The sequence below is a fragment of the Lactuca virosa genome, chromosome 6 (genome assembly GCF_052849685.1).
Source record: "Lactuca virosa cultivar CGN04683 chromosome 6, Lactuca_virosa_CGN04683_v6, whole genome shotgun sequence".
In the NCBI taxonomy this organism is placed as follows: Eukaryota; Viridiplantae; Streptophyta; class Magnoliopsida; order Asterales; family Asteraceae; genus Lactuca; species Lactuca virosa.
In genome coordinates, this window is record NC_136431.1 from 221166356 (window position 1) to 221238444 (window position 72089).

The window sequence follows — 72089 nt, forward strand, 5'->3', positions numbered from 1 at the left end:
CAAAGTCTCTCGCGCGATACTAAACCCGCGGAAAAAGGATGATAACACAAAAGATCGAGCACTTGAATCAAACATCACAATCAACCATCCAAGGCCCATTTACGGCCCAATTTTCTAAATTGGGCTCAAATACATACATGGGCCTTACCCTAAGGCCCACAAATTATCCTAGTCCAAGCACTTGCATTCAGATGGCCCAACAAGAACTCAAACACCCAAGCCCAAAAGAAAGCCCAATCTCGAATACCAACATGCAAAAACCCATCAGACTGAGTACGTAGGTACTCAGCTGTACGCTAAGCGTACACGCTAAATGGCTTGTACGCCGTGCGTACAGACTTGTATGCCCAACGTACTCACCCATTAAGTCAAAATCCCCCATAAGCACTTAGTGCTTAAGTCCAGAAGTCCAAACCACAGATTTGAATCCTCATAAGTGTCTAGTGCCATAAAGTTACTGACTTGATGACTTTGCATGCCCCAAAAGAACCCAGCTTTAAGATATAACACTCTTCTTTCACTAAATGGACACAATCTCATGCATGGGTGATTCTAAATCCTAATGGTGCTAACTTTATGGACTTTGAACCTTAGAAACACCAAGAGTGGCAACTCAAAGCTCCTGGAGTGGTATCAAACCACTAGATCTCATTCATGGGGCCAAAAAAGGGTCCAAAACTCATATATATATATATATATATATATATATATATATATATATATATATATATAGATAAAGAGATCTAAGCCACAAATGAACAAGATCATAGCTTTTTACCTCAAATAAGTTGGAAATGAAGTAGAGAATTAGGATCCACAAGCTCTTCCTTGATTAAAAATCTTGAACTAAACTCCTTCTTCTTGATTATGAACCAAAGCACACCAAAATGGACACATTGAGCTCAAAACAAAAAAAAGAGGTTTAGAGTTTCGAATATGAGGCTATAAGGTCAGTAAAGGCTAAGACATGAGGGTTTCATGAGCCATAAATGAGTTTATATAGTGTCCAACCCCGAAAATTAGGGTTTCAATAATCCATACGTATGCCCTGCGTACGTGTCCGGAACCCTGTAATGGCCTCACATGAGTACGCTAAGAGTACCATGTGGTACGCCCCGCATACTACACAAGGACCAAAAATTCAAAATTTAAATTAGCAAGGGAAATAATGAAACATACCAAGATTCAAGCGTTACACCGACACCTTAATAGGGCATGCTTAAGCCATTCATCCTGTTATAACACGTGAAATGTTCAATGGTACTAACGTCAACGCAAAAATCTGTCTCGTCAGACTTAGTTCATGCTTAAGCCATTCACCCTGTTATAACACGTGAAATGTTCAATGGTACTAACGTCAACGCCAAAATCTGTCTCGTCAGACTTAATTCTAGCTAGCAACTCACAGGCGGGCGGTCGAACCATATAAGGTCAATAACATGACACTTATACTTGTCGTTAGTCGTTCTCTGCGGATTAACGGTTATGAAAATAAAGGGTTTTCCACTAGGACCCAGTCTTAGTATGCCCAACAACATAACCCAAATGGCTTAGGAAACGAACCTAAATCATATGTCTCTAGAAACAACGTGACACCTATAGGGAGACCCTCTAGTATTGGATCCTAACAATGTGTCTAGGCATCCTAGTCCTAAACTTCCCGTTATAAGATTGTTGAATATTTATGATTTTGTTGTTTAGGAATGATATTTGATTGAAGCCTTTTAGTATTTGAGTTACGCAAGACTTAATAGATTTCTAAATTTATATTGTATGTCATGAAAAAATCTGGGCAACGTAATAGTTGCTTTTATAACATTTTCCAGGTTTCAACCAACGTGAAACCAACAATTTTCATGATATTTATAATTCATGTGATTAATACAATATATTATTTTGCAAATAATGACTCTTAAGTCTTGAAGTCGATCATGTTATTTATTGCAATAGAAATCCATATATTAGTAATAATGAGTTATATTTTATAGTTAAGATAAAATATATTAATAAGTTTTACATTCATTTTTACATAACTTATATATATATTAAAAGTTAATTTTCCATAATTTTAACTATTAATTATATTTTTTCATGATCTTGGTTTATCCATCAATTATGACAACATACTTTCATTTTATACATGAATATATTTTTGGTCATTTTTATATCTTTCCATGCTTTCATGAGATACTTTAACCTATACATATAAAATCATCATTTTTGTGACTTATAATATCAACATGTGTTATTATAGCAATCTACTTATAATCTTGCGAATTTTCTTAATAATTATATTCATATTTCACATAAGGTATAAATACATCATCTTTTAACAATCTACTTTAACTTAATAGATTTACTGGTGATTTATCACATTTTTAGATTACTATTTCATAAACTTTTGACCAATAAGAAAGTATGATGCTATTTTGTATATAACACTTGAAAATAATCAAACTTTAATAGACATACATATATTCTCTACCAAATATTAAAACCGTAAAAGAGGGGCCGTAATAACTCACTTTTGATGCGTGATCTCGATCCATGTTCGTTTTGGTGAAGCTTCACATGAGAAACTGCATCTTGATGTCTTTTTGAGTTAAAACAAAGACCGAGACTATTTTTATAATATTTTAAATCAAATGGACTTGTTTTGAAATATTTTATATTTAAAAAAATTATTTTGTAATTTTATTAACACAAATGACTGTTTTTTTTTGATAAATTATATCCAAAAAGGCCCATTTTTGTAAAGCCTACGGGGTGTTTAGCTAAGCTTTTTAAAACAATTTATTAGCTTGTTAGTGGTTCCACACCACTATAAGTTAAAAAAAGTGTTTTGATGAAAAATAACTTATTTCGGTGGGAACCTCTAATAAGTCATTTTTTTATAAGTTACCTCACACTTACTTATTAGCTTATAAGCTAATAATTTAATAAGTTATAAACTAATAAGCAATAATTTTTTTTTTCTTTTGCCAAACACCACCTAAATCATACGGGACTTGGTCAATTGAGGGCTGATTTTAATTTAAAACTACAATTTGTTTTGTCAAAATCATCAAATGTACAAAAGGGGGAAATGATGCGTCTTCTTCATCTGCTCATCAGATCCAGCAAAGGAATCGGTCGATCGAATGGGGACAATCAACGGGAGCTCCGACGATAGTTAAGCAGAAGCAGATTGCGCAGAAAGGGAGAGCTGATCTCCGGTGGCCCTTTGTGGGTTTGATCTTCGTTGTCTTCTTCACAGATCAAGGAAGGGAAAGAATCGAACGATCGAAGAAGCAAACTGAGGTGGTTCGGTGGCTAATCGACGAACACTGGTCGAGGAAAGAAAACGCAAGCAGCAGGCGGCTGCTATTGCCGACAGTAGTGATGAGGGGTTGCCTGGAGGGCTGAAACGATCGAGCAGAAGGGAGGGCAGCCGGTGACTTATCTCACCGGTTTTTCTTGGTCAAAAGGCTCGTTGGGGGCTGTTTGCGACCAGATATGGTAGCAGCGAACATGGATGATGGAAAGGGGGTGTTTGGGGCTTGCTTTTTGACAAGAAGATATGGAAGGAGGTGGCTGGAACAGTTGAAAGCAGCCACAGGTCAAGGGGAATGAGTTGAAGGCGGTGACAGGCTCGACGATGGTTGAAGCATCGAAGGTGATGGCGATATGGTTGCTCTGGTGCTCCTCTCGGCTGTTTTCCCTTTTCGTTGCTGGCTGTGGAGGTGAGTAGCACACGAAGTGATCGGAGGGTGTTTGGGTTGTTTGATCGACGGGAAAGAAAACAAGGGAGGAAGGGAGTTGCGGTGGTCGTGGCAGCCACAGGTTCTTCTTCCCTTGCCGGTGGTATCCATATTAGATATCATGTTGAGTTCGTTAAAGTTTGTTATGGTGGGTCTGTTAGAATTGGTTACTCCGGGCAGTTAGAAGTTAGTTTAATCACAGTTAATTAACTTAACTAGCATTAGTTAGCTGTTAGATAATGAGTTAGTAGTTAGTTAAGTCTTTCTTGTATATAAACATTGTTCTCTGTATTCATTGAGTAGAATTCAATACACATGAACATTTTGGTTCTTTTCTCTTGTTCTTACTCTGATAATATGGTATCAGAGCCAGGTTTTTCTTCTGTGCTTCCGCATTCATCATATCAGTGATTCTTAATAACTGATTCTTCAAATTTTCTCTTCGTGATTCATACTCTGTTTTTCATCTCTTTTCTTGTGATTTTGAGATTTGATCATGTCTGATTCAATTCCTTCGGTTTCTACACCTAGTTCTTCACAAAATGATGTTGGATCATCTGATGATCCGTATTACATTCATCATTCTGATAACCCTTGTACATTGCTTGTTAATCAAGTTCTCACAGGGGACAATTATGCCTCTTGGTCACGATCGATGACAATTGCTTTGTCCGTGAAGAACAAACTTGATTTTGTTACCGGAGATCTACCACGACCTTTGTCAACTGAAGTTAATCGTTTAAAAGCTTGGAATCGAAATAACAACATTGTTATTTCCTGGATCTTGAATTCAGTATCAAAAGAGATTTCTGCTTCTATCATATATCTGACTACTTTTTCTGCAATCTGGAAGGAACTCAAGGAACGTTTTCAGCAGAGCAATGGTCCACGTATCTTTCAAATTAAGCGTGATCTGATGAATCTCACTCAAGGAGATGATTCAGTAAGCACTTATTTCACTAAATTGAAGGTTCTATGGGAAGAATTGTCTAATTTTGAAGTTCACTGCATCCGTGGTTTGTGTACTTGTGGAGGAGCAAAGGACATCGAACACACCATGATGTTCTTGATGGGATTACATGAGAAGTATGCTCAAATTAGGGGACAAATTCTCCTAATGGATCCAATTCCCACTGTTATTCGTATTTTTTCTCTATTGATCCAGGAAGAACGTCAAAAAGAGATAAGTACTCCTTCTATCAATAATTATCCCATTGCTTTCAATGTTCAAAGTAACTCAAATTCAAATCAAAGGTATAAATCATTTTCAAAGAATCGATCATCTCCAGTTTGTTCTCATTGCAAAAGATCTGGTCACACTGTTGACAAATGTTACAAACTTCATGGTTTTCCACCGGGTTATCGTTCTAATCAAGGAAATTCACGTGCTAATGTTGTTTCTGATCAAACTTCCGTTCCAATCAACAATACCAAGGAGGATAATACAAGTGATTCCATTACTAATCTTACTACACAACAATGTCAACAATTAATAGCAGTTCTTACAGGTCAACTTGCTTCTATTAACTCTGTTACTGCTGTTGATGATAAAGAATCAGGTACTCATTACGTTCTTACTTGTGAGTTTGGAAATTACCAATCTAACATTTGGATTTTAGACACCGGAGCAACTAGACATGTGTGTAATAATAAAAAGGTTTTCATAAACCTCAAACGAATTTTTGGAACCAAAGTTCGTTTACCAAATCATATGTTTATACAAGTAGAATACATGGGAAACATTAAGATTAATGAGCATATTGTTCTTCAAAATGTTTTATATGTTCCTCAATTTGAGTTGAACTTGATCTCTGTGTCCATGTTAGTTGCAAACAAGATGATTAAAGCATCATTTTATCACAATCGTGCTATTGTGAAACAGATTTCAACCAAGAAGCAGATTGGCACTGCTAAGGTTGAAAGTGGACTCTATTTGCTTGAAGATGTGATTGAAGAAGTTCATGTTCATGTTGTGTCTCTTCAACATTGGCATCAAAGACTTGGCCATCCTGCAAATGAGAAACTCAAGTTCATTGATAGTTGTTTGTTTTCAAATAAAGATTTGAATAAACATGTTTGTACTGTGTGTCCTTTGGCTAAACAAAAGAGATTGAAATTTGAATCTCTTAATCATGTGGCTGATAAACCCTTTGATCTCATTCACTGTGATATATGGGGTCCTTATCATGTACCTGATTATAAAGGTTTCAAATACTTTGCTACAATTGTGGATGATTGTACAAGATTTACTTGGACATACTTTCTTAAGCATAAATCTGAAGTTCAAGGAATTATTCCAAAATTTTTTGCAATGGTGTCAACACAGTTTAATAGCAAAATCAAAGTGTTTAGGTCTGATAATGCTAAAGAATTAGCATTCACAGAATTCTTTAACAAGGAAGGAGTCATTCATCAATTTTCTTGTGTTGAGAGGCCTCAACAAAATTCAGTAGTGGAAAGGAAACATCAACATCTTCTTAATGTTGCTAGAGCCCTTTTCTTTCAATCTAAAGTTCCCACTGCTTTTTGGTCTGAATGTGTTTCTTGTGCCACTTTTCTCATTAATAGAACACCTTCTAAAATTCTCAAATTCAGTACTCCATATGAGAAATTACATAATTGCCCTCCTGATTTTTCAAGATTTAGATCTTTTGGCTGTTTGGCTTTTGCTTCAACCCTTCTTAGTTCCAGAAATAAATTTACACCAAGGGCAAGATGTTGTGTTTTTATTGGTTATCCTATGGGCATGAAGGCTTATAAGTTGATGGATATTGAAACAAAAGAAATTTTTGTTTCCAGAGATGTTATATTTCAGGAGGATATTTTTCCTTTTACACATTCATCAAAGAATATTTCTCACAATCCTTTTGATTCCATAGTTATTCCCAATTCATATAATATAGATGATTATTTTCAACTATATCAGGATTCTTCTTGTTCTTCTCCTGTTTCTTCATTGCCTCCACATCCTCAATCATCTTCATCTCATTCATCATCACAACCTCCTGAGCCATCACAACAGCCTACAAGACCAATTTGGGCACGAAGACCACCATCTTACCTACAAGATTATCATTGCAATATTATAAATAACATCATTGTGGAAAATGGACCAAAATACCCTTTATCGGATGTTGTGTCTTATTCCAATTTATCACCACAATACAGGGCTTATACTCTTGCTATCTCTTCAGAAATTGACCCCAAGAATTACAAAGAAGCTTCTCAATCTTCTCAATGGGTCAAAGCTATGCATGAAGAGTTACAAGCATTAGAAGCCAATCACACATGGACTGTTGTTCCTTTACCCTTGGATAGAAAACCACTTGGCTCAAAGTGGGTCTATAAAATCAAAAGGAAGTCAGATGGCACTATTGAAAGGTATAAGGCCCGTTTGGTTGCCAAAGGGTTCAATCAACAAGAAGGTATTGACTTTCTGGACACTTTTTCACCCGTGGCAAAAATAGTTACTGTCAAGATTTTGTTAACCTTAGCTGCTCAAAATTCATGGCCTCTTATTCAATTAGATGTGAATAATGCCTTCTTAAATGGTGATTTAGATGAAGAGGTTTATATGCAATTGCCTCAAGGCTACACTCCTTCAGACATTCATTCGGCCAACACTACTTTGGTTTGCAAATTACAGAAATCTTTGTATGGCTTACGACAAGCTTCTCGCCAATGGTACTCAAAGTTTTCTTATTTCTTAGTTTCTCAAGGATTTATCCAATCAAAAGCAGATTATTCCCTTTTTTATAAAGGAGTCGGCAAAACTTATGTAGCTTTATTAGTCTATGTTGATGACATAGTCTTAACTGGAGCTTCTATGTCTGAAATTAATGCCATTAAAGAAAGCTTAAGCAACACATTTAAGTTGAAGGACTTGGGCAAACTTCAACATTTTTTGGGATTGGAAATTGCAAGGTCTGCACAAGGGATTTTTCTTTCCCAAAGACAATATACTTTGAAGTTACTTGAAGATACAGGTAAATTGGCAGCCAAACCAGTTCAATACCCAATGGAGCCTGCTTGCAAAACTTCTAATTTTGAGGGACTTCCATTACAAGATCCTGCTTCTTATAGACGATTGATTGGTCGTTTGATGTATCTCACTATTACACATCCGAATATAACCTATGATGTGAATATGTTAAGTCAGTTTGTTACAAATCCTAGAGTTCCTCATATGCAAGCTGCAACTCATCTTCTCAAGTATTTGAAGTTAAACCCTGGGCAAGGATTATTTCTTTCTTCAAATAGTTCCTTAAAGATTCGTGATTTTTCTGATTCTGATTGGGCTGGATATTCAGACACTTGACGATCAATGACTGGTTTTTGTGTGTTCCTTGGTGATTCTATGGTTTCTTGGAAGTCAAAGAAACAAACAATTGTATCCAGATCATCAACAGAAGCAGAGTATCGAGCACTTGCTGTTACTACAACTGAAATTGTGTGGCTTCATCATTTACTTACTAATTTTGGGGTATACCAACATGAACCAACTGCCATTTTCTGTGACAATGAATCTGCTATTCAGTTAGCTCTTAATCCCACCTTTCACGAACGCACTAAACATATCGAAATATATTGTCACTTCATTCGTGATAAGATTCTTGATAAAACAGTGAAGCTTTTACCTATTTGAACAACTCACCAACTTGCAGATATATTTACCAAGCCCTTGCCACGTCATAAGATGATTCCAATTATGTCCAAGATGGCTCTGCACAACATTTTTTCCAGAGCTCATCTTAAGGGGGGGGGGGTATTAGATATCATGTTGACTTTTGTCATGTTGACTTTTTGTTCGCTAAAGTTTGTTATGGTGGGTCTGTTAGAATTGGTTACTCCGGGCAGTTAGAAGTTAGTTTAATCACAGTTAATTAACTTAACTAGCATTAGTTAGCTGTTAGATGATGAGTTAGTAGTTAGTTAAGTCTTTCTTGTATATAAACATTGTTCTCTGTATTCATTGAGTAGAATTCAATACACATGAACATTTTGGTTCTTTTCTCTTATTCTTACTCTCATAATAATCCATGAACGAGATAGAGAGAGAGAGAGCTGCCTCATTTGAGAGTTGTGCAAAATTAATAGAAGTAAAAACATAAAAATCTGATTTTTGCAAAGATTTTAGTAGATTGTAAATGATTGAGGTTGTACAAAAAAAAATCAGATTTTAAGGATATTTTGTGCAAAAAAAAAAAAATCAATGCAATGTATTTTTGTGCTGTAAATACCGACTCTCGATTCCTAATTCTCATGCTATATTACCAATTCATAAAAAATTTCGGAATGTGCCTGCTCAATGTTCCAGTCATTGTGATTCTAGAAACGTAGACGGAGTTCAATTCCAATATACCGAACTCCGTGAATTAAAATTTAAAGTTTCACGATTAATTGGCTCAGATTTGATAAATTTTACGAATCTGATTTTGGTCAAGATTAAAAATGTCATAAAAATATGATAAAATATTAGGCCATAGATTGAGTTTAAAAACATGCTCAAAAGCGATTTACAAGGCTCATCACTATTCCAAACGAAGTAATACACGGTTCATTTAAGGAAAATCAGATAAATACTGATTTTTATAACTTTAAAGAGATGTAACTTCTTCATACGATCTCCGTTTTGGACATTCTTTATATCTACAAAATCAGGAGAACGCAATTTATTCAAATTTCGTTTCCATAACTCTTAAATAAACTTAATGCAAAAATTTATTTTTAACGTCACCAATAAATTTAATTTTTTTTGGTGATTTTCGATTCGATCTTCAACGACAGATGGTGTGGAGCAGTTTGAGATGTTCTAAAAATAATTATGAATATAATACCTTTAATATACTTTATAAACATAAAATTTCATATGATTGGTCCTTAACACATAGCGGTTTGCGGTGCTTTGACCGTCAAATTCTAACCAATTTTTACCGGTTGTTACACTGTGTTGTGTGGATATTTTGGGAAGAAATCACTAAAATTTATGCTTACAGTTGTGGATTAAATGTGTTTCACGTACCTCGGATGATTGCAGGAATACGAAAACATGATTGTACACTCCGGCTTGCATATCTTTTTATAATTTCAGCATTTTGATGCTATGATTTGGGATGATTGTATTAATACACCTGAGATTTCTTGTTTTGGTTTTTATGATACTTGGAGGTTTTTTCTAAAATAAAATTGAAAAATTTGTTGGAAATTTTAAGGTTGTTACAACAAGATAATGGTCTTTAACAACCTGTTGTGATTCTGTCAACAACAGAAGCGAATATATTACAAGTGCCTTCTATAGTGTAGTTATATGATTTGATTATTTATGCAATGTTTTGTATCCTTGTTTATCATTCTTACAAGTAAGTCTACGAGCACGAGAACCTACTGATATGATATTCTTACTGTTACTTTTATAATGGTTATTGAAATGTTAATATTTTAAAATAACAACTTACTTTTTTTTATTTGTTATGTCCAGATAACTATGTTCTTTCAATTTGTTGCGACACCACAAGGTAGGTATGTGATTTTTTTAGAGTTATGCTTTGAATGATAAGATAAAATAAAAATATAATGTAATGTGAAGATATAAAACCATAATTGCATTCAATCGAACTAACCGTAAATACTAGGTCAAAACTAAAAATCCGTTTTGAAGGAATAATAAGATTCTTGCCAACGTGCTGTCGAAAACGAAGATTATCCATAGATAGTATCTATTAATTTACAAAATTGTGATACTAATTTTACCAAAAGAACAACTCCGTCATGAGTCATGGTTTGTCATCTTCCTCTTGCTGCACATTGCCATGTAGATACTGTGATCAGACATTTGTCTTGCCAAGCCAAAGAAAGCGCATTGCCTTCTTCTTTTTCAAACGATGTAAACCCTCCATTTTCCCCACCAAATTGAATAGGACAGTAATGACAATTGGTTTTCAACAGAAGCTTTGCTTGAATTAAGGCCTTTGAACTTAGATTCCTTCCTAAAAATCCATGACTTTCCATTCTCCTTTTCCATGTTTCCATCCTCTCGTATTTTGGCGACTTTGCCTCGTCATCGAAGTCAATTAGCCGCTTGATCTCTTTACCAAGGTGGTTCTTTTCAATCTGTAGCCTCTGGAGACTATTTAGAGGAAGGAAGCCATCTAGTGAGTCGAACATGGTTGTGTAATAATGCAAGAACTCCATGAATCTTGATAGGAAGGTTCTTGGGTTGCGATCACCCTCTTGTTCGACCAAAACAACGAGTGAAGGGTTTAGAATGTTTATTGATTTTAACGTTTGGGATATGTGTGAGAAGTTGCACACAGAATTTAGATAAAACACTGAGTTTACGACAAGCGTCTCGTTCTTCCTCTTCCTTATTGATTTCAGTCCAGAAGAATTTGATCTCAACATACCTTGGAACTCAAAGATGAGGTACCTGAAGGTTTTGGAAAAGCCAACTAGCCTTCTCTTTGTCTCTTCGAGTCCCTCCAAGCTTCTTCCAAATGTTGTTATTCGAAGAGATACATGGTTTCCAGTTGTGGCCTTGTCTGAAAGCGATTGCATTAGTGATGACCACTGGAAACCATAGGCTACATCAAGGTCGACCACATGCAAGGCTCGATTGTTATGAATCTCTTCCTTTTCAAATGCATCCATGATTGCTTGGTTTGCTGTGAAGTGAGCAAACTGGTAATATGGGGATACTTTGTAAAGTTCCATGTATGCCAAGAATTCATCTTCGGGTGTTGGTTCCTTCATTATCATTGCATGAAAAGGCGACCGGCGTGTCACAAGCTTTGCCACCAATCCGTCGGCAAAATAAGCTGCCACCCTTTGCACAGAGTCGCCATTCAAAGATATATTTTGATACAATTTTCGGAGATTCTAAAATAGCCAAGTCAAGTTTATTCTCGTCAAGGGAGGTAGCGGTTGTTAGCAATAAATGGATCAAATGGAGCCCTTTTCCATCTGCATCAATGTTCCCTTTTCCTGTCTTTTTTTCTTTTAACATGATCTCCCTAATTTCCAGAAAACTAAAGATCTTTCCTTCTGAGACTCCATTCGTATCCAAAGACAAAAATCTATCCATCCTCTTTCTTTTCATCTTTCTCTCACGACCATAATTAATTACAATTGCAAGCCCTAGACTCAAAAGTTGCTCGTGATCTTGTAGCCCTTCCATCTCTCTGTAAGTTTTGACTGAAATGAAGAAATTGAAGTGAATAATAGAGGTTGTGATGTGGTTTATAAAGCCAAAGAGCCGCCGTTCAAAAAAATAGGGAATATAATAATCCATGGGAAGTTACAATGCAAATAGGATCTCATGAGTTATGACCATGGAAATAAGTTAGAATTTTTGAACCTAATATTAGTTTAAGTCATACAATAGAAAAGCTAGATGCGATGCTTCGGGTTTTCCAATTAAAGGATTTTGAGATGCTAAATTGGAGTCAGAGGAATCAAATAGGCCAACCTCACCATGGATTTGTCTATTCTAAGTATCGAATGGCATCCGACTTTACCCTTGTATCTTTCTTTTCCATGCATAAGTTTCCCGAGCATCTCCAACTCTCTATTTTGTTAAAAAAAGATTCTTGTTGCAAAAGGAAATCAACATTTCAATTGAAGTATCCATTATTATTATTATTATTATTATTATTATTATTATTATTATTATTATTATCTATCCTCTTTAATAAATGAAGCTATTTTTGTCACTTGTCAAATTCTCAAGAGTTTTGCCACATGTAATTTTGTAGGAGTTTTAAAATTATTATTTTCCACTTGTCATTTTTTAGGAATTTTCATTTTTTTAAAATAAAATTTCATATAAGGAAAGAGAATCATTCTATTAATTTGATAATAAAGTCTCATAAATGCTCTAAAGAATATTTGATTTCTTTTATAAATGTTCCAAAAGATTACATTATGTTATGTAAAAGTATTATTTTATAAAATATTTAATGTTTAAATATTAATATTAAATTTTTATTTTTAATAAACCCGTGTAATACACGGGTCTCACACATAGTTATTTTTTTTTTTTTAGGAACAACACATTAGAGCATCCATTACACTATCCATACTGATACACAGTATTATAAATATCGAGTATCGATCATCTTTTGCAATGATACTCACACAATCATATATATCATCGTAAAAACATTATTCTTTCAAAAATAATTCTACTTAATTAGACATTATCCAATACTTAAATACCAATTCTAGTTTAAATTATATATACAAATACAATAAACAGATGATAATAAATATTAGATTCAATATAAATATATCAATATACAATAAAAGATACATTGCAAAAGATCGGAGAGGGTTTTAAGTTTCTTAAAATGGTGAATGATCGGAGAGGGTTTAAGTTGGATTGACTATATTTGACGCTAACAACTTATAAAAAAATTAGATTTTATCTTATAAATTAGCTTATTAATAAGCTATCTCAAACTAACTTATCAAAAGTTAGTTTATAAGTTACAATAAACTATTTTTTGTAGTTTTACTTTACCTTTAATTACAATAAACTACCTTATTTTTACAAAGCAGGACATAAAATGTTTGTTTTTTATAAGGTTAATGGAAACCTAATGTGACAAAAAAAAAAAAAAAAAAAAAAAAAAAAAAAAAAAAACTCATAAGATCGATGACTTTGGAAGTTGGATACTCAATTGGATACAACATATGATGGCATTCTATACCGCAACTAATCACAAATGTTGGGCCAAAAAATTTTGTTTTGATGGAAGCATATAAGATTATTGCCATCAGAATGATAAAGATTAAGATATTTTTTATAATCAACGTGGTGTCGAAAACGTATATTACATACTCACTCCACACATGTTATTATAGATAATTTACAAAACTATAGCTAGGCTACTAATTATACCAAAAGTACTCCGTGTTGAGTCATGGTTCGTCATCTTCCTCCTGCACATTGCCATGCAGATGCTGTGATCAAACATTTGTCCTGCCAAGCCAGAGAAATGGCATTGCCTTCTTCTCTTTCAAACGAAGTAAACCCTCCATTTTCCCCCACCAAATTGAATGGGACAGTAATGGCTATTGATTTTCAACAGGAGCTTTGCTTGAATTATGGACTTGGAACTTAGATGCCTTCCTGAAAATCCATGACTTTCCATCCTTCCTTTCCAGGTTTTCATCCTCTCGTACTTGGGCGAATTTTCCTCGTCCTTATCGAAATCCATTAGCTGTTTGATCTCTTTGACGAGATGGTTCTTTTCGATCTGAAGCCTTTGGAGACTATCCAGAAGAAGGAAATCATCCAGTGAGTCAAACATGGTTGCGTAGTAATGCAAGAACTCCATGAATCTTGATAGGAAGGTTCTTGGGCTTCGGCCGCCTTCTTGCTCGACCATAATAACTAGGGAAGGGTTTAGATTGTGTATCGATTTTAACGTTTCTGAGATGTGTGTGAAGTTGCACAAGGAATTTAAATAGAAGACTGAGTTTACAACCACCGTTTCGTTCTTCCTCTTCGTTATTGATTTTGATGAAATAATTCAGAAGTTTAGTTTGTCACTTAATTAGTTTGAATAAAAGTCAATTTGTTGACCGTTAGAATTAGATGCACGTTTAGTTTGATTCAATCAAAGCCATGTTGGCTAAGAGACCTAGTCTCATGCATGTAGTGGTAGTTGCAGTATTTCTCGCAGTTTTTTTTTTTGTTTAAAGATGTTATGCATGTAATCGTTGAGTATAAAAAAAATCTCCTCTCATTTTTCAATTTACAGAGAAAAGCTTTAAGCTTGAAATAGTCTGAGTCATTCTTTGTTCATCTTGATATTGTACATAGCCATTGTCTGAGTATTACAGGTTTGTGAAAAACCAACATTTGGTATCAGAGCGAATCTGGTGCATGCCCAAGTATCAAGCTCGTGGAGAAATGGCAGGAGGCAACGGTGGCAATGGTGAAAAAGACGGACTCGTAACCCTCCACTATCCGATGTTGACAAAGACGAATTATGGAGCATGGGCAATTAAGATGCGGGTGTACATGTTGGCCCAAGGCGTCTGGGATGCTGTAGAGCCCAGAACCTCAAATACCCTTGTTGAATCAAAGAAAGATAACATGGCATTGGCCGCCATTTATCAGGGTATACCGGAAGATCTACTGATGGTTTTGGCGGAGAAGAAGACGGCCAAAGAAGCTTGGGATGCTCTCAAAACCATGTACGTAGGAGCTGACAGAGTGAAGGTTGCAAGGATTCAGACGCTGAAGGCTGAGTTCGAAGCACTGTGCATGACAGAAACGGAAAGTGTCGACGACTTCACCGGAAAAGTAACCAACACTGTAAGTACACTTCGCACTCTGGGAGACAAAGTCGATGAATCTCAGGTGGTGAAGAAATTGCTCAGAGCTGTGTCATCCAAATTTGTTCAAATTGCTTCAACACTCGAACAATTTGGGAATTTGGATGATATGTCAGTCGAAGAGGTGATCGGAAGACTTAAAGCATACGAAGAACGAATGAAGGGTCGTGGTGAAAGCGATGAACGGAAACTTCTTTTGACGCACAAAGAATGGTCTGAAAGAAACAAGAAGAAAATAGAGGGTGATACGAGACAAAAATCGAATCGTGGTGGTCATGGAGGATCACGGGGTGGTCGTGGCCGAGGAAGAGGTAGAACTGGTGGCCGTGGTGGCCGTGGAAGGGGAAATTCACACCATCAGAAAGAAAGAGGTCAAAGCTCATCAAATAATCGAGATAAAAGCGAGGTTCAGTGTTACAACTGCCAGGAATTCGGGCATTATGCAGCCGAATGCACGAATCCCAGAAAAGAGCGAACCCACGAAAGCAATCTGGTACAAGATGATAATGAACCTGCACTGCTGTTGTCATCACTCGAAGGGAAAGAAGAAACCGGTGAAGTATTCTTAAATGAAGAAAACGTGAAACCAAAATTGAGAACACATGGAGGTGAATCAATCCAGTCAAACCTGTGGTACCTTGACACAGGTGCGAGTAATCACATGACTGGAAATGTGAGCAAGTTCCGAGAATTAGACAGAAAGACAAGTGGATTCGTGAAGTTTGGCAACGAATCCAAAGTGAGAATTGAAGGAAAGGGAACAATCGTGTTTAAATGCAAGAATGGAGAACAGAGGAAGCTGCAGAATGTATACTACATACCCGATTTATGTAGTAACATCATAAGTCTTGGGCAATTATCAGAATGTGGGGACGAAATCAGAATCAAAGAGCCATGGTTGTGGGTCAGAGATAAGGAAGGAAGACTGTTGATGAAAGTTCACAAGTCACCAAACCGCCTCTACAAGATCGAATTGGAGGAGGTTATATCAATGTGTCTATTAACTCAAGCTTCTGATCCAACTTGGTTATGGCATATGAGGTTGGGACACATAAACTTCAATTCAGTGAAGTATATGACAGACAAGAAGCTGATAGAAGGTGTTCCAAAGGTGACAGTTCCTTCACAACCCTGTGAAGGATGTCTTGTGGGAAAACAAGCGAGGAAGCCATTTCCCTTGAAAGCAAGTTTCAGAGCAAAGAAAAAGCTAGAACTTGTACATGGAGACCTCTGTGGCCCAGTCTCACCACCCACACCTTCGGGTAACAGGTACTTTATGCTAATTGTTGATGACTTTAGCAGGGTAATGTGGGTTTATCTGATGAAATCAAAAGAGGAAGCCCTTCAAACTTTTAAAAGTTTCAGAAAGAAAGTTGAGACAGAAACAGGGGAGAAAGTCAAGGTGTTCAGAACTGATCGAGGTGGTGAGTTCTTGTCAAATGAATTCACAAGATACTGCAATGAAACAGGCATGGAGAGGCATTATACGTCTCCCCACTCTCCATAGCAAAATGGAGTTGTAGAGAGACGTAATAGAACTGTATTGGAGATGGTTAGATGCAATTTGAAGACAATGACAATGCCAGATGTCCTATGGGGAGAAGCAGTATCACACTCTGTTTATGTCTTAAACAGAGTACAAACCAAAGCCTTGAAGGACACAACCCCATATGAAATGTGGACCGGTAGAAAGCCTCACATTGATCATCTAAGAGTCTTTGGGTGTATTGCTCACATGAAAGTAGCAAAGGGCCATTTGAAAAAGCTGGAAGATAGGAGCATGCCACTGGTTCATCTCGGAGTTGAAAAAGGATCGAAGGCGTACAGATTGTTAAACCCAGTCACAGGGAAAATGTATGTAAGCCGTGATGTGGTATTTGAAGAAAATAAAGCATGGAATTGGGAAAAATGTGAGAAGATCAAAACAACACCTGGCATGAGCTTCACTGTCGAAGGCTTTGAATTCGCTGATGAATACTATGAAGACGAGGGAGAGTGGGTGCCAGATACGCCAGACCAAAATAGTGGGTCACCACAGTCAAATGTTAATTCGGGTTATATTGACCAGTTGGGTCACCCGGATATAACCCCCCTAAATACCCCTATACACTCACCAGTTACGCCCAATTCCCCAATTGTTCAATCTTCCCAAAATTCTCCGATCAATCCCAGCACCGCCTCAAGTTCCACCGGTGGCGGTGCCCCAAAACGATTCAGAACACTCACTGACTTGTACGAGAACACCGACGAAGTCAATTTGCCCCCTGAAGAACTGATGCTGATTCGAAATGATGAAGAGCCGTCGACCTACATTCAAGCCTGTAGAAAGAAAGAATGGCGTGAAGCAATGAAAGCTGAATTAGCATCGCTCGAGAAAAATAACACATGGAAGCTGGTCGATCTTCCTAAGAATCGAAAGGCGATTGGTTTAAAATGGGTATTCAAACTGAAAAGGGATCCGAGTGGAAAAATTATAAAACACAAGGCAAGGATCGTAGCGAAGGGGTATGCACAACAACACGGAATTGATTTCGATGAGGTATTCGCGCCGGTGGCCAGAATCGAAACAATCCGATTGATTTTAGCGTTAGCAGGCTCAAATGGGTGGAAAATACATCACTTAGATGTGAAATCAGCGTTTCTAAATGGCGAATTAGATGAAGAAGTCTACGTATCCCAGCCAGATGGTTACCAAAAGAAAGGAGAAGCTCACAAAGTCTACAAGCTATCCAAAGCTCTTTACGGGCTTAAACAAGCTCCAAGAGCTTGGAATGCTTGCCTGGATCGCTATCTGAAGAGCCTCGGATTCAAGAGATGTGCTTATGAATACTCAGTCTACACGAAGAAGGAAGGAAAAAGCACTCTAATACTCGGAGTGTATGTAGACGATCTCTTGGTGACAGGGAACTGCACTGAAAATATTCAAATATTCAAGAGAGACATGAACATCAAATTCGAAATGAGTGATCTCGGGCTTTTATCCTACTACCTGGGGATTGAAGTGAATCAGAAAGGAGATGGGATCACATTAAAACAAGCTGCATATGCAAGAAATCTCCTCATCAAAACAGGTATGCAAGACTGTAACCCCACACGAACTCCAATGGAACAAAAGCTCAAATTACGCAGGGATGAAGAAGGTGAGCTTGTAAACAGCACTGAGTATCGAAGCATTGTGGGAGCATTGAGGTATTTAACACACACACGGCCTGACATTTCCTTTGCTGTTGGGATTGTTAGCCGCTTTATGGAGAAACCAGCTTTGAAGCACCTTCAAGCTGTAAAAATGTTACTCAGGTACATCAAAGGCACATTGGAGTTTGGCCTAAAATATTCAAGGGGAAAAGAAGACGCAGATCTCGTTGGATACACTGATAGTGACCTTGGCAATGATGTAAATGACAGAAGAAGTACAGGGGGTATGGCATATTATGTGAATGAGAACTTAATTACATGGGCTTCTCAAAAACAGAGGTGTGTGGCTCTCTCCTCATGTGAAGCAGAGTTCATGGCTGCAACCATGGCTGCTTGCCAAGGGATATGGCTAAGGAGGTTGATCAGTGAAATAACGGGACAAAAAGTACCACCTGTGACAATTATGGTGGATAACAGGTCATCACTAGACTTGATGAAGAATCCAGTCTTTCATGGCAGGAGTAAACACATAGACATCCGATTCCACTTCATTCGCGAGTGTGTCGAAAATGGGGAGATTTCAGTCACACACGTATGCAGCAAGGAGCAGAAGGCAGATATTCTAACCAAGCCACTTGGTAGAATCAAGTTCGAGGAAATGCGAAGTCTTCTCGGAGTTCAAAAGGTATGACTTCTGAATTAAGGGGGAAAATGATGAAATAATTCAGAAGTTTAGTTTGTCACTTAATTAGTTTGAATAAAAGTCAATTTGTTGACCGTTAGAATTAGATGCACGTTTAGTTTGATTCAATCAAAGCCATGTTGGCTAAGAGACCTAGTCTCATGCATGTAGTGGTAGTTGCAGTATTTCTCGCAGTTTTTTTTTTTGTTTAAAGATGTTATGCATGTAATCGTTGAGTATAAAAAAAATCTCCTCTCATTTTTCAATTTACAGAGAAAAGCTTTAAGCTTGAAATAGTCTGAGTCATTCTTTGTTCATCTTGATATTGTACATAGCCATTGTCTGAGTATTACAGGTTTGTGAAAAACCAACAGATTTCAGCCCATAATTTGATCTCAGCATACCATGGAACTCAAAGATTAGGTTCCGGAAGGTTTTGGCAAAGCCGGCTAGTCTTGCCTCTGTCTCTTCAAGTTCCTCCAAGCTTTTTCCAAACCCTGTTATTCTAAGAGACACGCGGTTTCCAGAAGTGGCTTTGTCTAAAAGAGATTGCATTAATGATGGCCACTGGAAACCATACGTACGCTACATCAAGGTCGACAACATGCAATGATCGGTTGTTATTTTTTTCTTCCCTTTCGAATGATTCCATGATCGACTGGTTTGCGGTGAAATGAGCAAACTGGTAATATGTTGTAGAGTTCCATGTATGCCAAGAACTCATCTTCGGGTGCTGGTTCCTTCATTATCATTGAGTGAAAAGGTGATCGGCGTGTGAGAAGCCTTGCCACCAATCCATCTGCAAAATAAGCCGCCACCCTTTGCACTGAGTCGCCTATCAAAGATACGTTTTGATACAATTCACTCAGATTATCGACAGCGGAATCAAGGTTATTCTCGTCAAGGGAGGTAGCGGCAACGAGCAATAAGTGGATCAAACCGAGTCCTTTTCATCTTCACCCGTGCTTATTTCTGGTGTCTTGTTTTCTTTCTTTAACATGATTTCCCTCATTTCCAAAAGACTATAGATATTTCCTTCAGAAACTCCATTCGTATCCAAAGGTTTAAATCCTTCCCTTCTCTTTCTTTTCACCTTTCTTTCACGACCACTACCAGAATCGATCACGATTGCAAGCCCAAGACTCAACAGCTGCTCATCTTGTACGCCTTCCATATATCTGTACAAGTTGTGATCAGTAGGAAGAGATTGAAGTGAATGAGGGAGTTTATGAGTCGCCAATTGTTTATATAGCCAAATAAGGAAAAGAATCACCCATGGGAAGTTACGAACAAAAAGGATCTTATGACCAGGGGTGTGATGCTTCGGGTCTCAACATAGCAAATAATGAATAAAACAAATATATAAAATCTTATATAAGATAATGCAAATATTGAGTTTTGGGTCACTACACCAATCATATACTTTAGATGGGTTTTGGATAGCTTTGTTGAATCATTTGATTGGACATCATGTTGGATAATCTTGATGTGTATGGGTTAATATTTAGTATTTGTTTTATTCAGTTTTTGAATAAAGGGTGGCCAAGTCATTGGAAGTGTATGTGTATATGGGTGAACTTGGTCATCAAATGAACCTATTCTCTAGGAATAGTTAGATTAGTTCTAGGTTGTTTTTTGCTTATTTCCGTTGGATATATACAAGCTATATATAGCCTTTGTTTTCTGAATATGAAAAGAATGCAACAGCTTTGTGTCCAAATTACTTTCATATCTCCATATATATATATATATATATATATATATATATATATATATATATATATATATATATATATATATGTGTGTGTGTGTGTGTGTGTGAGTGTGTGTTACTTGAGAGACTAGTTGAGGGCCTCTTTTCCAACACATCACTTGGTAAAGCCATTGTTACTTGTTAATGGTGGTGATCACTTAGTATGAAACTTTTCAAAATGGAATTGATCTCAATTCGAATCTCTCATGCTTCAATTGTAAGGTGACATGTAAAAAGATGAAACTAATTTGTTTTATGCTTCAATTGTAAGATGACATGTAAAAAGATGAAACTAATTTGTTTTATATGTCAATGCTTCAATTCTGAGGTGACATGTGAAAAGACGAAACTAATTTGTTTTATATGTCAAGCATTGATGGATCAAAACCAAAGGTTCAAATCCTATTGGACGCAATTTTTTCCAGATATTTTTTTAGATTTAGATATCAAAAAATAAATTTTGAATGATTTGACTCCGAAACGCTTGAGTACCCTTTTTATTTTATTTCAAAAATTATTTCTCTTAGGTTAATCTAGGCCAGAGGCATACCTATGTCAAGATAACCCCCCTTGAAAAGGTTTGTGTTTCATTACTTCAACTTTCTAAGAAAAGGAAAACAATTTAGCATAACAATTATATATATGATAATTATAAGCAATATTTATTTAATTATGCAAAATTATAGGACTTAGATCATCCAACAAGATATCGAGGATCGAATCGGTTGCTAATTAACCATGTATTCATTTATCAAGAATATTGTTTGATACCAACACAAGTTTGTTTTTTTCTAAATCATATAGATCCACATCTATAAAAGGTTGATATTCAGTTCTTTCTTAGTGACTATTTGTCCCTTTGTCAATGGTGTTTCAACAACATTTAAGTTTAACTAATAGCTTCATTCACCAACGAAAGGATTGCATCAACTTGAAAATGGATATGTGTCATTGTTGTCATCACTTTGCGGATATACAACTCAATATTGAAATAAACAGTATTCTCGATCATGATCACTTGCCACAACACTTGTTATTATCGGCATTAAAAAAAGATAGTATATTTATTTTTCTCGACGCTCTAAGTAGATGCTCCAAAATTGGTTTTGTACGCCTTATTTTGAGTTTATTAGTTACTTTAGGTAGTAGCTTGATATCATTAAAGGATTCTATTTATTGTTGACAAATAACATTGAGGATCAGTTAGTGTCTATAAGATGCTCCTTGTATATATATAACTTGGCCAACCTCTTTTGGTCACGCATGATGCATGCCTTGGATCATAACAATTTGCCTTGAGTACGTGGAAGAATCTGCATGCCTGCCTGCCTCAAAAAAGTTGGTGAAATTGTAACAAGAATATATATATATATTATAATATGTCGATATATAGTGAAGAAATTAATGATACACCTTATTTCTTATCTTATGAGTCAACTTCAAATGGAAAGCATCTAGTCATCGATCTCATCTAAGGTATCCAAGAAACTCCATATATATCCCTTTGAGCAACATCGATTTCATCCAAGTATAAAGAAGGAACCATCTAAAATATATACTTCCATTAAGTGTCAGTGTCATCAATTGTTACAACTGAATTGCATTTACAAAGAATAAATTTTTAGATGGCTGAATATTCCGCGATATCCAAAATTTTTATACGGGTATCATAAATTTTTGGAAAATCACTACCCTAAATCCGTTTCCAAAATTGCAAATATCCAAGTTTTAGATGGCTGAATATTCCACGATATCCAAAATTTCATAATTTTTGGGATCATATTTCTGTATTCTCATATCGAATTAGCTAAGGCTGGCTGGGTATTATTACAAATTTATTTATAAAACTCAAGATTATCGATCCCCTTGCTGGCCTACAAGTTGTACACATTTATTTTAACATATTACACCATAAATACTACTTAATTAACTAATTGATTTTGGCTGCTTGAGTTTCTTTCTAAAGAGTAGCACCCATCAATGGCAATGTTGATATGACAGCAATGTATGTAAGCATCCACGTTGATCTTCTGTTTTGTTGGAACAGCTGCTCCAACCATTTTTTGATGCTATTCAAATCAGCTACTTTGACCGATGTTTGACCACTTGGACGGGATACTATATTTTTTGCATCTGGTACAACAAGTACATCAGCAGCAGCACTTTGATCATTGATTTTCTGTCTCTCAAATGGATCTTCTTCATTTAATTTTACATTATCAGTGGGTGATGATGGATCATTGGTGATTCCATTTGAAGCATTCACATATGGGCCTTGATCCACAGAAGATTCTGGTCCAATATGCGGAGGATTCTGTCACAGAATATATATAATATATTACACATTTTTACACATAATAATATACAATAATTACCAAAAAGGAATAATGAATTTAATTTTTTTTACCTTCTTTTGTGCATGCATAAAGGGGCTGCAGTGAAGAACACCAAGGAATTCATTCGCAGCTCTCACCCACCTTATGGAAATCGAAGCAACAAGAAAAACAAATTAATATTGTAAATTAAATAAGGTCAAGATTTGATTATGAAACTTGAAATAAGTATTAAGATCATACCATAAACTAGATGCAGTAAGACCCTCAAAGAAGGCAAGATATTTTTATTTGCTCTAATAAACATAACATACATAAATTAAAGATGATGATGATGATGAGATCAAGGAGGATGAAATGAGGGAACACAGTAGAGCGTACCTGCACTCATCCCATGGGATTGCCTCCCAGGTACAGACTGGATCATCTAAACTACTTACACACAGTAACGGAATTGCAACTTTTGTGACATATGGTGCGCTGCTGCAATGCCTATGGCTATAGTATGTATCCACACTCTTCAACAAACCAAAAAAAAAAAAAAATCAAATTAACAAGTTATGCAAGAAAGAATATTAAAATGGTTAAAGAGGTTTACCTCAAACTTGCCAACTAGAGGAGTAGCATAATTGTCAAAATCCCGTATACGACGTGACTAGAAAAAAGAGAAAATAATCTGTTTATATTCCAAAATAACAAAAAGTTAAAAAAATATACAGTGGTAGCTAACTGAAAAGATAAAATTAAGAAATAACAATGATTTACTGAAACACAAAGAATAATATGAGAACATAAATAAACACAGGGAATCAGGAAAGGCATGGTTCGCTCCAGTGGAAGAAGCAAAGTTGTTTGTTTTGTCAGATGCGGAAGGAATTTGATTCCTTATTTTGTATTTAACGACACAAATCATTTTTAATGTTCCACAATATCAATTAATATAAAACTTTATTTTCTGAAAACAAGTAGAAAGTATATTTTTTGAAATAATCTTTACTTGGGTTTTAATCAGCTTTTATTATGTTTAAGTTTTTAGTTTTGTAAATTATTAAAATTCATTAATCACATTAAATTTTTTAAACTACGACATATTTATTCACATACCTTTATTATACCATCCCAATCTGCAAGGCGCGCGATGAAAAAGAGTTTGATGTCTGCAATCAGAAACTAAAATTAACAAGGAAAGCTTTTTCATCACAATAAACAATTAAAATGCCAAAACACTGTGTAGTAGAGTGAGTGTCTGTTGTGTTTAAGTGAGGAAATGAGCATTACTACATACAGTTTTGCATACTGTTAGTAAGAGCCCTATCATACAATTTTTGAACAGTTTATGAATCTAGACCCAATCTGCAGATAGATATATAAATAAACAATTGCTGTCAAAAAGTGATACATATGAACAAAAAGCCTCATATATATATATATATATATATATATATATATATATATATATATATATATATATATATATATATATATATATATTTCTAAGGGTTAAATGCAAGAAACAATGACATACATATATTAATTTGCAATGTTGAAATACAACTTATGATGAATAATAGACACTAACCAAAAGGTCCCAAGGAGAGCAGATAGCAACTGCACCAGCTATAGGAACATGTTCACCTGAATACATAATTAACTAACTCATCATAAACAAACTTTTAGTCAACAAAACACCCAAACTAACCCAACTATATATATATATATATATATATATATATATATATATATATATATGATATTTAGTCTAGATGATGTTTACACTAATAGACTCCTTATTGCAACTATCACATAAAATGAAAAATCACCCTAACAAGCAACAAGGTCCTCAGTCCTCTCACATGTTCTAGTCTTTACTCTTTAGTTAGATACTTGATTATAATTATTAATATTTCGGTATATAAGTAGCATTGTAAATTAATTTTGGGTAATCTTTCAACAACAAAACAAACTTGAAGCATGGACTTAAAGAACTTAAAGAACTTAAAGAATAGAGAATAGTTAGCTGATCACATCACAGCTTGTAACTTAACATTAGGAAGAAAATATAAAATAATGACTAGGAAACGAAATATAAAATAATGCAAGATTAAAGGTACCAGAATATTGGCACCAATGCTAGTTCCAACAACAAAAAGAGGAGCATTGGGATATTCACGATGAAGATCGTTGATGACATCTCGTGTGTCTTTTGTCCACCCCGCATTATAGAAGCAATCAGACTGCAAACAAAAAATCATACCATCTCAAAGCGTTTAATAAAGTAACATTTAAAAAAAACAAAAATGGTATGATGATCAATCTATCTATCTATAGGTTTTAGAATGAATTTAGTTAAGAGTTGTATTTTAATTTAATTAAAATACATAGTATTAATCTATTTCTAATAAACTACTGACCGTGACAGAAATTCCTCCAACTTCACGGTGATTGCAAACAACAACATCCCACCCTCGTTCAGCAGTGGAGTAAGCAAGATGCTTGATGTACTCAAATCAATTCATCATCATATGCTCTCTCTCTCTCTCTCTCTCTCTATATATATATATATATATATATATATATATATATATATATATATATATATATATATATATATACCTTTCTGTATACAGTTTATATCTGTTCCACTGTCAACAAGAGCAATAAATTTTTTTTATAATATTTCCAATTATTAATTTTATTTTGACGTACAATTTCTGGGATTATATCGACAGCTTTTATAAAGCTTTTCTTTATGAAAATCCAAAGAAGAAACATTCTTGGTTTTTCAAAATTTGTGACCAAGTTTATAAACAAAAATTGTCAAATTGGTTTACACAATGGTGGTCATCATATGACCCAAGTGTTCAAATTCTCCCTGAACCGTTCAAATCTTTATATGTTGAATGGGTTCATGTGGCTCCAAAATACAGGGAAGCTCTTGAGCACTCCAATGGAGGAAGAGAAGTAATACCTACTCTACATTTTTTCATAGAATTTTCCATTCCTTGGATTTGGAAATGGATCCCAGAAGTTGATTACAGTCCTAATAAGTTCTCATCTTTACAAAGATCATATCTTACAAAATTTTGGGCAAAAATGTTGCAAAAGGATCCAACCTCAAATGAGATAAACTCCAAACAAACGATTGATAATATCAATCAGACAATTTTGAAATATAAATCTCAAAAAGAATTTTTATCTCATAAGGAACAATCAAACAATTTTAATCCTTATGAAAAACTTCTAAATTCCATTAAAGGTCAAGGAAATTCTTCCCCATCAAAAGATGAAATTATCAAGGCTTATTTTCGTCAGATGAAAGAAGACCTGCTTCAAAACCTCAATAAACAACCATCGGACAGCTCCATGTTATCCACAAGCAATTATGAAAATTGTCTAGCAGGAGAATCTCAACCAATCGATGATACCAATGACATTATGGATGACTTCACTGTAGAAGATGCTTTTGTCACTATTGAAGACATGATATTGGAAAAGCTACAAAAGAAGAAGACAAAAGCATAAGGGCTATATGGTGGAAATTTCTACATCTATCAATATTCTCTATTTGCTTTAATAAAGCTACAATAATGAAGACATTTGTTTAACCAGCTGTTATACAGTGTACTCAATTATTATCTTGTAATATTTTATAGTTTTTAAACTTGGTTTGAAGTCCGGGCCTATATATAGGTTGTTATGTTTATGTATGAGAGGGCAGAAGATTTCTTCCTATCTACTCTCTCCCTCTTGTAAAATATTCTGAAGTTATAAAATAAGTTTTAAAGTATTCCTGATGCATCCTTCTTTCGTTAATTGTGTTTCCCTTCACTCTTGTAAGTTTTCATTACTTATACTTTATTATTGTTTATATTAGCCTAATGAAAGGCTAAAACCTTTTAAGTGTTAAATAATTTCATGAGATTATGGCTTTATTAATTTTGTAAGAACCGTAGGTACCATATAGTTATTTGAAATACAAAAGTCTAGGTTGATAACATGTAATTTAATTAGAAATGTTTTACCATTAGTCGTGATGTTGCCTGCCTTTTAGCCAAAGTGTGGCGTTGTTAGGGTTGTTATCATTGACTCGGTATATATTAACGTTTCAAATTAAATTATTTGTTATTGTAAATAATCCTATGACTGTATTTTGGCATTATATATATATATATATATATATATATATATATATATATATATATATATATATATATATATGAGGGAGGAAGAAAGAGCGACTTATACAAAATGTAAAATTTAAATTTCTTTTCTCAAAATGCTTGCACAATTTATTAAATTTTTGGAATATTAGTGAATAATAATATTACGCATTGCTCCTGAAAAGTAGGATGCTATAATAAACAAATAAGTAAAAGTATGTTGCGATTCCAAGTACATGTATATCTTTTTCCACCATCTTCTAAGGTCTGGTATATTTCTAAAACTAGAGCTAATGTACAAAGTAGCAACGTACTTTGATATATATATATATATATATATATATATATATATATATATATATATATATATATATATATATATGTGTGTGTGTGTGTGTGTGTGTGTGTGTGTGTGTATAATAACATCCTCCTTTCATTTTTTTTTCTAATAGCATTGTAATTCCATTTTTTTCTTATTGAAAGATTTACCAAGGATAATACACCCAATCACAGTATTATAATTCTAATTTATTTCTTATTAGGACATTATACTTTTAATGGCTTTGTATTTGGATGTCATTGCTGGAATTGGGTAGATTTTTCAAAGTAAAAGGTTTTCATAAGAAAGAATGAAAAAAAGAAAAAAAGCACAACAAAAGAAAAAAAGCAGGTTCAGTAATAATTAAGCCATGAAAATGACCAAATTTTGCTGGCAAGAGTTTGAACTTACAGCTGCAGAAGAATCACTAGTTAATCCAGGAATTACAACTAAGATGGGGGTTTTATCTTCACATGTTGAACCTCCTAAAACTGCAAAGTTATATAAAATTCAAACCACAATAAATAAAAACCTTGCATGCATGTTTTACAATTCAATTTACAAGTTTCTCATCATGGAATATATTTTTTTAGAATCAAGCCTGATGATAATTTCTCCTACAAAGATTAACTAAAGGGATAAATGCATCAAACAACAATGTACTTTCACATATTTGTGTATTATAACAACCTACTTTCATTTCTTTCTATTGAAGCATTATACTTTCTTAGTAAGACATTGTACTTTGAACTTTTGACCCAATTATTACATTATATTTTCTGTTGTATTGCTTATTATAGCACTGAAAATTGTTTTGTATTTGGATGACATTGCTTTAACTGGGAAGATGTTTTTACTTTTTATTGAACAAGGTTGTAATAGAAAGAAAAGAAAATAGGTTGCTATAATATCAATTACAGTACATTGCTATTTCTTGCATTTAACCCAATTTTAAATAGCAAACACCATACCAACTACCAAGCATCATAATCTAACAACTAAACCACCATCACATCCTAGGAAAACAGTAATAATGAAATTGTCAAAGATATTAGCTATGATTTCATCAATAATTCAAATCTGCAGAATACATGTTTTTATCGTCAATATTTATGAATATTTTGTTTCCCTAGATTAGGACATAGAAGCTCAACTTCAGGCTGCCTAAAAAACCTGTATCTTAGAGCTACTAATTAGCTTATATGTTTAGTATATAGTGAGATAAAAATTAGCAACAACATGATAGGCACACTTTATGCATATTTGATTATGAATTATAATCTACATATTTGAAAATGAACTTCTTTAATTACCCTTTATAGGCTTTTTTTTTTTTTGTAACTTGTTGCATGGTCTATAAGTCGCATCATACTAAACCACAAGAAGATTTACAAGATAATATTAACATCTTGGCATGTATTTATTATTAAGTGATAAATCACATTGATATTTTCTGATGAGGTACAGTATAAATGTTGTATGTAAATTACCATCTGAACTCTTTAGCCAATCCAGAGCAAAAGTTCCACAATCAGATATTCAGATGCATGGAATAATTTTCTGAAAGAGTAGAAAAACATTATAAGAATAACCAAAATATAAAAAGCTAAATTCTGTTCCAAAACACATAGAATCCATTTCTGATGAGGTCAACAAAAGTGATAGAACAGTCACTTAAACGTTAAATGCAAGAAATAGCTACATTCATTTATTTTGTACAGTAAAACGTTTTGCTTTCATTTCTTTTTCTGGCAGCATTGGACTTTCAAAAAAAAAATCTCTTTTAGGAATTGCACTCTGAAACTTACCTAAGTATAACATTGTACTTTCAATTTTTTTTCTTATTAGCTCATTATTTCTTGACATTGATGCAAATGAGTAGATTTTTCAAAGTACAATGTTGTAATAGGAAGATAAGAAAGTAGGATGTGATAATAAGCAAATAGATGAAAGTATGTTGCTATTTATTGTACATTTCAGTTTTAGTTTGACCAAAAAATATTATTACTTTTCTGTAGTTAAATAGAATATATATTAGTAATTGTCCTATCGGATCCTAAACTTGTATGATCTTCATTTTCATTTAAATTTCTTTTTTTGTTTTTTTTTATCTATCTGGAACAACTTCTCACCTGCGTATGAATCCTACTCAAAGAAATATTCATCCTACTGTCAGAAATTGTGCAACAATCATCAGATGATAACAACTATTAGATACTACACCCACACTTAGTTTTATCAAACATAACTTTGTTTAAAATACTTCATAGGGTTAAAATGGTAAATTAATGTTAGGTGTTTCATATCAAAAAGACAAAAAAAGTACTTTTCACTGACCATATTTTTCATTCGGTTAGTTCAATCTGGCAAAACCAGACCAAGAAGACATACCTTCTATAATTTACTGCAGGAGGTCTTCCATGGAAATGCAGAAATGTTGTTTGAACATGAGGAGGACTTGAGAGCCAAGGTGTAACCAAGTACCTTAGTAATGAAGCAATCAGCACAAAACAACATAAGTCCTTCACATATATAAGATTAAGAATCGAAAAATAAAAATAAAAAATTGAACCTGCCATGAAGAAGGCGACACCGTGGTAAATCTCAGAGGCCGAATTGTATGTTAGAGACACCGGAGAACCTCGGAACAGAGTGAGAACATCATGAAAGAAATGAAACTCTAAGAAATTGTAGATGAAAATTATGAGGAAACACACGAAAGCTATTTCATAATGGATTATCGGTATCAATGTGAAGCCCTGGAGGATGAGCTTGAAGGCCTGGGCCGATGCTGCGATTGATTCAGAGAAATTGGATTGGAAATTTAGAATGGAATCCAAGGAGAGAGTGAAGGATGAATCAATCACCCATTCAGGGAAGAGAAGGAGTATCTGTGATCTACTTCGCCGACTGTGAATCAAGATTGGTGGTGTAGTTCAGCCGACTATGAGAGTCTGTTTGACTTTTGTGGGGCCTTCTGTTACTCTAATTGGAAGCCTTGAAAGCTTTAGGCCACGTCGATGGGCAGCTTTTCTCGCCCAATCGGAATCCCGCCGCCGCCCATAGCCACTAATGCTTATCTCATGCGACGTCTCCTGCCTGCTTGCATCCGGTCATTCTTGCCTCAGGCTGACGCAAGAGACTTCATGGTGGGTTTTGCTCCTAAGTCATAGCCTTGCCAGTTGCCATGATTGGTGTCTTCTCTCTCGCCGCCCATGCCCGTCCATCATCTTCCGTCTGCTTACATCATTCCGGGCAGCTGACGTCGCCGCCGATGTCCTTCCTCACGCTGCTGTCATCCGACATCGAGTTTTCTGTTCTCTCATTATACGTCGCCGCCGATGAGTAAGGCAAATAACCCACCGCTTTTCTCCCAGTCTGCAAGAACTTGAGAGAAAACACGGACTTCTGGCGTGAAATTAGGCCATTCTCTACGGTCAATTTTGGTTCTTCAAACAACCAGGTGCACCTCTCAATTCGTTTTACACATCGTATATGTATCTTCTGATATGTTTGACTTTGCTTTACGAAATCAATAAAGAAAACTAGTTTTAGTGTACTTCCATTTTCAGTTTTTTCTTCTTACTTTTCACAAATTCATACAAACATTGGACTTAGCACAACAAAAAGTTTCATATTTCACAAGTGATGAGTCTAATATAGATGTTTATTAATAGGTTTTATCTGTTGAGGAATGTATATGATCATTTGATCTTGGATGGAGTGAAACCAGAGAAAGATACATTTAACATGCTATTGGTGATAGCATGAAAGGTGTTTGTCTGCAGTTTGTTTCTTCTTACATGTCCAAATGAAATCCATGGTTTTGATTCCTCATGTGGGTGTTCCATATGGTACCTTGAAAATTATTCTTGTGTGTTTTATGTGATGTCGTAGCTCTTTTGGTTTACTCTGGTTTTTGCAGATTTTGACTCCACATTTGTTGTCAACCGCTACAAATGTAACCGAAAATATGATGGGTTTGACCTCAAAGAAAACATCAAGTAAAAAAGGATTTGGGTAATTAACAAGGGAATTTTTATGTTGAGCTTTGGAAGAAATCTTTCAAAGATGCTTGTTGAAGATTGTGACCTACTAGACTGAAGGGCATGAATGCGGTTGCTTTCCTGTGTTTTCAAGATTAGCATTTTCTATTTTGTTTGTAGGTGAAGTAGTTGTTGGTGGGTAGGATGTATGTTGCAATGGTTAATGTGATTCTTAGTGAACCTGGCATAAGTGTGTACAAATGATATAAAGTCGATTATCTGCTATCATTAACACCGACTGACCAACATAAGTCTATTAAGGTGATATAAAGTTTTAAACGTTCATTCTACTTCTATTGACTAACTTTGAAGTATACTAAGTACTAACAAGTAAATACACTTCCAAATTCATTAGAAAACATCAATTACACATAGGTCAAGAATTTAACATTACGATTTAAAGGTTTATAACTTCAAAAATTAAATTATGTTTGATATTAACCACTTGAACATCCCAATTGTGTTAAAAATCATCATTGAATCATCACTAAACTTTGCATCCAATGGACATTGTGAGGTAGATTAATGACATTACTTGTTTGCACAAGTCCAAATCTAGATCATGTCATAATAACCATTCAAATGAAGTTTAGGAACTTAAAACAAGGTTGAATCACATTTCAAACATACATACTAGCGCAAAATCGATTTTACTATTATTAGTAAGGGCGTTATTTGGTCGTTTTTTTTTGGTTTTCAGTTTAACCGGATGAATGGAGAATCTTGATTTGTGTGCCTCCTCCGTCAAAACCTAACGCACACCACCACAATAAGGAACCCACACTCTCCGATGGAGAGGCAAAAAACCTCGGCTATCATAATCGAAGGAATTCACCTGACTCACAATGCGTTCACTCTTCCGGTGCTCCTCCTTCATAGCCTCAATTTGCGCCTCCTGAATCCGTTCCAGAAGCGGAGTAATCACTATCATCCTAAGACAGATATCCCTGATCGGAGCCGTGACTGCCTTGCAGCTAATAGCATCGGCTACAACATTAGCCTTCCCTGGATGGTAAAGGATCTTGCAATCATAATCCTTCACCACACCCAACCACCGATGTTGACTCATGTTCAAATTCGGCTAATCCATCACATACCTCAGGCTCTTGTGATCCGTGTAAATAGCACAACAGCCCCCGGCTCCAAATCATGCGTCAGATAGTTCGCCCCATGAGGCTTTAGCTGCCTCGAGGCGTAAGAAATAATGTGACCCATCTGCATCAAGACCACGCCTAATCCCGTGATAGACGCGTCATAGTAGACCACAAAATCCTCAACACCCTCTGGCATGGTCAAAATTGGCGCCTCGCATAACCTCTGTCTCAGTGTCTCGAATGTTGCTTGCTGCTCAGGCCCCCAGTGAAAAATAGCAGTCTTCTTCGTCAGTCGGGTCAGAGGAACCGCTACCTTGGAGAAATCCTGAATACATATCCGGTAATACCCAACTAAACCAAGGAAACTTCGACTCTCGGATGGAGACCTCGAAACTTCCTACCTCATCACGGCCTCCACCTTGGCTGGATCGACCAGAATACCATTCTGGTTGACAAGGTACCCTAGAAACTGCACCTCGCACAACCAGAACTCGCACTTGGAGAACTTTGCATACAGCCTCTCCCAATTCAGGGTCTCTAAATCCTCTCGCAAGTGCTCCTCATGATGTTCCTGCGTTTTAGAATAGACTAGAATGTCATCAATGAATACAATATCGGACCAATCCAACATCGGTCGAAACACGCAGTTCATGAGGTTCATGAATGCGGCAGGAGCATTGGTGAGCCCGAAGGGCATCACCATGAACTCGTAATGACCATAGTGAGACCGGAAGGCCGTCTTTTTCACATCGTCCTCTCTGACCCTCATCTAATGATAACCCGAATGTAGATCAATCTTGGAAAACCAAAACGCACCTTGAAGCTGGTTAAACAAATCATCAATCCTTTGGAGTGGATAACGGTTATTCACTGTTTGCTTATTCAACCCCCGTTAGTCAATACACATCCGATGCGACCCGTCCTTTTTCTTCACAAACATGATTGGTGCACCCCAAGGCGAACTACTCGGTCAGATAAATCCCTTGTCTAACAGCTCCTGCAACTATGTAGACAACTCTTGCATCTATGGTGGAGCTAGTCGATATGGTGCTTTGGCTATCAGAGCCACACCAAGAACCAAATCAATCCGGAACTCCACCTGCCTCTCCGGAGGCACCCCAGGTAAATCCTCCAAAAACACATCTGGGTACTCCCGCACAACCGACACATAATCAACCATGCCCTACCTTGGTCCTGGGTGTCCATCACATACGCAACGGACCCAGAACAACCTTGATGTAGATAGCATTTTGTGACATTCCAAATTTCACGGCCAAAAAAGACCGATTTGTTTATGCATTGTTTTAAAATCAGAGTAATCTTTTTAAAGAAAACAGTTGCGGAATTTGTCCCAAAACAAAATATGATAACCATTTGTCAAAACATTTCTCAAAGAGAATGTATTTTCATTAAATAATAAAACCTCGGGATGACATGTTCCGATACAGACACATAAGCATAAACAGAACTTACATTTATTTACACTAATGATTTACATCTCCTTTAAATCTCTCAGTGAAATATGTCTTCGTATCGATACCTGTGATACAAAGAAAACTGAGTGGGTCAGGCTTGGGAGCCTGGTGAGCATATAAGGTTTTCAACCCACAATAATATAATTATTATATTCAATCATCAAACAATCAACCCAATTACCCATCCCCATTATCTCCTTTATTTCTTAAGGATTTACCCTAAGAATCGATCATCCTTCACTCATTCATTCCTAAGGATTGACCTAAGGAATTGACACAAAGTCCATCGCTGCCAAGGTCCTCAAATTACCAGTGGTAAACACTTAGTTCAACATAATTAATGAACACCTAGTTCAAACACTCCTAGTGAACACTTAATTCAAAACATCCGGTGAACACTTAGTTCTAAAATACCTAGTGAACACACCCCGTTCAACAACACCAAGTGAACACATTTAGTTCTATAATACCTAATGAACACAAAGTACAATGCTCTTAGTGAACCCAATCATCTAATGAACACAGAGTACAAAAGCTCCTAATGAACACAGAGTACAAACGCTTTTAGTGAACACAATCACCTAATGAACACAGAGTACAAAAACTCCTAATGAACACAGAGTACAAAAGCTCCTACAGGCTACGAGCCTAATAACATTCCAATGAACTATTTAGAATAGTCTGTGGTCGTTGTCACAGATGACTAGATCATTTTAAACATCGAGACCTATCATCATTTTATTTCATTATACACCAACTAATCATCTACCCATGTTCTACCGAACATATTTGTAGATATAAAATACATATACGGTTTAAATCATTTAAAACTTGTACAAAACATTCATTCAACATCCATATCAAGTAAACAAACAATTTATAAACACATAGCATGTATTTCATAGCAAATACTTCATATCTATGTGTTAGAAGAAAGTAACTACACACTCACTTGATTAGATGATTCTCGGACAACACTACGGCTCTAAAAGCAGTATTCTTCGGTGAAACCGGGAGATCTTCACAAAAATCGGGCTTCTCGCGGGCAGAGCTTCGGCTCGGGAATTTTACTTCTCGGGATCTTCGGGGCGTCAGGACTTGCTTCGGGTCTCGGGAATGATATCGGGGCTTCGGGGTATAACTAGCACGCAAAACGAGGCAATAACGAGTGGGAGAGAAAGAAATGAGCAATAAAACTCGGCAGCCCTCGACTTCTATTTATAGGGGGGCTGAACCCCGATTTACGTTGGGCGTAACTCAAAGAGTACGATGGGCGTACTCCGTTGTCGACATGTACGATGGGCGTACGCCTAGTACGCGGGGCGTACCAGGTGGATCAGATCAAATGCGTCATTGCTTACGGACCCGGGGCACTCGAGTGATGGGTCATGTCGACGTGGCCCATTTTGGTTCACGCATACGGGTACGCTGGGCATACTCCCGTACTTGGGGCTTGATCTTGCCATCCCTTATGTCCTGCAAGTACTTGGGGCAGCTTCGTTTCCAGTGCCCTTTTTCATGACAGTGGAAGCACTCTGCTTCCTTAGGATTGGAAGAGGGATTAGCAAAACCAACTTTGGTCCCACTTGAAGAGGATCCATCAAGAGACTTTCCCTTGCGGCTCTTTGAGGGAGCCTTCTTTTTCTTTCCCTTCCCATTCCCTATTGCCAGAACAGGGGCAAAAGTAGTAGTAGGAGTAGACACAACCGACTTGCCTTTAAGGTTGCTTTCTGCAGTCCTTAAAAGCCCTTGAAGCTTGCTAAGGGTGACCTCCTCCTTGTTCATATGATAGGTCATGTGAAACTGATCATAACAAGGAGGTAAAGAGTGTAGAATAATATCTATGACCAACTCTTGATCAAAATTGACATTCAATTTGAGCAAGCGGTCCACGAATCTCAACATCTTTTGCAAGTGGCCCGTGATGGATTCACCATCCTTCATTTTGGTTGTGATCATGGAGGAAATGATCTCATACCTCTCCTACCGAGCGCTTTGATGGTATCTTTCCATCAAATCATGATACATTTCATAGGGATAGTAGTCCTCATAAGACTTCTGCAGCTCAACAGTCATGGTAGCAATCATTAGACACGACACCTTTGTCGCATCCTTCTCATGAGTAGTGTGTTCAGTGATTTGTTCAGGAGTAGCAGTGGTGACATCAATCTCCTTAAGCTCTTTATCAAGGACATATTCTATGTCCTCGTAACAAATAGCCATTCTGATGTTTCAAATCCAGTCATTGAAATTCGAGCCATCAAAAATGACCCTAACACATAGGTTCATTAAAGAGAAAGAGCCTGAAGGAATTGGTGTTGGAGCATTGTTTTGGGTAGACATCTGAAAAGAAGAAGAACAAAGTTTAGATTAGATGATTATCCTTAATATTACACCCAATATGAAATATTAAGGCTAGGATCCAATACAATATTCTACAATTGCGAAGAGGGATGCCGTAATCCAATTGTAAAAATATTTGAAGGTAGGTAAATGACGATTTACCAATTTCCACCATGAAAAACGAAATAGATAATTAAGTTTTAATTGGTTTGAAATTCCTAGATCTTTGAGATTTATTGAACTTTTCAAAGGCATGTTTAAATCTCGATTGTGCCTTTCAAGTTTGTGACTGGGATGTCGAGGATCATAAACAAGGTGTAAATAACCATACAAATTAACTTGGTATACCCAATGTTACAAATCACCTAATCAATGTGTCGGTTAACCACACACGCTCCATTGATCTATGATTAACACAAGGCTACCTTTTGCCACACATTTTCAGTCCCAGATTAGTGTGCCGGTTAACCACACACGCTCAACTAATGACTTAACAAGGTGCAAAGTGTAACTTCATGGATTAGCACTATTTTACATTTTTCCTAAAGTAACTAAGATTGGGAATTATAATAAAAGTTTAGTTACCTTATATTTGTCATTATACCTTTAATGAGGGAGAATTAGTGTCCTATCCTACCCGTTCGGCTAACGACCCTCCACTAGTCAAGGAAGCGGTGGGTGAGAGTGGACACCCATTAAACTACCATTTTATAGGTAGTAACCTTATACCCCCCTTATAGACCAGCTTCGTGAATGAGGCCTACTAACGGTAAGACTGACTTGCTCTTATATATATATATATATATATATATATATATATATATATATATATATATATATATTATTAAACTTGTAATATTATAAAGTATAAGGGTTGAATTTAACTTTTAGAACTCTAGGGATTGGAATTAAAGTTTCATTTAATGCGACTTTGTAAATTCCAAAACTTGAGGACAAGTTTTGAAACTTGTCAAAACTCTTCACATTCATAACCTATGAGTTTAATTTGTTTTTAATGAACTGACCTTTCATTTTCCATAACTTGAGGACAAGTTATGGAGACCATTAAAACACAATTATGATCATATTTGTAACAACTAAACATAATTCATATATGATCTAACTAAACTCATAATCAAGACAATATCAAATCAACAATTTGTAAACAATTTGATTCATCATATAAAACACAATTATTTAAAAACTTTTGACAATTATCTTGTATTTGGATTAGTACAAGCACTACCATATCATAAAAAACATTTCTAATGACTAAAAAACAGTTTGTGGTAGTGTTACAAATCCAAAATCAATCAAGAAACTCAAAAATCTGCACACTGGGCAATCAACTCGTCGAGTACATGAACTGGACTCTGCGAGTTGACTCATTACTGAGTGGACTCGTCAAGTCTGTTCATGGACTCAACGAGTTCACTCGTCAGAGTGCAGAAAACAATTTTTTTTCCTTTGAAAAAAAACTAGCATGCATCAAGTATAATAGAAAACAACCCTAGGCTCTGATACCACTGTTGGGTTTTGAGCACTATAACACTTCCTAAGTGCACATGCAACCCTAAATGCTTTGGATCTAATTTTTCTCTAATTATACAAGCATTTTCTTTTTCCAAAGCATTCACCCTAGCTAGCATACATTTGAAGCTATATAATATAAAACTTAGTTAGGATGCTTACCTCTTGAGTAGAGTAGAGTTCTTGATCCTTGAAAGCTTGAGCACCTCAAGTGTGATGCCTCTATTGGTTCACAAACACCAAGATGAAAAAGGAGGATTCTAGAGAATATGTTACTTGCACAAAAGTATGTAGTAACCGATTTTGGTGCATGGATGAGGCTTTTTATAGTTGTGGCAAATGCTAGGGTTACACTTTGTAAACCCTAATGATCCATGACTTTTCACATCCTCATGCTCCATGAGTTTTACCTCCATGGACTATCCATGGATCATTTATTGGTTTAGCCCAAGTTGCATAATTATGGATCACTAGCCCACACTTATAGAATCATTGATTTACATAATCAATCCCTCCATATTTAATTAGTCTCTTTTGACCACAAAATTAATTCTTAATTAATCCTTGGACAATACTAATTAAATAACTATATTAATATATTATACTTATAATATATTAATTATCATTTATCCTCTAAAATCCATCCTATCAAGTTGCACTGGTGAAGACAACCCAAAAAGGGATCATGTTACAATCGGGTCAAGTATATCCCAGTTATAGTTATGGGCTTAGACACCAAATCCAACAGAACCAAATCAATGGCTTGCTTCCATGGGAAAACGACACCCATTCTATCCAATTTGTCAATGTACGATTTCATTTCCAGAACATGTGCACACACTGAATTTTCATATTTATGTTTACGTGTCAATAGGGCTTGAGTAGTTTCGTATCTTTCTACTCCTGAAAAACGTGATGTGGGGTGAGTCACTGGAGGAGGAGAAGTTGGAGAAGCATGATGTCCAGTTCCACCATTTTCCGAAGAAGAGATTACATTTTCACATTGATTAGAAAGTGGAAGATCATCTTCAGAAGAAAGAGGAAAACTATTTCCAAAAGAATAAGGAAGACCATAATTGTCTTGACTTGACATCTATAATGGGAGAAAAGAGAATTCAAATTTGTTCTTAATTATTAACCCATAAATTTTAAATTATTCCTTTTCTATGTCAGAATTTTTAACCAAGACTATAATAAATCAAATTCAATATGTGTAACTAGAAAGGAGGTGCAATAATAATCAATAGGTGGGTGTTAAAATATAGGCTTAATCATATCATTAACCAATTAGGAGGGTATAGTCATTTAGACAATAAAATGACCATCTTTTCGACATTTATCAAAATAACCATCCATTTTTGCAAAATGGCTTTTGTGAACTACTTTTTGCAAATTTACTTTACTAAATAGTCCTCTTAGGTTTTCGATCAACACAAATAATATAATATACAAAAAATAACACACATGAATTACGTGGTTCACGCACTTACGGATGAGTGTGCTACCTTGTAGGACGAGTTAGAGAGATGCTGTTGATTCGTAATCACAATTTAGATTGCAAACTATACAAAATCTATATATAGAAGTACGGTTTTAAATTCCGGGTTTAAAATACCATACTGGCTAAGACCAAAATAATATATTCTCGGTCGTTTCATTATATTTATAGCAACGGTTATCATATTCCATTACTCAACAGCCAAAATTATAAAAACTTTCATATGAATAATCACACAAATACTTTGTAAAATAATGCAAATTTTAAGAAAAAAAACTATTGATCAAACAAGACTCTTCTAGTAGTACTTTCAACAATGCAACTTTTTGTAGTGGTAAATTGGTTACTGATCAACTGAATGCCTGACACACTGCACAACAAAAGTCAATAAAAATCCAAATTTCTGAAACGCCGCGTTTGCTGCTACTAGTGCTTAGTCTACTCTTCCATTTTGCTTTTGTGTTTGCATGTAGTGGCTTGTAAGTTGTAACCCTATTCCCATTTACCAAAATACGCGTTACTTTCTAAATTTTCAACTTACAAAATTTGTTACATTTCTCAAAATGTGCATTATTGATTTATTTTGCACATATTTGCCAAAATATTTTCTTTAAAGATTTTTGTAGGACCAGTCCAGCTCATACCCAAGACACTAAATCCACCAACATTCACAACTCACCGGTTACAAATAGTAAAAGATTTGAGGATAGTAGATATTCATGAAAAATAAATAAATAATAATATACACTACAATCATCACTGATCTACAACTTCATCTCTCCAATTATTGTGTGAAAAAAACTCGACTAACAAAGATAAATAGATTGTGTACGGATATACCCATTGTTGTATGCAACTCATGTCTCATGTACATGTACATTATATGCAATTCATCTTTTGTATATTTACGCCAAAATATATATACTCAACCACACCTTCAATCCTTTCTTTTACTACTATAGTGGGATCCAACCCTATTAAGTCATGGAAAAGGACACGTGTCATACAAAAAATAACACCATATATGTCAATTAATTAAGTAAATAACTTACCATGATTAGCCCTGATTCAGTACCACATAAGATCATGTCATTGGCTGTAAGCATGCTTGTAATCTTGCTCCCTGCTGATAACCTCCCAACTTTATGCTGTGTCCCTCTCAACCAAATCTGTTATTTTATAAACAAAATACATATCAAAATTACAAATATACCCTTCTTGTCATTTTTTTTTCTAATATAATAGAATGAGAATTACTCACCTCTAGGTTGCTTGGTGAAGAGCTAGTGATTAAATATATAAAATCCTCTACAACACTCATTGCCACCACATTTGTTTTTTTCTCTGGTTTAATACACATTTGACCCTTGCTCTCTCTTCTCCAATCCTGCATTGTTTATGTTATTAGTTAAAAAGTTGTTTAATTTATTAAATGATCATGTGAATTTTGGTGTTAGTTATTGTTGTTATTCATACCTTAATTCTTGATCCATCAATGCAACTACTTGCACTATATAGCCAATCTTTATACACAGCTATTGAATTTATAGGCTTATTTTGTAATCTCCAGCTCTTTGAAGGACCTTTGATTTCTTGTTGTCGATTGTTTCCAATTATCAACTCATGTATGCTTGAATCCATGCATCCTATGTAAACTTTCCCTTGACTTGCCCTCATGCATTTCACATTCTTGTTCTTGAAAACATCCTTTACCTTTCTTGATGAATCAATCACCTGCATCACAATATCACATCATGTTCTTTTACTGTTTTACCCTTCTTATTCTTGTTACTTTAATTACTTATTTACTTACCTTCATTTTATGGCTATTGGTAACTGCAAAAATCATTTCATTACAAGTTTCAAGGCTTTGAATTGCGTCCTTTGTTGTTATTACTTCAATGCATTTCATTTTCCTTTCAAACATTTGCCAAATCTGCAGTGTGGGAAACTTTTTATTTACTTGATGATTATAAATAAAACAAAAAAGATTAAAAAGATTTATAATCTTGATTACCCTAATCGTTTTGTCTGTAGATCCACTCAAAAGACAATTCCCTTGCTCAAAAAGTGCAAAACATGTTACTGCTTTCTTGTGCTCCTTTATATCTGATACAAGAGTAGTTGTCTGCCCCTTTATTTCCCATACCTACCATAAAATAATTCCATTTTTATCCTTTTCATCTAATCAATCAAGTGTTTCTTTTTTACTTTTGTAGAATACATTATTGTTTTGAAAACAGAAACAAAAAAAAAATGACAAGAGTGACTTTTTGATTGCATTTCTTGAAAAGAGACTTTCCACTTGACTTCTATTAGTATTCAAGTGAAAAGACTAAATTGCCCCTAGTTAGAATTCTAAGTTTCTAACTCACCTTGATAGAACCATTTGAGTATCCACTAAAAAGCTGTCCCCTATAGTAGATAAGAGAATTAACAGCTCCACTTCCATTATAATTTCCCTCCAAAACTTGTGTATGGACGCAAGATATTCGCTGTAGAAAACAAGCTAATGAGTTACCAGGGGTAAAATCGTCATTTCTCAGAAAAATAAAAAAGAAAACTTACCCATTTATTAGGCATATAATAATCAGCAACTTTCAACAATTCTTCTGCCATCCATGTCACACTAGAAAGTCGTCTGAGTGACTCTCTTACACCCTCTGAAAATTGAGTTAGCTTCTGCATGCCTTCAAGCAAAATAGTGAAATACATTACAAAACGTATATATATATATATATATATATATATATATATATATATATATATATATATAAAGAAGAGTTTAAAAACAATAAGAAAGTAGAACAAAAACGACAATAAAGTGGGGCATTATATATAACATTATTTACCTCTACCAAAAGTGTAGTTATATATGCACAAACATGCTAAAAGTCTTTCTTCAAGTTCCATTCCTGGATGCACATATTGTTCAATTGTACTTAACAAAATGTCACAAGCTAAACCTCTCAAATCATCATGACCCTTTACTATTTCACACCCAATCCATGCAATTGTTGTGAGACAATCTGTTGAAACTCTCTTGTTTTTGCTCTTTAATCCCTTCTCCAAAGCATAAAAAACAGGATTTCCAAGTTTTATTATGTGTCTTGCAACTTTCCCACACCAAATTTCTGTCCCATTTTCCTACATTTTCATCACATTGCTCAATTTACAACACTTAAGAGTCGTATGTTTGACCAAATAAGTTCAAGATTACATTTTTTTTTTTGTATTACCTGTAATGTATCATCTGACCAATCAATGTTTTTAACAATGTTTTTATGTAACATTGAGTTTAATCCAGCCTTTTTCAACAACCAAGCTATTGTATATGGTTCTCCTGTCCATGAATAAGTTCCTCCAAGATTTGAAAATATGAAAGCTGCTAATTGTTGTGTTTCCATGTTTTCTTCACATGTTAGTGCCTCAAGAAAAGCCTCAATAGCCACTTCACGATTCAAAATGTCAACAACTGAGCCTTCCTGAATAAATACATTCATTACAAAACTAAAAGTTATAAACATCCGTAAAAAAAAAAAAAAGTTTATAAAAAGTATAGCATAAAAGTTAAAACTCTTACCATAACATCCAATTGAAGCAACAAACTAGCTGCTAAAAGTTTGTATTCTTGTTGTGTTTGTTGGATAGAAAGTAATAGAACACACATAATGTTCATTCCCCCTCTTTCATGTAGCTGGTGTAGTAGACTTATTGATGATGATCTGATAAATTTTATAGATTATAAAATTTATTAGGGTAATAAATCTTTTATGCATTTTGTTGTTAAAATGAGAATGTACCTTGGCATGCGTAGTAGTTCATGGTAGAATTCTAATCCTGCAACAATGGCGTTCTTGTGGTTGCTTAAAATAAGAGATATGAATGGATTGATAGGAGCAAATTGCATGATATGATATTTACATTTTCCATCAAATCTCATACACTTGACAAGAATAGAAGCTAAAGATATAAGTTCTTCAAGATTCTCATTTCTTGGAACATTAACAAGGCTTGAAATCACTTTTGGTGAACTAATTTCAGCCAAATGAGTGTTGTTTGTTGAATAGTCAAAAGCAGTCACCAACACTTGAATAATCATTAAAGAAGCTGAAGGTGGTGTCACAGGTATTGATTTTAAACCATTTTTGTAACAACTTGAAGCACAAATGATTTTCACCAAAGTTGGCATGATTTCTAGGGTTTTGATTTCATTTGGTGAGGGATTTATCAAATGAATCAAAACAGCTGCTTCATGAACATCTCTTTTCAAAGCATTTGCAAGGTGTATGAGATTTAACCCTTTCTTCTTTATGTCTTCGATAACAGAGTGATTCCCTGAAATGATGCTTGAAAGTATTGAAACTGAAGCTCTTGTTACCCCTTCTTCTTTTGATGTTGAAAGAGCCATTAGTAATTGATCTAAAATTACATCTTTTAATAAAGAGTATTTTAACCCTGGTTTGCTTGCTAACATTTCATACACTGTTGTGATTTCTACTGTTGTTGAATCATCTGGTTTTTCAAGTCCTTCTGAGAAACATAACTTTGAAATTACTTTTTCAACAATCTCAGCTTGTTCAATCCTGTAACTGTTTTCACCACAAAAGGAGGTAATTTCATCTGTTGACTTGTGATTATTGGTCAACATTTCATCTCTTTTCCGAAAGTTTTGCCATGTAGGTTCATCTTCATCTTCTATTTCATTCACACTGTTCCAAAATTCTAAATCGCTTGCTAAGATTCCTGAAAAACTATCGATGTTTAGAGTTTCTGGTGCTTTTGATTTTGTGATTGCTGTTCTGGATAATGATCTATCGTATTCATCTTCATTTTCCTGATAAAAATCAAGAATTAATTTCTTATTTTCCCCTTTTTACTTTCAACTTTATTGTAGATTAAACAAAAAGTGGGGGTTTTTTTTTTTGAGAAATACCTCAGAATCGTCATCTGAAAACCCACAGCTGCCTGAATATAAAGAAGTTGGTGAATCTGATTGATCTTCCATGAGAAGATCTTGGAGACGTTTGACACTCGAGCTTTCTTGTGCTTTCTCATTCTTTTGAGGATCGATAGGATGCACCTTTTTAAACTGCATTATAATATGAAGATTAATCTCATTTACATTTATTATCTTTATAAGTTTACACGAAATCAGATTACATAATATGATATATATGCACTCACATTCTGATGAATCCGTAACTGATGAAGATGATGCACGTGTTCATACGAATTTGAAGATGACGTGCTGCAGACATTCGTGTTTCTGCAACGAAAACCCATTTAGCTATTATTGAAAATTTTATAAAAATGAAATAGAAGAAGTAAAGTTACCTGATTTCTTGTGATTTTTCATCGGGTTCTTTCATCAATAAAGGAGATTGTCCATAAGAAATAACCTGGTGATACATCAACCATGCTTTATAACTTCTTGCACCCCATTTCACACCTTCATTCTCGTCAACCCCATTCTGGAATTCCTGTTTTAAAGGCATAATGCAGGATTCAACCATGGCGCGATACAGCTCCGGTGAAAGCTCAGTCCTCACGACCACCGGAGACACCACCAACGCTTGAAGAAAATGAACAGCAACTTGAAGCTCATCCCGTTGCAGCTTCCTAACAACCGACAAATAAAAATACGCGTAACAAACCAAGTAGGAATTCGATACTCCGGCCGTCGTCCCGTGCTCATTCAACAACGCCGGCGCCTGAAGCATCCTTTCGGCGCGTTGGAGGTTGGAGTTAACGTCGTCAAGGCATTTCGATTGAATTGCAGCCTCTACATTTTGAATACCCCAGTAGAGATTTGAAAGCACCGATTGTTCTGAGAAGTCAAAGAACTCTTGCTCGTGAATCTTGAGGTTTGACGAGCATTTAGCTTGTTGGATTTTTCGGGTTTTGGGGTTGGATAGGAATGAGTGAATATGGTGATTGGTCAAAGAGACGAGTAGTCTTAAGAGCTTGGGGTCTATGGATTCATGGCGATGAGAAGACGAGGAAGAAGAAGATGATGAAGAAGAGGTGGACGCCATTGAAGGGTGGAATAAAGAAGAGATAAGAAGAGGAAGGGAGTGTTATGAAGAAGAGGTAACATGTATTCTCGTGAGACGAATTCCAAAACTTATCGGACCCTCTGGTTCTTCCAGAGACGACGATACAGACAAATTCAGAACCATCTCTTCCCATATAGGGAGGGAATTATGGCCGAATGCCAGCACAAATTTTCTAAGCACCCACACCATTTAGTAAAATTGATTTTCTTTTAATTACTTTTGCAACATTGTGAATGAAAAGATAGAAATCAATCGTATAGCATTTTGATTATAAGAGAAAGTGGTGTTACTTTTTCAACATGGTAAAGTTATCTGCGTTCATATTTGTGATATGCGTTGTAATGAAGTAATGAACTAATAAAAATTAATGTCATTATTATATATATATTAAAGTTGTGGAATAAATGAATAGTAAAGTTGACATATTTTGTCCAGCTTTGGTCCCTTGATTTACATATCCGGTCCTTGTACTTCTTTAATTAATTTATTCATGTCCTTTTGTTTGTGTTCCATTCAACTTCCCATTTTTTTGGCAGAATTGGTCCCTGTATTATTGTTGGAAGTTAGGAATACTAAATTTGGATCTTTTTTGACAACTTTGTTCATTATTCTTTACCCATTTTGATATTTTTTGGTCCTTGCAATCAATATTTTTACACTTTTTTGGAACCTTTTAATATTTAAAGTTTGGCCACAAAACTTTAACGATTTGACAACTTTGATCCCTTTTCTAAAAAGTTGCTAATTTCTACCCCTTTAATTCTTTAGCCATTTTCACACTTTTGGTCCTTGCAGTCAAAACTTTTACATTTTTTGTCTGGGTCAAAGCCCGGACTTTTCATCCTTGCACTTTCTATGTCTGTCATATTTATCAATTCGGAAACAACATTGAAAGTTTCTGGCCCCCGCGTAGCGGGGGTAACCTTTCTAGTTCAATTATTATTATCTTTTTCATCTTCTAATTTTGGACGGCCTCTAATTTAGCTATCCACTTAAATACATATTTATATTTCTAACTTAGATACATAATCATATTTCTAACTTTGATACCACTAAACAATAAATTTTCTTAATATTATTACATAATAAACAAGTTTGTGTTATATTTAGATATTTAGATATTTTGTTGAATATATTTTAGGGCAAAGTACATCAAATAATGCGGAACTCGTAATGTCCATAGCAGACGAGTGAGCGGTGTATGCCACGGACGTGATTCGAGGATGTGTACTCGAGATCTTCGGTGTCGAGTTTCCGATAGATCTGGTCCTGATTGCGATGGGGGGCGTATGTATTATCGTGGGTATGGATTGGCTGAGCCGATTTGGGGCTGTGATAGACTGCGAGCGACAGTTGGTGACGATTCGAGATCCTAGTGGGGGAGTGCTGACAGTTTATGGCGAGGGAACCCGAGGCGGGTCAGCATTCTGTTCGGCTGCCAGAGCGAGGCAGAGTTTGCAGCAGGGCTGCAAAGGGTTCGTAGCTTATGTGATGGATACACAAGAGGCCGCTGGGAGGCCAAGTTCGATGGATGACGTTCCGATAGTGCGTGAGTTCCCGGATGTTTTTCCCGAGGAGTTGCCGGGAGTGCCTCCCGAGAGGCAGGTAGAGTTCCGCATTGATTTGGTTCCGGGGGCAGCGCCTATCGCCAAGGCGCCTTATCGCCTTGCACCGCCGGAGATGCAGGAGTTATCCTCGCAGCTTCAGGAGCTGCTGGGGAAGGGGTTTATTCGACCGAGTAGCTCACCATGGGGAGCGCCGATCCTTTTTGTCAAGAAAAAGGATGGTTCACACCGGATGTGTATTGATTACCGGGAGTTGAACAAGTTGACGGTCAAGAACCGTTACCCATTACCGAGGATCGACGATTTGTTTGATCAGTTACAGGGAGCGTCTTGGTTCTCCAAGATTGATCTGAGGTCTGGATATCACCAGATGAGAGTACGTGATGAGGATATCCAGAAGACGGCGTTCAGGACTCGTTATGGACATTACGAGTTCGTGGTGATGCCTTTCGGGCTCACCAATGCACCAGCAGCATTCATGGACCTCATGAACAGGGTGTGTAGACCGATGTTGGATCGTTCGGTGATCGTGTTCATCGACGATAGATTGGTGTATTCGAGATCTAGAGAGCAACACGAGGAGCATCTGAGAGAGATTCTCGGGGTATTGAGGACGGAGAGGCTTTATGCAAAATTCTCCAAGTGCGATTTCTGGTTGCGAGAGGTCCAGTTCTTGGGGCATCTCGTCAATCAGAAAGGGATATTGGTCGATCCGGCCAAGATCGAGACAGTGATGAATTGGGATGTGCCGAGATCTCCCACCGAGATCAGGAGTTTTCTAGGATTGGCCGGCTATTATCGGAGATTTATCAGGGATTTCTCCAAGATTGCGGTGCCTCTCACCAGATTGACCCGGAAGGGTGTTGCTTTTCATGGGGTCCGGAGCAGCAGACCTCGTTTGAGACGCTTCGCCAGAAGTTATGCGAAGCCCCTGTGTTAGCCCTCCCGGAAGGGATGGAGGATTTTGTTGTATATTGTGACGCATCGATATCGGGGTTAGGTGCAGTACTTATGCAGAGGGGGCATGTGATAGCATATGCATCGAGGCAGCTGAAGCCTCATGAGACGAGATATCCCACCCACGATCTGGAGTTGGGGGCAGTGGTGTTCGCCCTCAAGATCTGGCGTCACTATTTGTATGGGGTTCGGTGTACCATATACACGGACCACAAGATCTTGAAGTATTTGATGGATCAACCCAATCTGAATATGCGTCAGAGGAGATGGTTGGACGTGGTGAAGGATTACGATTGTGAGATCCTGTACCACCTGGGCAAAGCTAATGTTGTAGCTGATGCCCTGAGCCGTAGGGTGGAAAGTGCCCCGATTCGAGGCACTTGCATGAGATTGACAGTGATGACCCTAGTGTTGGACACCATCTGGGAGGCCCAGGCAGAGGCCATGATACCGGAGAACCGTAAGAGGGAGCGGGTGATCGGAAAGGTGTCCGAGTTCGTTATCGATAATCGAGGGCTGATGACCTTTCAGGGTCGGATTTGGGTGCCGCATGCAGGAGGGGCACGTACCATTCTGATGGAGGAGGCGCATAGATCGAGGTTCTTGATCCATCCCGGGGCCACGAAGATGTATTTGGACCTGAAGAAAGATTATTGGTGGCCCTGTATGAAGAGGGATGTCGCGTGGTTTGTCGAGAGGTGCTTGACATGTCGCCAGGTTAAGGCCGAGCACCAGCGTCCGCATGGCAAGTTGCAGCCGCTTGAGGTTCCCCAGTGGAAGTGGGAACAGATTTCCATGGATTTCATCACCAAATTGCCGAGGACCGCGAGGGGTGTCGATGCAATTTGGGTGATCGTCGACCGGCTGACGAAGAGCGCGTATTTTCTTGCTATCAGTGAGAGCTCTTCTGCGGAGAGGCTGGCAGAGTTGTATATGAGGGAGGTGGTATCACGACATGGGGTGCCGATCTCGATTGTGTCAGATCGAGATGTACGTTTCACTTCCAGGTTCTGGAAGAAGTTTCACGAGGAGTTGGGCACGAGGTTGCATTTCAGTACCGCTTACCACCCCCAGACTGACAGACAGAGTGAGCGGACGATTCAGACGCTCGAGGACATGCTTCGAACATGTGTGTTGGACTTCGAGGAAGTTGGGACACGTACTTGCCGTTGGCTGAATTTTCCTACAACAACAGCCACCATTCTAGCATTGGTATGCCTCCCTTCAAGTTGTTGTACGGAAGGAGGTGTCGGACTCCCATCTGCTGGGGAGAGGTAGGACAGCATGTGATGTGTAGTACTGAGATAGTGCTGCAGACGACAGAGCAGACACAGCAGGTTAGACAGTGGTTACTGACGGCTCAGAGTCGTCAGAAGAGTTATGCGGATAGACGACGATCCGAGCTTGAGTTCCAGGTGGGAGATTTCGTACTCCTGAAGGTATCTCCTTGGAAAGGAGTGATCCGGTTCAGGAAGAGGGGCAAGTTGGGGCCCCGGTACATCGGTTCGTTCAGGGTGACCGCGAGGGTGGGCAAGGTAGCATATCGGTTAGAGCTACCTGCGGAGTTGAGTCAGATTCATGATACCTTCCACGTGTCTCAGTTGAGGAAGTGTATAGCCGACGAGTCGGCGGTGGTACCACTGGAGGATATTCAGGTGGATGCGAGCCTGAATTATGCTGAGAGGCCAATCGCGATTGTGGATCGAAAGATCAAGGTTCTGAGGAATAAAGAGGTGCCCCTGGTTCAGGTTCAGTGGCAACATCGGAGGGGGTCTGAGCTGACTTGGGAGACAGATTCAGAGATGCGGGAGCAGCATCCGGAGATGTTTACAGCATGAGACTTCGAGGGCGAAGTCTGGTTCTAGTGGGGGAGAATTGTAACATCCCCAAATTCAGGTACAGCTATTTAATCCTTCTCTTTTGTCAAATTGTCAAAGTTATCTCTTGAGTGAAAAGTTGTAGCAAATGAGTACGCTGGGCGTACTCAAGAGTACGCTGCGCATACTCATGCGCTTGAAATGGACGCGGACCCTTAGAGGTACGCTGGGCGTACCAAGGTTACGCTGGGCGTAACCGGCCCAGATGCAAAACCCTAATTTAGACTTGAGCCCTATATAAAGAAGGTTATGGCCTTATCCTCAGCCACCATTTGAGTGAGTGAAACCCTAAAAGAGAGCCAACCTTCGTTCTAAGCTTGTGTGAGTGTTTTTGGAGCTAAAGTGCCTTTGTGTGTTAGTAAGGAAGAAGAGGAGATTCTTGTGGAGGCTAGAAGTTGGAGTGCAAACCTTGGATCTGAGTTCTACAGAGGGAAGAGCTTCACTTGGAGGTATAAAGCTCAAAGCTTTTCTTGTTATTTTGATTTGTGCTTCATGGACCATTTCTAGGGTTAAAGTCCCAAAGGTGGAGACTTTATGAGCATAAAGGACTCCATAGACCTAGATCTGCCCCTTTTCAGTGATATATGAGTTATAGATCCATAAAATTTCCATCTTGGTCGTTGTTATGAAGTCATGCTTGAGTTATGAGCTTTCTAGAGTTGGGAAATGGAATGTTATGGGTGTTAGTGACTTGTCCAGCCATGCAAAGGCTTAAAGTCACCAACTTTATGGATTAAGAGGTTTAGAAAAGGTCAGATCTAGAAGTTGGACGTGAGTCTTAACTGATTAAGACCCTAAAAGCTAAGAAGTCTGAAACTGGGAATTACGTTGGGCGTAATCCCAGTACGCGCGGCGTAGGGGGTTGTATTCCCCGATTCTGTGAGGTTGCCGGGTACGCCCATCGTACAGGTTTGGTACGCGCAGCTTAACCCGGAGAGTTGACTTTTGTTGACTTTTAGGGTTTTGGTCAACATTTGGACTTTGGGTCAGGGAGGGGTAAAATGGTCTTTTACCCTTCTGTGGGATTGTAGAAAAGGGATGTAGTCTATCCTTGAGAGCCGTTAATGATTTGAAATAATTACTTTATGTGATTAGGCGGGGCTAGGTCGTTGTTTCGAGATTCAGGGATATCGAGCACGTGAGTTACTAGACATCATACGAGGTGAGTCTTCTCACTATACATTACCTAGAGTGGTATCTATGTGTAGACCGGAGGGTCTTGTGTGCTATGTGTTGTATGAGATTATGTGCATTGTGATATATGTATGCTATGTGTTGTACAGACCGGACCGGAGGGTCCAACGATATAGACCGGACCGAAGGGTCCAACGATATAGACCGGACCGAAGGGTCCAACGATACAGACCGGACCGATGGGTCCAACGAGCTATGACTGGACCAGAGGGTCCGACGAGCTACGGGACTGGGAGGGTCCCGCTGAGACACATCGACCGAAGGGTCGTATTATAGCCTCGAGTGGCGTATGTGTTGTATGTGGTATTTGGGGAACTCATTAAGCATTTATGCTTACAGTTGTTGTGTTATGTGTTTCAGGTACTAGCGAGGATCGTGGGAAGGCGCCGGCATGATTCGTACACACTGAGAGGATTTATGTATATGAGATCTTGGGACATGTCTTGTTTTGTTACAGTGGACACATTATGTTTTGATGATTATTGTACGAATGAAAGTATGTTTTAAAATGAAAAATTGTTTTGAAAATTCACGTTGTTTTTATGGATGTTCTCGGTTTAACGTATACGAAGTCAGATTTGGGCGTTCTTTTTATGGATGTTCTCGGTTTAACGTATACTACAACTTTTGTTTAGATTACTAAGGATAAAAATTCCTCCATCATAAATTCACTATTTACGTCTCCCGGTGTCGTTCCGATTTTGCCGAAAAACTTCGACAGGTCATAACTTCTTCGTTATAACTCGGATTTCGGCGTTCTTTATATGTACGGAACCCTTGTAATATGTACTACCACTTGGAAAATATTAATCCTTATAAATAATCTTTCATCAAAAACTCATTTTTGATGCTTATTGTCTCTAGATTGACTAGCCCGAATCTACGGGCGTTACAAAAACCCACCCCATCTTTTTCTTCCCCAACCCACATTTTTTCACAGTTGGAATGGCAGTTGAAGTAATTGTGATGTATCCAATCTAGCACAAGACATACACAAGTGGAATCGACAATCTCCTGGTTCTCTTAATCGGTGGAATCCCGATTGCAATGTCGATTGTTATTTCCGTCACCATAGCCATCAAATCTTATAGGCTTTCATAGCAAGGTGCGGTTATCCAAAAGAATGATTGCAATTGAAGAAAAAGGGGGATGGATGTGCTTTGCAACGATAAAATAGGGACACTTAAGCTCAACAAGATTTTTGTGGATACGAATTTAATTGAGGTGTTTGCTAAAAGTGTCAATAAGGAACATGTGTTGCTCTTTGTTGCTAGCGCTTCAAGAACTGAAAACCAAGAGGCCATTGATATCGCCATTGTTGCAACCCTAGTTGAACACAAAGAGGTTTGTTTGTTTCTTTGATAAAACCTAGATCATCAACAATTAAGCTTTATTTTGACTTACTGCATAAACTCAACTTATGACATTTCTATAATATTTAATGGATCCAAAATTAAGTTAAGACATAAGTAGAGCTTGAATTCACATTGAATCCCTAAGTCAAAGTTAAAGTTAAACACAAATCAATAAATACAATTTCTAAACAATGATTTCATAACTTAAGTGTAGTTTAGATATATATATATATATATATATATATATATATATATATATATATATATATATATATAAACTTAGAATCAATATTAATGTCATGAAAATAGACATTCTAGAATTATTGGAGCTTTGAAGCTCGTATCTCTTCATTATATTTGAAATCAAGTCCAAACAAGTTAAGTGATTAGATATTTGTGCTCTTATGACAAGAACTCACCAACAAACACACTTAAAACACTTATATATGCTACAAATATTTCCGCAAAGTGGAGGTATAATTCCTTGATTAATCACTGTGATTGATCGATTTTGCATTTGGTTTGTTAATCGCTTAGTTCCTGATTTCAGTTTTCTCAAGTTTAATCCTCTTTCTACTCAATCAAATGGCAAATCATAATGTCAACACCATGATGAGTTTCGCAAACTTGCTTGGATCTGCTACAAAAGTTCTGATGTTGATTCCAGAGTACTACGATCAATGGGCAGATCGTATGGAAGACTATCTGTAACACTCTCAAAAATCAAACCAATTTAAAACTTTTTAAAACATTTAAAACCATTAAGTTATTACAATTTGTTTTCAAAATAGTTTAAACATCAGAGTATCCCCAGAATCAAATCATGAAAATGTAAGGAGGTGCACGATCGCGCCTTCGCCTTCCCGCGATCATCAGAAATACCTAAAACACAATCAACAACTGTAAGCCCGAAGCTTAGTGAGTTCCCCCAAAATACCAACGCCATACAGATATAATCGTATCATATAAGCAAACACTGCATGCATAATGAGCCATCAGTCTGACTGGACCGCCTCACAGGCCATCAGTCTATCTGGACCGCTCTCCGAGCCATCGGCACGTCTGGACCGCCTCTCAGGACCTTCAGCCTATCTGGACTGCTCGCCGGGCCTTCGGCCTGACTAGTATGCCCTAACCAGGTCTACAGTCTATCCGGTCTGCCCTGGGTATCTTGGCCTACAACACAAAGCAGGACCTGCCTCAACCCAATCCACCAAACCAACAAACATGTGCACATACATATCATACGCTAGCTAGCAAGTACATATAGTCATTCAGATCTAGCAGATCACTAACATGGCAACCATCCTATAACCAGGATATTGATCTAATCGATCACTAACATAGCAACCATCCTATAACCAGGATACTGATCTAACTGATCACTAACATAGCATAATCCTATAACCAGGATACCGTTCTAACAGATCACTAACATAGCAACCATCTTATAACCAGGATACAAATCATAAAGGGTCGGCCTTGGTGTCGTAGACCCTGTTGATATAGTGAGAAGAACTCACCTCACGATGTCGAACTGTAGTGATAAGATCAAACTCCTGAATCACTGTCACGAACGCAACCACCTATAATCACCATATGACCAAGTCCATCAGAATCTCAAATTACCAAAATACCCCCATAAGTCAAACTGGTCAACCCTTGGTTAAAGTCAAAGTCAGCGGTCAATGTCAACAGTCCATGTTGACCCAACTCCTCGAGTGCAGCTAGCAACTCGTCGAGTTCCTTAAGAAATCAGGAAATCATAAAAACCCTAATTGACTCGCCGAGTTTCCAGACAACTCGTCGAGTCCATGCGGGGTCCGAATGTCAGGAAAACCCTAACTAACTCTTCGAGTCTTCTTATTGACTCGTCGAGTTCATGCAGAACCAATACAGGCAATCTTCAACCGACTCGTCGACTCGGCTATGCGACTCGTCGAGTCCATTCAGTCCATTTCTCATCCATACGTTTTTAAGCTACCCCAAAGCTCCACATTGCAGATCTAACCTCCTAGGGCATGGTTTCCACGTAAAGTTGCAAACTTTACGTACATGCATGGTCCTAAATGCCATAACCAAGCTAATAGAAAGGTTTAACCCACATAGAAGGGCTGATGCTTGATATATCTGATAACTTTATGACTATAGGGACCAAGAGGAGTCCAGATCTGAAGTTACAACTTCAGATCATGCCCAGTACCCGAATTAACTCACAATTATGCTATAAATGGCCCTAAACCTTTACATGAAGAGATCTAGCTAAAGATAAGTCAAGGTAATGACTTGTTACCTTCAAAATGATGCCAAGATGAAGTAGAGTCAGATCCACAAGCTTCCCTTTGCTCCAAGATCCTTATACTTCAAGCCTTCTTCACAAAATCCACCAAAACACTCTTTAAGCCTCACAAAACACTCAAGAACAAAGCTTAGACTGATTAGGGTTCTTCTGGCCGTCAAAAAGGTAATAAGGGGCTGGAGGAAAGGACTTAAGGTCCTTTAAATATGGTGTAAAGCCTAAAAATTAGAGTTTCATTTTCTAGCTTCTACTCGTCGAGTCGGGGTCCTCCGACTCGTCGAGTAGACCTCATAAAACATGCGGGCTGACTAATATCTACACGACGAATTGGGGCCTTCAACTCGTCGAGTAGGCTTCTTTAATTGCTTGAACTAGGCTTCATCCTCGAAGCCTGCTATGGTGGACAAATCCGGATAATGCCTTTGCATTTCAGCCTCCGGCTCCCAAATCCTACTCGGATCCCTTCCTATGCTGCCACTTGTACCTTTACCAAAGGTACCTCCTTGCTACGCATAACCTTACCTCTCGTTTCAAGAAGGCCACCGGCCTCTTCGACGTAGTTTAGGCGCTCATCGTCCTGAAGATCACCCAATGATGCCACGGCGTCCTCGCCCGACACGCACTTTCGCAACTGCAAGACATATGAAGTGCTATGAATCTGACTGAGCTCCTCCGGAAGACCCAGTCGATACGTTGCCTTTCCAACCTTGGCAAAACCCGAAATGGCCCGATAAATCGGGAACCCGAATTCCTTTCTTCCTGAAGCGGATCACACCTTGAAAACCTGGATTCCTTCCCAGGACACAATCATGGATCATACGCGGCCGCCGATAATCCTCTGCTGGAAAAGAGATTATATATTCTTTCAAGGGAACTCATTCAATGACCGAATTTTCAGAGATAGCATGGCTACAGGAGGCAAACTAGGAGAACAACTCTTATTGTGCTGACAGGATAAGGCTTCCTTCAGCTCCTGAATCTACATACAGTAACAGTCAACTGCTAACGCATAACCACAACACCTACGACTGGCCCGATCAGCCTCGAGCCGGGATATCAATATGTCGAATCCAACCAACCACCAAATTATCGGCCTACCGCCTCTACCTACCGCTCCTCTTGAGTCTTCGTGCCTATGACGTATAGTCGGCCTACACCAGGTATCTTGTCCTTCTGCATCGAGTAGGACTGCCTCAACCCTCCCAACATAATATATTTCCATAGAAAATCGGGAGAAAGATCTAACCCGGTTCTCATAACCTGATAGACAGGGACGCTCTAACCCAACAACCCTCGTCTTCCCGTTGACGACATTATACATTTCTCCTGTAACACGCGATTCACCCCGCGGAGCAAAAGTTTTCCCTTATTTACCTTACGGACCTCCAGAGTGCATGCCTCGCACAGATACACTTGCGATATCCAACACAAGTTTCCACTATAAGCCATCCCGAGAAGGTCATCCATGAACCCACCCCAAGTTTCTGACTGAAACAACCACAATCTTGTAGAGAAGACCCGCAAACAGGTCAATAGCGAACCTTTCACAATCTGAATCCATATGATACCCAAAACCTTAGTATAACCTCTGAATCTTTACCATGTCATTATAAATCTCCGGAGCGACAAAATAAGGTGATCAACCAAGAACTTCCACATTACATCCGCGCCCTAATAACAACTTGCGAACATGCAGGAATACGGGGAAAACATTTTCCCGGATTCAGTCTGATACCTGACTGATACTCTCCTCGATCCTTACTGCTTCCAATAACCTATCGATGTTGTCGTCTTCTCGTCAGTGGCCCATTCCTTCGGGCCCGAAGGTACCCACTTTCCTCCGTTGCCCGAAGGGCCTAATCAACATTTCACCAAACAAGCATCGCAATTACTGAAATTCTACCATGCATGATTCTATTCTTGGAACAAGTGACTACACAAGGGTTTCTCGGCCCTCCTATATGACTACCGACTGTCCCTAAGGGCACTCTATAAGTGATAACTCGCAAGCACGAAATGTACAATTCTGCAGGTTATTATTACAAAGCAGCATGCTCAATACCAGAACGTAGGTCTAATATAATACATACATAGTCTTCAGCATGACTAGACCGCCTCACCAGGCCTTCAGCCTACCCGGACCACTCTCAGAACCTTCAACATGTCTGGACCGCCTCACCGGGCCTTCAGCCTGTCTGGACCGTTCTCCGAGCCTTCCGCCTGACTGGTACGCCCAGCTGGCCTTCTGTCTATCCGGACCGCCCTAAGTCTGTTGAGCATAACCCTAGACCCATTCTGGTGCCCTCTCCCATATAGCCAGCTCTCCCCCCACATGGGGTTTCGAACTCCTGATCCAATCCGCGGACTAGAATCCCGGCCTAACTCTAGACCTCATGTTGATCGCCCACCCTCTCGGGAAAACGTGGTCTGATCCCTGACCCGCGTATCCACCATATACGCTAAATAACCATCACACCCGTGCTGAATGTACTGTCGAGCCGTGGCAGTTAATCAAAAACCCTCAATGGCTGATGCTCCATCTGAGAATCCCCAATTCTCCCCCACTTGGGACACTAACCACTATCTACTGGTGACAAAACCAAAACACCACTTAACCGTCCCTACTAGGTATTACCATACTTAACCATGGAATGAATAATCTCCTCAGAACAACCCATCTATAGCAGCATTCATGGATATGATGCATCGAGTTTGTAAACCTTTTCTCGATAAATCAATAATAGTGTTCATACACGACATCTTGATTTACTCCAAGAACAATCAAGATCATGGCAAACATCTCCGAGAAGTACTGGAAGTCCTTAAGAGAGAGAAACTTTATGTAAAGTTCTCCAAGTGCGACTTTCGGATACGGGAGATTCAGTTCTTGGGTCATGTAGTTAACCACGAAGGCGTTATGGTTGACCCACCAAAGATAGAAGTTGTAATGAAGTGGGAGACACCAAAGAGTCCCAATGAAATTCGTAGTTTTTTGGGATTAGCAGAATACTATAGAAGATTCATCCAAGATTTATCTTCTATTGTGGCTCCAGTGACAGACCTGACCAAAAGGAAGTTGTCTACACTTGGAGTGAGAAGCAAGAAAGAGCTTTTTGTGAATTGGAGAAGAGATTGTGTAAGGCACCAATCCTCGTCCTACCAATAGGAACTGAAGATTCCAAGGTTTTCAGTGATGCTTCTAAGATTGAATTGGGATGTGTCCTTAACCAAAAGGATAAAGTAGTAGCTTACGCCTCAAGACAGCTAAAGCCCCATGAGCAGAATTACTCGACTCATGATCTAGAGCTTGCAGCAGTGGGTATTTCCCTAAAGATATGGAGGCGTTATCTTTACGGAATCAAATGCAAACTCTATACGGATCATAAGAGCCTCCAATATCTCTTTGCTCAAAAGGAGTTGAATATGAGACAAAGGCAATGGATGGAGCTACTCAAGGACTACGATTGCGAGATACTTTACCACCCGGGTAAAGCAAATATCGTAGCCGCTGCCCTGAGTAGAAAAGTGATTCCTGAAGGAAAGAGAGCTAGATCGTTGAAGATTGAAGTAATCTCAACAATTATAGAGAAGATCAAAGAAGCTCAGACAAGGGCTCTGGTTGAGAGTGAAGGAGGAACGTCTAGGCAAGACACTCATGTTTGAAGAAGACAAACAAGGGTTGAAGACGTTTAAGAATCGCCTTTGGGTGCCAAAGATGGATGGGATACGGGATCTTCTCATGGAAGAATCTCGTAAGACAATGTATTTTATACACCCAGGCAACACCAAAATGTACTCAGACTTGAAGCGCTATTATTAGTGGCCGAAAATGAAGGTCGACATAGCAACTTATGTAGCGGAATGTGTAACTTGCACGAGAGTGAAGGCACAACATCAGAATCCATACGGGAGTCTGGAAACCTTACCAGCACCCATAAGGAAATGGGATGATGTTACCATGGAATTCATAACAAAGTTGAGGAAGATAAAGAGAGTTCACGACACGATATGGGTTGTAGTTGACCGAATTAAGAAGAGTGCGCATTTCATAGCCGCACAAGAGAATTGGTCTATGCAGAAGTTGGAAAAGACCTATGTAAGGGAAATCATAAGGATTCATGGAGTGCCCTTATCTATCGTGTCAGATAGGGACAGTATATTCACCTCCAGATTTTGGAAAAGTCTGCAGGAGGAGTTAGGCACAAAGTTGTGTTTGAGTACTGCCTATCATCTGCAAACAGACGGGCAAAGTGAGAGAACTATCCAAACCCTGGAGGATATGTTGCGGCCATGCGTCTTAGAGTTTCAGGGTAGTTGGGATGACCATTTATCCTTGGCCGAATTTGCCTACAACAATAGTTATCAGTCAAGCATCAAGATGCCTCCCTACGAAGCACTATATGGAAGGAAGTGACGAACACCGTCGTGTTGGATAGAAGCGGGAGAGAAGCATTTTATGGGTTCGAATATAGTACATCAAACCGCTGAGAAGCTTAAAGTCATTAGGGAAAGTATGTTAGCTGCCCAAAGTCTTCAAAAGAGCTACACATATAAGAAACGACGACCGATAACATTTGATGTGGGTGATCAAGTGTTACTTAAAGTTTCGCCATGGAAGGTACTTATTAGATTCGGAAAGCGTGGGAAGTTGAGTCCTCATTTCATTGGACCATTCAAGGTACTTCAAAGGATAAGGAATCAAGCTTACAAACTTGAATTGCCCGCTGAACTGGAAGATATCCATAATATCTTTCACGTTTGTTATTTGAGGAAGTATTCGGGAGAAGAAGTGGATATGCTTCCACTTTCAGAGTTAAGGATCGACGAAGATAGGCGGCTGGTTGAAGAGCCTGTAGAAATTGTCGACCGTAAGACAAAGAATTTATGTCGTAAGATGATTGACTAAGTACTAGTGCGATGGAAACACCCAACAGGGTCAAATCTCACTTGGGAAACAGAAAGTGACATGAAGAGTCGCTATCCACATATGTTTGTTGACGCATGATTCCGGGACAGAATCATCCTAAGGGGGAGAGAATTGTAACACCTGCTTTTCCAGCTAGACTTAGTAATCAAACATGTAACCTTTATGGTCAAGTCATGTAGACATTTTGTGAATGAATAAGACAGGATTATTCATATATTTTTGCTTGTGTGTTTTATATGATATTAAGATATATTATATAATAAAATAAATAAGATTTAAAATACACGTCAAAAATAAAAGATCACTTAGGGAAAATAATCTCAACCTAGTCTCAATTCGACTTAGAACGAAGAAGTTAGGAAGCGCCAAAGTCTCGCGATAAAACCGACACGACTACGAATAACGTAAAAAGTGAATATGGGTTAGATTGATTTTTAACTTAGGAAGTCTAAACATAATTCATAGATGTCGTAAAACCAAATTCGTACGTATAGGTATCGTCTAAATCTGACATCACTAGAGGAAGTTATGACTTTTCTAAAATTTGGCGCAAAAGTGTGTGCACCGATATCGTATTTTAGATCGATAGATTGTTAGTCAAAACAATCTAAACGAGAGTTGAATATCTCGTTGTTAGGATTCCAACGATATAAAAACCATCGAAAACGGACGCCTGATGTGAGAGTTATGCATTTTACACGAGCTTTAATAGGCTAAGCATGTGTAAATAAAATAAAGTCAAAATTAGCCGACGGCGTCTAAAGGAAAGTTGTAGATCTCGTCGAGAGCTTTCCATGGATATAAAGAACGTCAAACGGAGCTCGTATGAAGGAGTTATGCAATTTTGAAAATATGAAAACGTCACACGCGCACGCGCGTCACGCGTAGCTTGCGCGCGAAGTCAGCCGCGTAGACCCACCCAAATCGTGCCACGTGTCCGCAGCCCAGTGGATCAATATTACCCTTATGCGTGGCACGCCTCATATTGCACGGCGTGCAAGACTCCAAACTCACCTATAAATACCAGGTCATTCTTTCACTCCTCCCAACACCCTCTAGTCGAAATCTCTCTGAAAATTTCGATAGTTAGCCCATTTTTCTTCATTTTAACCTGTGGCGAAGCCCTGCAACACCCTCGAGTGCTCGACTTGCCATAATCTTCGTGTAGGAAGGATCTGTTTAATTTATAATTATATTTGTAAGTCGTTACTAGGATCTTATAATTAAGTTTTATCAACCATTCCAAGTTGTTATGTTGATTGATCTGCGATGGGAGAGTTGTCTAGAATGGTCACGTCGGCTTGGTTGTTGGATTTCAGAAAGACTATATGTTGAAATGATCATGCCTCCCGACTGTCCTGCCTGGCTGATCCTTACTTGTTTGATCTTGAAGTAGACATTGGAATTCTTGAGGAATCTAAACTCTTAAGATAATAGTTCCACGTAATATGAAACTAAACTAAGACGTAGCGTTATGTACATCTAGGTCTTTCGAGAAAGGTGTAAGGCGAAGCTCTGCCCGATTCACCAATTAGGGGTGGCAATTCTCGACCCGACTCATAACCCGACACTGATCCAACCTGAAAATAAACGGGTTTGGGTTGTGATTTTTGACTCGCTAACCTGCCAACCCGTATATATATATATATATATATATATATATATATATATATATATATATATATATATAACACACTGCATTAAAAAAATTAGATATATTTAATTATTAATGAAATCTGATTTCCTTCCGTATTCGTAGTATTTTGTACCCTTGTATTCCTTCTGTATTCGTATGTGACTAGTCTATGTTTGCGGTGCCCTAATCAAAAAAGAAAAAAACACACGTTGTCATTTTTAGATACTTACGAGTCACGAACGAAGAACGCATCCACGTTGTAAGAATGTTTTCATTTTTCAATTTTATTTGGATGTTAATGACTTTATTTATGTTGAAAACATCTTTTTTTAATGTTAATTACGTTAATCACTTTATTACTTTATGTTGAAAAAACCTCATTTTTTAAAATGCGTTATTTATTTAATGGGTTATATGGCTTGGATTCGACCCACTAATGTAACGCCCTGACTCTCAGGTATTAATATTATGGCTTTAATTTTCATGAAATGTAAGGTCTACTCGACGAGTTGGATGCCCTGACTCGTCGAGTAGGAGCGGGTTTGGCCACGTGTTTAAGTGACCTGTTCGCCGAGTCTAGGATAGGACTCGACGAGTAGGAGCTGGAGGATGAAACCCTAATTTTCGGGGTTTTGTACCCTATTTAAAGGGTCATTAGCCTCCCTTACAGCCTCTTGAGAGTCTAGCAAACCCTAATCCGTGTGTGTGCTCCATTATTGTGTGTTTGAAGCTTTGGAAGGTGGATCTTAGTGAGAGGAGCTTGAAGGTCAAGTAGCTAGCAGCAAGGAATGTGTATAGATCTGGAATCTACCTCAGTTAGCATCATTTGAAGGTATCAAGTCATTACCTTGACCTCATTTACTTCTAGATCTCATTTGGTTAAAGGTTAGGGCTTTTCTAGCATGTTAGGAAGCTATCTTGGGTATGAGCTAAGATCTGAAGTTGCAACTTCATATCTGAACTCTCTTTGGTCTCTAAGTCCATAAAGTTTCCAGCTTTAGCAAGTGTAAACCTCTCCTTAGGTGTAAAACTCCATTTCAAGCTTGGATTTGACACTCCAAGCCTTTAGAGCCTTGCATGCACGTAAAGTTTGCAACTTTACGTGATAAACATGCCTTGGGAAGCTTGATCTGCAATATGGAACCTTAAAATGGCTTAAAAAATATCTGAATGGATAAAGGACTGAAGGGACTCGGCGAGTTTCTTGGTCAACTCGGCGAGTCCGATGAAGATTGTCGTGCAAGGACTTCTACATGGACTCGGCGAGTCAACTAGGGTTTTCCCGACATCTGGACACGCATGAACTCGGCGAGTTGCAGGGAAACTCGACGGGTCAGTGGGGGGATTTCACAACTACTCGAGTTCTAGAAGGACTCGACGAGTCAGTGACTGCACTCGACGATTCGGGTCAACATGGATTGTTGACCTTGACCGTTGACTTTGACTTTGACCAAGGGTTGACTAATTGCCTTCTGGGGCATTTTGGGAAATTGGAAATTTACGAATATGGTTCCATGGTAAATATAGGTGGTGGAGTTTGTGCCGGTGATCCGAGAGTTTGAGCTTATCTTTCGAGTCGACAGTTGAGAGGTGAGTTATCCTCACTATACTCAAGGGTCTAAGGCACCAAGGCTGGCCCTTTGGATTGTTATGTGGATATGTTATGCTAGTATGATCTATTAGATCGGTATCCTGGTAGATAGGATGGTATTAAGTGTTATTTGGTATGATCTGTTAAATCAGTTGTTATCTATAGACTGTTATGTGATTATCTTCTATATGTGCACATGTTTGTTTGGCGGTTGAGGCTTACCTGCTTTGTGCGGAAGCCAATAGACCTGGGCATTCCAACCTGTTGGTTGTGGGCCGTGAGTATTCCATCCCGAGGATGATTGGACTCATAGTGTGTGGGCATTCCAACCTGTTGGTTGTGGGCCTGGGGTATTCCATCTCGAGGATGATTGGACCCATAGTATGTTGGCATTCCAACCGGATGGTTGAGAGCCTGGGGTATTCCAACCCGATGGTTGACTGGACCCATAGTATGTTGTTTATGATTATATGTGTATGGTTGTGGGTATGGGTATTTTGGGGGAACTCACTAAGCTCTCGGGCTTACAGTTCCAGTTTATTGTTTCAGGTACATCAGTGGATCGCAGCAAGGCAAAGGCGTGATCGTACAGCTCCTTACTTTTTATGACTTTGTTTCTGGGATACTCTGATATGATACATTTTGAAAACAAGTTTTGTAATGGTTAATGGTTTTGAAATGTTTTTAAAAGTTTAAATTTGGCATGATTTTTATGGGTGTTACAAGTTGGTATCAGAGCCTTGGTTTGAGTGAATTGGAGGAGCATTCGTGTGAATCCAGTCTCAAATCAAGGAAAGATTTTCAAAATAATTTAAAATGGTTTTCAAAATAAGTAAAGGAGGATGCAGGGTGTATGATCAGCCGGAGCTGGTAAGTAGACCCCAAAATACCATACAATTATTTGATATCGTGATATGTTAGAACATCATGCTAGTACTAGGCTAGGGATCTTCAGGAATCGGATGATAGAATTGCCTGATTACATGATGCCTGCTAGCCTAGGGTTTTCCTTATGTGAGATTGACATCATTATTGTAGTTACTTGTGTATGCATCACGGCTGTACATAATTACGATCTTATATCCTGAGACAGTTAGCCTTCCTCTAGGAGTGAGGTTGAGCGACCACCATGTGTATGTATATTGTTAGGGTGTTGTGGTGATACTTGAGACAAATATGGGTAGGTTTGGAAGGTAGTATGGGACCGTACTACTGAAAGCACAGGACCCATACGCGTAGCAAGGAAATCACAACCCCTAGGGTATGGTCGGGAGTTGGTTCCCAGTTATTGATGCGGATTGTCTGATATCTTCCTGTTATATTTTCAGTATGGTGGTTACGAGGCGTTTTGTGACTGGATCCGGATCGGGATTAGGGCAGGGCGATCAGGATGCCCCGGCAGCGCCTGAGCTTATCGGCCAGGAGGGGGCAATGTTGACAGAGGATCGTGTCAGGGAGATCATCTGCGAGGAGGTGGTCGGGATTGTCCGGGGTCAGATTCTGGAGTTGTTTGGGACTATCAAGTCCACTATGATGGAGTAATTCGATGACAGATATACAGCCCTTGCTAAGACGGCTCCCGCTACAGCTACCGCAGCTGTAACAGCGGTAGGGGAGGAGCTGGCCGAGTTTTTCAGTACCGGGACTTCGATAACACGAAGCCCCCGACTTTCGATGGTACTCAAGATCTTATCGTAGCCATGAGGTGGTTGTCTGACGTGGAGGGATGTTTCTTCACGTGTTCATGTCCTACTGATCAGAAGGTCAGGTGTGCCCTGAACTTGTTACAGACTGGGGCAAAAGACTGGTGGAGGCTGGTGACTGGGTCATATACGAATGACCAAAGAGCTGCTGTTACTTAAGAGCAGTTCAGGGATATGTTCCGCGCTCGCTACATTCCTCGGGTCGAGCGCGAGCGATTGTCACATGAATTCTTAGACCTGAAACAGGGTACGGAGTCGGTGACGGAGATCACCCGCATGTTTACTGAGAGGGCGATGTTTTGCTTAGAGTTTGCCACGGAGCAGGCTCAGATGACACGTTATCTGAGCATGCTCAAGACTGACATCCGTCACTTTGTTGCCATTCATAAATGTGATACACTGTTGGACTTACAGGAGGCCGTTAGGCGACGTGAGTTGGAGATTGAGCTGCAATTGAGGGAGCAGCGACAGGCCCTGGCATAGTCACAGTCGGCGCCGAAGCGGTCTAAGACTGTTGATACTAGGACTGGGGGACAACCATGCCGCACTTGTGGGAAGTGCGGAAAGGCTCATTCAGGGACGTGCCGATCAGGGAGTGGGTGCCACCGATGTGGCAAGCAGGGCCATCTCGCCAGGGATTACAGGCAACATACTCCGACTTCCAGAGTCAGGCTTTGTTATCATTGTGAGCAGGTGGGCCATATGAAGGCCCAGTGTCCTCTACTAGCCACCAAGCCGGCGCAGGCTCCAGCTCCCACTACATTGAGGATTACGGATGGGAGGCCAGGTAGAGCGGAGCCTCCGAAGGCCCAGGGGCGTGACTTCCAGCTTACAGCCGAGGAAGCCAGGGCAACACCGGATGTGGTTGCTGGTATGTTTCTATCCTTTATCTCATTGGTTATATCTGCTTTATTCTTATATGTTGTACCTGTGTTTAGGTATGTTTTTAGTGAACTCCTTGCCTGCATTGGTTTTATTTGACTCGGGGGCGAGTCGGTCATTTGTATTACAAATATTTAGTAGGGAGTTCAGTGTGCCAGTAGGCGAGCTAGAGTGTCCGTTGCGAGTCTCTATCGCCAACGAACACGGGGTTTCTGCTTCTTCGGTCTACCGAGGATGTGAGTTGGAGATCTTCGGGGTGTCCTTCCCGATAGACTTGATTATGATTCCCATGGGGGAGGTGTGCGTGATTGTGGGTATGGACTGGCTTAGTCGATTCGGTGCCATGATTGATTGTGAGGGTCAGCGGGTGGTAGTTCGAACCCCAAGTGGGGGAGAACTGATTGTATATGGCGAGGACACCATAGTGGGATCAGGGTTTTGTTCAGCTGCTAGGGCTCGGCAGTATATTCAGCACGGGTGTGCGGGTTATCTAGTGTATGTGGTGGATACGTGGGTCAGGGATCAAGCTCCAGTCTCAGAGGTTCCAGTGGTTAGGGAGTTTGCTGACGTGTTCCCGGAGGAGTTACCAGGGATACCTCCGGAGAGGCAGGTCGAGTTCTGGATCGACCTGGTGCCGGGTGCGGCCCCTATCGCCAAGGCGCTGTACCGACTGGCGCCACCCGAGATGCAGGAGATGTCATCGCAGCTGCAGGAACTGTTGGGCAAACAGCTCATTCGACCGAGCAGTTCTCCATGGGGAGCACCGATCCGAACCTCCTTGACTTGAATTCCGAACCTCCTTATAAAATGGGATAATTGATACCGGTTGGAGTTTGTGTAACATCGGTTTCCATAATTTGCCTCAAAGTTCTTTCGGGAGCTTCTCCTCCGTCCTCCATTGCAATTGGTTCAATAATGGGTGGATTTTGTTGTAGGGGTGGTGTTTCGGGAATTTCTTGGCGAGGGTCAGGACTAGAATCGGGTTCCGTGTCACTTGATGAAGCGGTTTCAACCTCCGGATCCCCCTGAGGATTTGAAGTTTGACCACGTTCTATTCTTTTTTCCTTCGCCAAATGTCTTGCTTCTTTTTCAATTTCCGGATTATAAATCAAAGCACATGTACGTTGAGATATGGGCATAGAGAAACAAATTGATTAAAAATAAACCAATCCCCGACAACGGCGCCAAAATTTGGTGGTTGTCGAGGCCAACAAAATAAATACCCTAGATATTACACACTAAAATAGTGTATGGTGGTAAAGGGATCGTATTCACGGAGATTGGTTCAAATTTATATCTCTATGTAAATCACTTGTTCAAGTACTTGTAAAACATAAGTAAAAGTAAAATGGGGGGGGGGGGTTAATTCTTTTTGATTGTTTGACAAAATTAAAACTAGCTAGAATGTAAATATGACAAGTAAACAAGTAAAAGATTGGATTAAATTCAATGAAGTGAAATTGGTTGATTTTGGGATACACCACATGGATAACATAGTTGACTTATCATTATACTAAAAGGAACAACACTTGTGAATTGGTTTAACTTGGCTATAGCAATTCATAAGCACAAATCACCTCAACTCTTCTTAGATATTAAAATGGTTAGAGGAGCTCTAACACATTCCCTTAATTAAAGTCACAATATCAATGAAGCATATAATCTTGTGAAAATCAATTAGCTTTGAGTTCTAAGAGTTACCAAGTCCATAAGATAATCAAATGCTTACATTATCATTATGGAGGAAACATTTCCATGGTCTAAATGAAATGAAAACAAACATATAAACCATTTGTTGCTTACTAATTTGAGGGTCCATTACTTAACCAAGAAATTAATCAATAAAAATAAGCATTCATTCATCTACGCTCATGATCAAAGATAAATAAACACAACAAGATGTTTAACTAGAAAACATTTCCATAAACTTCAAACACAAGATAATAATAAGTCTTCAAAGCAACTAATCATCCATGGGTTAAACCCTAATCAACCAAATGAGAATTTAGCCAAGCATGGCCAAAATAAAAGAAATACAAGGTAGTTTAGAAATACCAAACATTGTTCTAAGTGTAAGATGAAATGAAATAACACCAAACTTCAAAATCTTCAATTTCTTCCCAAGTGTTCTTGAGAGCAAAGTAGAGTTGTTCTTCAAGGTCTTGATGATGAATAATGCTTCAAAACTTCAGTAAAAGGTGCTCATTCCGGATTCAAAAAGTTCCCCAAAAGCTATCCACCAACCTTCCAAAAATAGGGTCAAAAAGTAAAAACCCGGATTCACTTCAGCACGATCCACGCGGACCGTTTGTGGATCCACGTGGACCGCGTGGGCCTCGCTGATTGTGGGACTTGGCCCATTTAAAATATATTCCAGCCCAATCTTCTCATTCACACTTCAACCCACATGCACAACTCTTGGGAGCCCAATTGTGTTATTCTAAAGCCTCCAATGATGGTCCAATACTCCTTTTCTCTTCCGTAGCCCGAGTCCTCGTCCAAAATAAAATCCAACGCGCATCCCGCTTGTACTGACACCGAGCCCAATCGCCACACTTCAAGTCCACGAACAAATTGCAAGCCCCCAATAGTCCCGAACTCCTTCCACACCTCCATTAACAAATAGTGTTCGAAAAATCCTGCAAATAAGCTCAAAAGACTAGAAAGCACCCGGTAAAGGAGAAAAATAACAAAAAGAGAAAATATGCATGAAGATTAGCTAAAATGATATGGAATGTGCTAAAATAAACTATAAAAAGAAGTAATAAAAACGAAACTATCAAATCACCCCAAGCTTAAACCTTACTTGTCCTCAAGTAAGACAAGACTAAAATGAACTTGGGATGATCTATCCTAGAAAGAAAAAAGAATGAACATCTTAAGCAGAAATCCACGACACGCATTTAAAATAAAAACATATAATCCATTTTTAGGGATAAGAATCGCTTTAAGGGACGAGCCTTTGTTACCTTTCTAGCAAGGTATACATGTTGATCAAGATGCAAAATGAGCATGCATACTTCACTAATATGGCTTACGTGACATTGTTTCGTGGTCCGATCTAGCCCACAAGCCATAAGAAAGTATCCCGCGGTTAGAATGTTCCTCACTCCTCACAACTTCAACCCCATGCCAAGAAATAAAACCTAGCAAAAGATAACTCGGGCCAAAAATGGCAAGGAACGAGCTATGTACAAAGGTTGGCAAACCACCATCATCTAGAAGAATAAGTGCTTCCACCAAAATAAGATTATGTAGAGAGAGGAATCGAGCACGCGATGAGAAAATGCACCAATGTAATTGTCAACCAAAAACGAAATCTAACTAGAAAAACATCAAACCAGAAACAAATTACATGAACTAAAATCCAAAAATGGCTAAACATCTACCAACGAAAACAAATGGATACAACTTCGTGGCCCGGCCTTTTATTTATTTATTTATTTATTTTTTACTTTTTTGGCTCACTTTTTTGGTTTACCACAGGAGTATTACAATTACAGCCTGGAAATAAAAATACAAAACATAACTATATACAACTATAAGCAGAATCAAAATCTAACCCAAACAAGAGGCCAAACGAGCACAACTACAGTAAGGCTAATTCGAGATCAAGTGGGAAAATGTGTCTAAATCATAAAGTAATGAGATATGATGTGAATTGTAGCAGTTAGACACTAAATATCTCAAAATAGCAAAATCTAGTTTTTATTCCTTTCTTTGGGGTTTGATTGTGGCTTGTGAGAAAAATGCAAGTGAGGGACTAGTCGGCTCGAGGCTAAGTTGTCCCCCTACTTATGCCACACTTGACATAGGTCGGTTAATATGCATAACTACTTGCACTCTCTCCCCACGTATATAAAAGAAGATGCAACAATTGAAGGTCCCTAAGAGCGATTCTTATTTGTTATGTGAGTTTCCAAAAGAATTGCATTTAAGGTGTGTCGAGTCTTTCAAGTAAAGATGTTCAGAGATGAGAATAAAGAGATAACAAAAATGCATAAAGTTTGAATCTTGATAATGAAATTGTTATATCTAGCTAGTTTGGGGTGTTATGAGATTTTGGTCACTTTAAGTGCATAAAGTTTAGCTCTTGAAAGTTTGTGACCTTGTTATGGATCAAGTTGGAAACTTTATCCATCTAAACATCATTTTGATTCAAATCTGAAGGTTGAAGACTTGGACTTAATGGATTAAGTTGAAAAAGATGCACTTTTGGCTATCGTTGAGACTTAAAGACTAGATCTTGTTTGTTGGGACCATTCTAATGGATAAAGTTGGAAACTTTATTCGTTATGGAGCTATTATGAACCATAAAAATGTGATATTGGCCCTTCTATCCCTTCTACGCAAGAGTTGTGATGTCTTATTGGGTTAAGAACTTAGGGTTTTGGACATTAATCACTTTATAGCCATGCAAAGTCATAAAGTTGGAAACTTTATGACTTAGGACATCATTTTGGGCTTGGATCTAAGTTTTGGACATAAGGGCTTAATGGAATAAGCTCTTAATGGAGTTTTGGGACTGGGTTGCGTACGCTGGGCATACCTGGTGGTACGCTGCGCGTACGCGGTCAACACCCCGCTTTTGGTCAACATCAGAGTATGTTGGGCGTACTCTCTTGGTACGCAGGGCATACTCCGCTGGGAAGAAATATTAACTTTTGGATCTTGACCGTTGACTTTGAATTTGACTTTTACCATGGTTGACCAAGTTTGACCTAATGGCATTTTGGGTAATATGATTTATAGTTTAAGATTTTGGTTTCTGTTAATTGTATAGGTGGCTGGTAGAGATAGCTTTTAAAGCAGTGATCGGTGCAGCTATTCCTTCAGGCTGTGAGGTGAGTTTCCTTCACGATATCTATGGGTCGAAGGCACCAATGCCGGCTCACTGGTTTATGTTGTAGTATGATGGTTGACTTCGTGACAACTGTCGGTTATGCTTGTGGTTGCTTGATGACTCTATGATTCTTTGTTATGATATTATATGGTAGTGGTAGGGGTGAAATAGACCCGGTATCCGGTTGAAATAGACCTAAGGGATTGCAAGCAACCAGATATGCTTGACAGTATCAAATTGAAATAGACCGAAGGGGATTGCAAGCATCTATATATGCTTGACAGTATACGGGTGAAATAGACCGAAGGGGATTGCAAGCACCCATATATGTTTGGTTGTATGTTTGTATGGTATGTGGTAATTTGGGGAACTCACTAAGCGTTGTGCTTACGGTTTTTAGTTTATGTTTCAGGTACTTCTGGTTCGAAGGGGAAGAGCCCGGGATGATTGTAGTGCACACACCACATCGCTCCGCATTTTATATTACTCTAATATATTTGGATGTTATTGATACACTTTGATTCACTGTGGGTTTGATGATGTTGTCTTGGATGATGGTTTTATTAATTTAAAAATCGAAATTTTTAGTCTTAATTTTTGGGACATTACATTATAACCCATGGACGTAGATGAAATGGAAAGCCATACTCATCAAAATCTCTGAACATTGGTTGCCTTATATGACTTACACTAGCCAATGACTCCCCTAGCAGGTGTAGTCAAACAATTGCTTAGACAGTTCATCCGGTAAGGTGATTCTTCCAGATGACTGTCAAACTAGGATTGGTTGGGATTGGGTAGACGGTCTTAGGACAAGTTATATATTTACATCTGATATATGTCTTGCAGAAATGATATTTTATCATTAAAATGTTATGGGTTTGAAAACCCTACGTATCTCACAAGGTTTCCCAAACCTGACCCTTATTGCATCACAGGTAGTGGAGCCAAAGTTGAAATTGCCTAGTTAGGATGTTGAGTGGAATAAAAGATAGGCTTGCATTAGTTATTTCAGGACCTTTTTATTTACGTTATAACATATGTTCAGTTATAAACAAATGACATCCTGAAGGTTTTAATAAAATAACTTTCGTTATTTCAAAAATGTTTATTTAACTGGGAACTTCTGCATTTCAATACTTAAAAGCGTAAAGAAATTTGTTAAATTGGTTCTGAAAAATGGATGATGTCACAATCTATATGTGATTACCATAAGGGTCCTTGTCACATAAAAAATAATTGATTGAATACAAAATTGATTAAATAAAAAAATGATTGAATTGAAAATTAATTAACTTTGACTAATTTGATACATGTTTCACTAATCCAAGTTCTCTAATAGTGAAATCCATGTGTGATACATGTTAAGTAGTTTGGCGCCTCTCGAATTCGCCAAGGTAAATATAAAGCAAGCATACACATATTGCATCCTCGTTCGATAAATTATGAAAATGTGTTTTTCATAAAATTGAACCACGTCTCATAAGTAGATAGATGTGTTTGTATAAGTCTCGGGGAACACATATTCCCCAAATGATCTAATACTAGAATATGCACGAATTACAATTCCACAATAAGATGTAACGTTACATCCGATAAAGAGACAATATTATCTTATATCAAACTTATAGACACTCATTTGTGACCGTAAATCCGTGACTAATTCTAATAGGATATCATATATGAGCAGGGCATGCACCAGTAGTGGGTCTCCTTTAGGTTTTGGTGCATCTAATCAATATCCAAAGTA

The 72089-nt window shown here is 38.0% G+C and overlaps 1 protein-coding gene and 3 pseudogenes across 2 annotated transcripts; all 4 read right to left on the minus strand.

Annotated features, from left to right (window-relative positions):
• Positions 1 to 10523: 10523 nt before the first annotated feature.
• Positions 10524 to 11913, minus strand: LOC145122316 (GRAS family protein RAM1-like; annotated as a pseudogene).
• Positions 11914 to 13314: 1401 nt separating this feature from the next.
• Positions 13315 to 20074, minus strand: LOC145122317 (GRAS family protein RAM1-like; annotated as a pseudogene).
• Positions 20075 to 22357: 2283 nt separating this feature from the next.
• On the minus strand, positions 22358 to 30401 carry LOC145122318 (uncharacterized; annotated as a pseudogene). The gene is made up of 14 exons (XR_013714624.1): positions 30038 to 30401; positions 29857 to 29949; positions 28956 to 29025; positions 27877 to 27956; positions 25398 to 25487; positions 25098 to 25220; positions 24566 to 24637; positions 24272 to 24339; positions 24091 to 24143; positions 23585 to 23641; positions 23368 to 23504; positions 23230 to 23282; positions 23061 to 23130; positions 22358 to 22967 (listed from the first exon to the last, which is right to left on the minus strand). The product of XR_013714624.1 is annotated as an uncharacterized LOC145122318 (transcript).
• A 9757-nt stretch (positions 30402 to 40158) lies between these two features.
• On the minus strand, positions 40159 to 45720 carry LOC145119231 (Transducin/WD40 repeat-like superfamily protein). Its single transcript, XM_079054851.1, has 15 exons — positions 44789 to 45720; positions 44639 to 44720; positions 44388 to 44543; positions 43255 to 44288; positions 43035 to 43176; positions 42691 to 42936; positions 42304 to 42598; positions 42020 to 42141; positions 41827 to 41946; positions 41469 to 41600; positions 41265 to 41387; positions 40928 to 41185; positions 40713 to 40838; positions 40504 to 40620; positions 40159 to 40425 (listed from the first exon to the last, which is right to left on the minus strand). Exons 1-15 carry the CDS (start codon positions 45487 to 45489, stop codon positions 40408 to 40410), a joined length of 3672 nt encoding a protein of 1223 aa, XP_078910977.1. The 5' UTR covers positions 45490 to 45720; the 3' UTR covers positions 40159 to 40407.
• Between the last annotated feature and the right edge of the window lie 26369 nt (positions 45721 to 72089).

Excerpts from the sequence above, each read along its gene's own strand:
- LOC145119231 (XM_079054851.1), bottom strand. The coding sequence starts at position 45,489 with ATGGCGTCCACCTCTTCTTCATCATCTTCTTCTTCCTCGTCTTCTCAT. Across the intron at positions 42,142-42,303 it reads TAACTACACTTTTGGTAGAG|GCATGCAGAAGCTAACTCAA; the intron begins GTAAATAATGTT and ends TTTTGCTTGAAG. Across the intron at positions 41,388-41,468 it reads CTACAGACAAAACGATTAGG|ATTTGGCAAATGTTTGAAAG; the intron begins GTAATCAAGATT and ends CCCACACTGCAG.